Genomic DNA, 72,089 nt, shown 5'->3' with positions numbered 1-72,089 from the left:
GCACAAATATCTCCATCCTTGTAAAATTTGCAAGACTTGTCATCTGTCATCATGACATAACCTTTTTTGATAGCGCGATTGACAGAGAACAGATTAACTTTCAAATCTGGTACGAATAACACATTGTCTATGGTAGTGTCAACCCATTCCGTGTTGTTTTGCACTTGCACTGCCATCTGGCCGCAGCCCAACACACTAATTGACGCGCCATTACCGACTATCACTGATTTATTCAAAATGTCTGTTAAATTTGTAAATAAGGCTTTATCACAACACATATGTTCATCCGCACCGGTGTCTACGAGCCACTTAGAATCTTGATAATTGTCGTAAATTTTATTTAATACGACAAACGCATTACTTTTCTTTGTGTTGTATTTACTTGAGTCTTTATTTTTATTAAACCAGCACTGCGATTTATAATGTCCAATCTTGCCACAATAATAACACTTGTCATTTTTGTTTTCTTCATTGTTATTTTTATTTTTCCTACATTCGCTCTGGAAATGTCCGATTTTTCCACACTTAAAACACTTTCCATTTTTTTTATTTTTCATCACGAAAGCTGACGATGATGGGGTTTGTTGAAGTTCATCATTCTTTTCAGTAAATCTTTCTTCCTCCATCAACAACCTAGCCACTAAGTTTTCCAAGGTTTGTTTGTCATCAGGGGCAGATTCCCAAGCCGAAACAAAATGTTTATATTCTTCTGGTAGCGACATGAGTATTTTAGTTATAACAAATTTCTCAGAAATTTCTTCTCCCAATTGTTTTAACTGGTTCTGTAATTCTTGTATTTTTGATAAAAATGCAGACATTTCTGTTCCTTTTTCATATTTGTACTGAAAAAATCGCTGTTGTACAATATGAATGCTGGTCTCCGTTTTTTGTTCATACACACTCTGCAACTTTTTCCACATTTCCGCTGAAGTAGAACATGATATAATGTGTAACATAACATTTTCTGTCATCCTTGTGACTATTAAGGACTGAGCCTTTGCATCCTTGTTTTCCAAATAATTTTCTGTGCACTTTCTTCAGGTTTTGTACTCCGACCTTCCACTATATCCAGCCATCCTTGTCCACGTAACAATACTGCAGTCTGGAACTTCCACACATTCCAGTTTCTTGACCCCTCCAATTTTAACATGTTCTGATTGCCTTCCATCATTACAAGATGTTTTTCCTCTTTTCACATGTGACTGGGCCCTTAACCTGTAGTCTTGATAAATAATAGATGGTGATCTTTAACCAAAATAACGTTTATTGTAGCAGAGCACACACATTACAGCCATTACAGAGACTTATACTTTTGACACTTACTTCCTGTTCATGTAGTGTTACCAACTGAATGTTATTTCATTGCCATATTACAACAGTCACAAATGGAATTGCTTAGCACTAACCTAGTAATTATTATAATTATAAATGATGTTTTTCCATCATCAGGTGAAACTCATTTAATGGATCTACAGGAATCTAATCTACAGGACTTCACCATTAAAGCCGAACCAGGAATTAAAGAAAAAGAAGAATATGAAATTTCGTTTTCAGAAATGGACATCAAACTCCCTGACGTTAAAAAAGAATGCTTGGAGCACTCTGAAAGAATTCATCAAACGGCGGGTAAAATTATTTCTTCAAATATATTTTTTATTGTCCCCACATATTCCGTACTCTTCAAATAAATTATAATGCTGAAATAATGAATAGTAACTTCTTAATATACATACTACAGACATGTTTATTTCCTGCACCAAAGCAGTAGAGTGGAAGATCCCTTAGTATCGTTGACCTGGTCAAAGACTGCCATTCAGAATTGAAACTTTGCTTGAAATGTAAAGATATCGCCGTGTTTGATGACCAGATCTGAGTAGCCAGATTATTCCCCTTCTCCTTCTACTCCTTGTTACCTTAATCCTCACAACATACCCCAACTAAATTGAGTGTTTTAATATTGTTTCTTCTAGGTGAAGCAGTCAAAGTAACGAACTCTTGTTTTCATCAAAAACGCGACGGGATGTTATCTAATAATACAAAATTTTTCCCGTGTTCTAAATGCGACAGAAAACTTACTTCGAAGCCCGACGTAATTTCTCATCTACTTACTCATACTGTAGAAAAACCTTTTCTATGCTCTTACTGTAAATATTCATGCACAAAGAAATCACTCTTAATTGTACACGAGCGTATTCATACTAAAGAAAAACCTTTCTCGTGCTCTTATTGTAACTATTCGTGTGCACAAAAGTCACGATTAACTGCACACGAGCGTACTCATACTAGAGAAAAACCATTTTCATGCTGTTACTGTAACTACTCATGTTCACTTAAGGCATACTTAATTAGCCATATTCGCACTCATACTAAACAAAAACCTTTCGCATGCTCTTACTGTATCTTTTCATGTTCTGCTAAGTACTCCTTAATTAGACACAAGTTGACTCATGCTAAAGAAAAAACATTTTCATGCTCTAACTGTAACTACTCGTGCTCACTTAAGTCAAACATAATTTACCACATTCGCACTCATACTAAATAAAATAACTTTTCTTATGCTCTTTGCATGTTCAGCTCAGTCACCCGTAATTAGACACAATCTTACACATACTAATGAAAACCATTCTCATGCTCTAACTATAAATAAGCATGTATATGGAAATCATTCTTAGTAATACACATACTTATTCAAACTATATATGTATTTCAATACTACTATTAACTCTTGACAGGCCAAGATGCTAAACAAAACGTTTCTAACCGTGTGGGTCTTCAGACGATCCCATGCATATTTCTGTCTTATGGGCTTTTAAACTATAGAAATCCCAATTATTCAGTCAATTATTATGGTAACTTATGTATTTGCGCAGAAATTCGTAAAATACTAAAATGATATGTCAAGTATTTATGCTAATATAAAGAGGATAGTAATTTTGGGTACTACCTACTCCTCCACTTGGCTGCGGGATAGTTAAGCCTTCAGTTGTATTTTTGTAAATTTAATTGATCGCTGTAATTTTACTTTGGTTTGTTATATTTTTATTATTTATTTTATTTTTAAAAATTATCTGTCGTGTAAATTTAAATGATCGTTGTAATTTTAATTTGGTTTGTTATATTTTTATTATTTATTTTATGTTTCAAAATTATCTGTCATCTTAATGTTGTATTACCTACATGTAAAGTCCTCTGGGCATTAAATAAATAAATAAAAACAACCTCACAAAACACATGCAATTGTGTCTATTTCAAGACGCAGGTCTTAATATTATGTCTTCGACTATTTTTGCGATATTTTTTTAAACCAAACTTCGTTTGCACTTACTTAATAGAGCAACGCCATTTTACGTATAACACACGTAAACAATAATGTATTATTCAAAGACCTTCGTGGTCGAGGCGTAAGGCTCTAAGGACCAGCAAACCGGAGGTCAAGGATTCAAATCCCGGCGTGCGTTGCAAGTAAATTTCATTTAATTGTTTTGTATTATTTCATCAATTACTCATCTAAATTTAACACAATTTACATTGTAAATACAAAAACAATGAAATCTTTATAAATTCAAATGTAAATGTTCGTTTGCTCAAAATCTTAAATCTTAAAGTTCTTCACCGATTGCTTCAAAATGTTGACACAATTTTCAATTCTAGTACGCGTGTGCATTCGAGTACCTGTATTATATAGATGTCACCTGTGCCAGGTAAAAACATGCTTTTTTGAAAAACAGCGTAGTCTGTAGAACAAACATGTTTTTTTAATGCCATCTGATGGCCGTAAAAGCAACAAGCTTTTCTCAATCTATCTGCACAGATAGATTAAGCTACAGCGACGCGTGGCGGGGTACAGCTAATTTATAAATATTTTTAACAATTGCTTGCGGACAGTTGGTAAAAAATACAAGCACTTCAAATAAGAAACACAGCTTCTAAAGATTTATGCACTTTGCCGCCCTTTTTCCTAAATATCTTGGTCGATTTTGTAAGTGATGTAATGGAGATAAGATCGAGATCTATTTCGACAGTTAGTGGGAGATGTTCTGCCCACGTCGCTCTTTCAGTCCGGTGTCATGATGTATTTATTTAAATATAAACAGCACAACATGTGCCATCAACACAAATATAAATTTATATAATTTAAAGTGTGAAACATATAAGTTTGAGTTCAAAAGATAAGGAAAAACGTATTATTAATAGTGACATATTAATTAATAATTTCAATATAATATATAAAAAAAATCAGGTGTCACTGGGTTTGTACACGCTTCCGAAACTGCCCAAACGATTTTGATGAAATTTAGTGAATGAATATAAATGGTTCAAGCTTGAAATATAGGATAATTTTGAACCCGATAGGTGGCGTTGTTGTCGAGATCAGATTTCTCATCCAAAAATGCTAAAAACAACACATTTTAACTTCCCTTCATAGAAGGCGATCTGTGGCAGGACTACGTCTGCCCGTGATCACTAGTAATATTGTTTAATAATAATCGGTAATATGAAAATAATACGATATGACAATAATAATCTCAAATAAAATTATTTGTCTGTATACACCCATAAATAACCTAAATAATTATGAAATTACAGTATGAATTAATAGCGTAGCTATCGATTTACAAAATAACCAGTTAAATTACATTAATTATTACTTAATAGCGATAGTATCTATTGACAAAATAACCAGTCAAATTACATGATATATAGAGATGGCAAAATTTCGTTTTAACTAAAAACGCGAAAAAATATTTATGGTTCGAAAATAGGGCATTAAATTTATAAGTTTTCTTTGCGTTGCAAGGCATTTGAAAGTGTTTCCAGTGATTTCTATTTCGCGAATTAACGCGAAAAACGTGATTTTGGCCGCATTTCAGCTAAATTATTCTATTTAGCGAAATAGGCGCGAATTTCCCAAAAATACAACAACAATTCAGTACTGACTGACAGGCGTATGAGAATGAAGGAGCCCACTATTGAAACGTGCGCAATGCTATCATTCTATCAGTAAAGTTGGATCGCAATGTTATCATTCTATCAGCATCAATGTTGTGTTTGTCTGTAATTAGTGATAGTATCAACCAAGTTTAATTAATGGAGATAAACAGTACTCACTCATTATGGAAGAACTCCGTTCAATTAAATCCGATCTTCAAGGATTTAAGAACATACAAACTAAAGTGGCAGCATTATTCGATGAGTTTAAAGAATTTAAGACCTCGATAACCTTTTTTAATACAAAAATGGAGGATTTTGAGGCAAATCTGAAAAAAAAATGGAAAAAATTAAAAATATTGATGTTGTCCAAAAAAAAATTCGGAACTTGAGGCTAAAATAATGATGCTCGAGGCTAAAATGGATGACCAAGAACGACAACAAAAAAATTTTGATATCGAAATAAGAGGTGTACCAGAGATTGAAGGTGAAAATTTGCAAAATATATTATTCAACATAAGCAAAGAGATTAACACAACCACCACGACAAATGACATCGAAACCAGTTTCAGGGCTCCGGGCAGAACCATTCCAACAAAAACTAGACCAATAATCGTAAGGTTCAAACACGTACATTTAAGAAACGATTTTTGAAACTGCACAAAAAAGTATAACATGAATGCAGTATTGAAGGAAGATAAACTTAATACCAGCTCCATTGGCCTCTCTGGACCTCGAACCCCTGTATTTATCTCGGAACACCTAACATCTACCAATAAACGATTATTCTACCTAGCGAAGAAGACGGCCACAGAGAAAAAGTTCGCATACGTATGGATAAAAACGGGACGTGTATACATTCGTCAAACCCCAGAATCGAGAGCTATACTCATCACATCAGAAAACACCCTTCTAACTCTATGACTCAACATGACAACTAGAGAAAAACAAACAAATGGCCGATACAATTGCAAAAAAGGAAGATACTGCTCCAAAAATAGGCGCCAAACTGTATCCTTTAATATTCTGCTCTACCTTACAATTACCTTACCACCTTTTACCATTAAATTTAACCCTTCTGCATTTTGCTGGTACTCATGTAGGACTGTCTATGCAACTACTTGGGAATATGTATTTAAACATATATTATTCACATGCATTGATATTTCAAATTCTTTTAACTTATATATAATTATGATTATGTCTTACACTCCTGTCAAAAAAATATATTATTATTTGTTCTACATACCAGTTGAATTTATTTTTAATCTGTTTTATATAAGTACTTTATTTTTTTTATTACGGTCTCTATATATATATAAAAAAAAAAAATTATTAACGGTCTTACCTATCAAATAAAGTTATTTTTTATTCATTCTTTACACCAGTTAAGTTTACATTCGAACAGTTTTCAATTATTGTTAAAATTAAATTTTATCTGTTATCTACTTCTACTATATTATCTTATTATCTCATGTTATTTATTAAAACTATTGATTTTCTATTCTCTATACCATATTGAATTATTTGTTACTTATTTTATATTTTATCTATTTTTTTTACTAGTTATACTTAATTTTTATCTGATATACTTTCAAAACTACTCTATTAAAAAAACTTGTTATATATTTTATACACCTGCTAAAATTATTCTTCATATCATGTTACGTATAAATTATTCTTCAAACCTATTGTATTTACCTTTCAAAATTGTTGAGTATCTATCTCACATACCCTATTGTATTACATCTTATGCACTTATTTCGATCTATTTTAGTTGTTGTGCGTGTTTTCTGACAATACGGCAACTATTTAATATTATTAACTTTAACTGTCAAGCTTTAGTAATGAGTTCTAACTATATATTTTTTTGTTTATTTTATTATAACCTTATGTTTCTATATGCAACAATATTTCCTGTTAACAAATTATGCTCTTGATATTCTCTTCTTACGCGCAAAAAAAACGATGTATTATTTATTATTTCCAGAATATTTAATTCTCGTGCTGTATTTGCTTAATATTCTATGGATTCTATTAATATAATATGGATTCTTTATTGGATCAAGAACTAAATGACGACAAGGAAATCAATATCAACATAGATGACCCATCAGTATGTAATGAATTTCTTAACGACTCTGCTCTCTCTATATATTGTATGAATATAAGATGCATAAAAAAAAATGATACTATAGCTGTTCTCGATGCAATACAACATAGATTTGGCATTATCGTTTTTAGTGAGGCTTGGTTGAAAGATTCAATCTATATCCCAAGTATTACTGGATATTCATCACATAGCACCAAAAAAAAATATTTACAAAATGATGGAGTTGTCGTTTACACTCGGAATGATGTCATAGTTTCTGTTGAATAAATAACTATTCCACATGCCAATTGTCTTAAATTACAACTACTTTATAATGTGTGTGTTTTAGCAGTTTATAGATCTCCTTCTCAAGCACACATTGATACCTTTCTTGACCACCTAAATGACTTACTACGTTCTGTATCAACACATAACCATGAAGTGATTTTATGTGGTGATATAAATATAAATATTTTGGATATGAACAACATAAAAAGTGAACAATATCTTTCACTTTTGATTTACCACGGTCTAAAACCAATTATTATTACACCGACTAGAGTAACATCAAGTACTAAGAGTTGTATTGATCACATTATGGTTAAGTCAAAAGACGATCCTCAGAGTGCTGTATTCAGGACCAGTATTACAGACCATTTTGCTACATTATTGAAATATCCTAAATCCAGAGTAACAAAATAAAAAAAAATAGACGTAAAGCTTAGACTAACTGTGGATAATGACCTACTAAATTCGACACTGAAAGAGGAAACATGGGATACAGTCTTATCTACCAGTGATGTCAATACTGCAGCTGATAATTTCATAAGGCGTCTAAAATTACATATTGGAAATTGCTCATATACTAAGAGAATCCATTGTAATAAAAAGCACTTGAAACCATGGATAACTTCTGGAATTGTTAACTGCCTGATTAAACGTGACAAATTACACAAGAGTTGTCGTAAAGAACCAAATAATATCGAACTGTTTGCACATTATAAAAGATACAGAAATTGGTGTTCTAAAATTATAAAAACGACCAAACAGACATATTATAAAGGGAAGCTTCACGAGGTAAAAGGAAACATAAAGCAAGAATGGAAAATAATAAAACAAGCATTGGATTTGCAAAAGGAATCAGTGCCCATAAATAAACTGAAAGTAAATAATAACATTGTATCCATAAATGATAATCCAACAGTCATTACTAACCATGTGAATAATTTTTTTAGTGATATAGGTCAAAATTTTGCTAATCTTTTGTGTAGTGCAAATAACACCAGTGAAGAATCTTTAGTAAAAAATTATAATCCAACACAATCTATGCAAAATGCCTGCTTTGAATTCAAACCAACGAATTGTAATGAAGTTTTAAATGTGATTAATGAACTAAAATCAGGTTTTTCGAGTGGAAATGACAGTATAAGTGCAATGGTCTACAAACAAAATGCTTCTGAACTAGTTATACCTATTACACACATTGTAAATGTTAGTTTTGAGAATGGCTTGTTCCCTAATCATTGCAAAAATGCCAAAGTTATTCCTTTATTTAAAGGAGGAGATAACAAAGATGTAAATAACTATCGACCTATCTCCTTGCTAAATACGTTATCAAAAATAATAGAGAAATTAGCTAAAATTTTGGTTGATGTCTTATATAAAAAGATATGAAATTCTCTCAGATAATCAATTTGGCTTCCGAGAGAACATGGGAACAAGTGATGCTGCATTAAAAATGATCACCACAGTCGTAGAAGCTCTTGATACTGGCAATAAAGCAATGGCCGTCTTTTTAGACTTGTCTAAGGCATTTGATACCGTATCCCACGGTTTACTCTTAAAAAAACTCAGTTCAATGGGTATTGTTAATAAATCTTTAGATTGGTTCAGAACATATCTTGAAAATAGAACACAGAGAGTAATAATTAATGATCACATTAGCTCAAATAAATCAATTGTATATGGTGTTCCTCAAGGTAGTGTTAAGGGTCCAATTCTATTTTTGTTATATATTAACGACCTCTGTAAATTGAAATTTTCTGGATCTTCAATTGTATTTGCAGATGACACTGTCTTGGTGTTTGCTGCTGAAACATGGAATGAAACGTATGCTAAGTGCGAGGCAGGATTAAGGGCAGTCAAAAATTGGCTTGATCAAAACTTGTTAACCTTAAACATGAACAAAACTAAATATATTACTTTTAGCATTTCCTCTGTAAATCAACCATCTTTGGAACGTTCATTAAAAATACATTGTTGTGTGCAGGAGTGTAACTGTCAATCTTTAGAAAGAGTAGACAACATTAAATACCTGGGTTTAATTATTGATAAAAATTTAAAATGGAACAATCACATTACTATATTAAGAAACAAAATAAGAAGGCTAGCCTACATTTTCAAAAATCTAAGAAACATTTTGGACAAAGTTACATTAAAAACTGTATATTATGCTCTTGTTCAATCAATGCTTTCATATAATGTTGTCTGTTGGGGTTCTTGTAACAAGACTACCTTAGAGCCTTTGAATGTTGCGCAAAAATTAATTTTAAAAATAATGTATAAGAGAAATTTTATGTATCCATCAAAGTTATTATATAGTGAAAGCAAAATTATGACAATAAGGCAGTTGTACATAATACAGGCTCTCTGTAAATTTTTCAACAACACTATTACTGCTAAAAGATCTCAACAAGTGCGCAGCACTAGAATGGGTTCTTCTTTAATGTATCAGCCGGTGTATACCAGAACATCCTTCGGACAAAGGAGTTTTTCATATAAAGCTCCGTTGCTATATAATATGCTTGGAGAAAATATAAAAACTATAGGTACGTTAAATTCATTCAAGAAAATGGTCAAAATCTCCGTACTAGCTGAGAGTGATGATTCTGGATCACCCATGTTGTCGCTTATATCATAATTCCTTGTGGAAGCTCTGTTTCGATACAATCCTTATTTACTTACTGCGCATGTACTTATATACTTCTAAAATAACTTTTGGTTATTTATTATTATGTTACTTATTATTATTATTATCTACTTAATTCTCGTATTATTATTTACTTTAATTATTGTCTAGCTAATTTATTTACTTACTTACTTTTTATTATAATATTATTTACTTACCTATCGGTTATTATTTACCTATTTTTATTTAGTTATTTTATTTTTTCTTATAATTTATTATTCATACTATCCATGTTGTTAGTATGGTTACCCTATGCTTGTGTCTGATAAGCCAGCACAGGTACCTTGTACTTTAGTTAACAGAAGAATATTATTGTTGCCAACTTACTTACCAATGCTTCTTTTGTTGACATTTTTGTTTTTATTTTTTCAACATTTTTTCAACATTTGCTACTAAAATTTTGTTTATTTTGTCTACCGGTCTCGAAACGAACGTGTCATAAACTTTTCTTTTTTTAGTTTAAATTTAATGTTGTTATTATTTCAAGTTTACATATATGTATTTTTTTAAATAATATTATTGTAAAGCTGCACATCTTGATACAGGAATGCCCTAGTGAGATGTGCAGTGAGTATGTTTTTTTTATGAAAAAAAAAAAAATGTAATTGTATTTCGAGAGCTTTGATATGAATCACTGTTGACAAACCTAAGAAAAAAAAAAAAAAAAAGTGCCATTTCCATTGTTTTTTGTATTTACCTGTATTTCAAATATGCCTACTTTATATCATTTTTGGAAGCCTGTCCTACCTCTTTTTACAATTTTGTTACTATTTTATGTGTAAATATTTAATATTTTTAATTTATACTGTACGCTGAATTTAAACGCTTTCCGAGAATATATCGTATTTCAGAAGTCAAAGAACCATACAAATTGGAGAAGCTGATACAGTAATATTTAGTCCAGTACAACTAAAGAAGAATTGAGAAAAATGCATAAGGAAGGTAGTTTCATGTGAATGTGCAGGGAAAAGTATTATGCCTACTTTATTTCATTTTTGGAAGCCTTTCCTACGATTTTTTATAATTTTGTTACTATTTTATGTGTAAATATTTAATATTTTTGTACTGTAGGCTAAAATTGCTTTTTGACATAACACAAATTGTGCGAAATAAATTACGCCTATTGATGTTAATCGCAATCTGCATTTGTTGTGTTTGTGTTCGACCCGTACTTAGAGTTTCCTTCCTTATTCATTTAATATTAAAATTAATTATTTATAATCTTTCACATGGAAATACTTGCAAATGAAGGTTTAACATATATTTTACCAAAAATACTGAAAATATGCGCTAAAAACATTCAGGAAATAATTTTTTTTCTATTTTGCTACAAAACGCTAAATTATGCCTCAAAATGCTATAAAACGCTAAATTTCCAATTGTTAATGCTAAAAAATCTGAGAATTAATGCTAATTTTTGCCATCTCTACTGATATACAATGACTTGATAGCGTGGCTACAAAACAACCAGTTAACGTACGACAAAATAACCAGTTATTTTTAATGGTTTAAGAAAAGACAACAAAATATCAAAAATAAAAACGTAACAAAAGTAAATTTATAATATTGTGGTTTATGGTTCATATTTTTTCCCTGAAATCATAAGTTAATAACTAAATGTGTTGTTGATAAATAAATTTACTAAAGAATTTTCTCAGGGAGTACCAATATTAGCCGTAGATAAATGAGTTCGTGATTACATATCTGTATTGTGTCGGCGATATATTCCATACATCTGTTATGTGTGCAAAGATATCCTAAATTCTGTATTCTATACAGCAGAGTATTGAATTGTCGAGCCGTCGTAGTGTTCTTGCGATAATACTGTAACTATGCCATGCCGATAGAGCAATTTTAGTTACGATAAAACGATAATAACGATAAAAATTGAACAAGATTTCGTTCAGACGTTTCAACCTAACTTGAATGGTTAATCAAGAAAGTGGTTAATCAAGATGGCAAGTGAAGTTATCACTGCGTGCGTCCCTATGATTTCGGACCTATTATGGAACAAACTTGAGTGTATCAAAAACCTCGTATGTAGGCCAGAAAATGGATTACAAGAATTCCTTTTTGAAAGTTAACCTTATTTCCGATAGTGTTTTTTGTATTGTGTATAAAGTTCAATTGTTGCCCTAATTCTTTAATATTAACAAACTTATCAGCCATCATTGTCACGATGGGTATATTTTTTGTGTTAGCCGACATCATTAAATTTACATATTGGTCCACTGATTGAATGGACTGGCATCTATTAATTTTTTTTTCTACCAATGCGAAATCTCTATCAGAGTCCATATATGAGTGACCAACCTCAGGAAATTTATGGTCAATTATTTTGAATTTTTTTGCTAAAATTAAATATTGCCAGAACATAATCAAATATATATTTTTGTTTTGACCGGCACAAGAGTCACTCCAAGCAATAAGGTGTGACTTGTTGCTCTGAAGTTGCATGGTGTTGACAAAGGCCATTAAACAACTGGCAATTTCCTCGCTCCCTCTGCCCCCTTCGTTTTCACTCCAAACATGGAAATATGCCCTATTTAACTCCTTTGTCACACAATGTACTCCCAAATTATAGAGCCACAGTTTTCTTAAATAGAAAGCCACGTTTGTGGATATCTTTGGGAGAGGTAGCGTCTTTTCCAAATCAAATGTGATGAAACAAATTTCATCACATTCAGATGCCTTTTTCTTATCATGTTTTTGCATTTCAAATGCAGCTTTATACATATTTACATGAATTTGGTCAGATTTTTTGCTATCGCAAGTCCCACAAGTGTCTGTCTTAGGCACGCCAAACGACAAGTTGAAATCCTCTGTAAAGATCCTAGTGTAACGATTCAACGAAACAGGGGCATACTCTTTTTCTCCACAAAACATATTATAGAGCTCATACAGTTTTGGGATTGACAAATCGGATGCGAGGTACAATTTATGGGGATTTTTGTTCCTGGAATAATGCGAAGCTTCTGCAGGGAACATATTGATGTGTTCTCTTACTTCTTTAAGCTGGTTATCTGGTGTTTTGTTAGGCCTCGTGCAGTGGCGACCTCTGTGACTTACTGCTGGTGATGAAACTCCTGCAGCTACTTTTCTCCTCAAAATATCTAATCTGCCTCTACCTATTTGGTAAATGGATTGTAAGGCTGGTTTGCAAACTTGTTCATTAATTCCTTGTATTGAAACAGAGTACGTAATATTGCAGGATCGTTTGGCCGAAGTGATCCTGGTTATATTTTTAATATTCATCGATCTCAATAACAAAGTTGATTGGGCTTCTGAATGTAGTGAATAAAACTCTAGAAAGAGTTTTTGCCTAACTTCGGCATTAAATCTTGAATTACATTTCAATCTGCAGTTGCTACCACAAAGATTTTCTTCCAGTTTTGGTGTTTTAGCAGGTTTAAGGCTTTTTTTATAATTAACATAAGAATCACCTCTCATCCTAGCGTCCCGCGCTATTTCTCTTGCTCGCCCTAGCTTGGGCCTCTTCCTACTCTTTTTAGTGCCTGAAAATAATACACACATTCATATCAGTTAGCGAACAGTCAAAAATGATTTTGTTTTAAAGTTAATCTAAAATTATATACCTAGGTACAGCAAGACAAATTACCTTCTAAATGACTGTTTTCTATATTAGAAACGTTTAAATTGTTTTCAATTTCGCTTTCAGCGTCCTCAGTATATTGTCCTTCACTGCTTTCCACAGCAAGAGCTGCATCTGAAAATAATAATTTTATCTTCATTACATGCAAACCAGTAAAATAAAATTCAATTCAAGTTATAAAACCTTATCCTCACTAGTTAGATTTAAAGTATTGAGTATCTCATCTTGTTGTACGTATTCCAAAATTATATCTCCTGTACCAGTGGTAGTAGCGATATACTCTAGACTACTCTGATTATCTTCTGAAAATACAAAGTACAATAAAATAATCATTTTTAGTTCAATGTTCAAAAGAATTTAGTGTCACAATAAAGTATTTTTAAGTTTACCTTCCATTAACATGACATCATGTTGAGGTATTCCTAATAATATCCCAAACTCAACACCAGTCAAAGAGTCTTGAACACTTTCTGAAACGAAATATTGTAAAGCATTAATGAAGGAATTCAAAACATAAGAAAACATAAAAGAATATTCAGAGAAACAGAGTAAAACATTTGTTTTGCATTTACCATCCATTAAAATAACATTATTTTGAGGTATTTCTAAATGCTTCTCAGGTTGTACTAAATTAGTGGACTCTTGAACACTTCCTGAAACAAATTAATAAGCATTAAAATAAAAAAAATGTTGACTTTTAGACAGAAAAACACCAAAACAAAAATGATTCAACCATTTTCAAACTACTTTAAGGATAAATTAAGATGAACGATAATGTTTTTTACAGCTTACCTGATTCCCTGATCAATTTTTGACACATCTTCACCATTTTTTCACCTCTGGAACTCATTTTCGATGATTTTTAAATAAAAAACACGCACTGCAAAACTTTTTAAAACCACCAAGGTAAACGTCAAAGTGAGTGAATAACATGTTAACCATAGAAATCTAAACCAATGTAGATGGGAAGAAGTTGTTAATTACAGAATTACGGCAAGAACTTGCTAACTTGGTAATTAACAAGTTCTTGCCCTGATTTTATCAACATAATGTCACAAAAACACGTAGTTAACATGTTCATCACATTGATTTAAGCATGTTCTTGCCGTTTTTAAGCTCTGGCATGGTGTTCATTGGAAAGAGCGTATGCGAATTAGTTTAGAGAGCATTCTAACTCATTTTTTACGAAAATGTAAGTTAACAACTTCTTGCCTTGGGGTCTTCAATTAATGATCACATTAGCTCAAATAAATCAATTGTATATGGTGTTCCTCAAGGTAGTGTTAAGGGTCCAATTCTATTTTTGTTATATATTAACGACCTCTGTAAATTGAAATTTTCTGGATCTTCAATTGTATTTGCAGATGACACTGTCTTGGTGTTTGCTGCTGAAACATGGAATGAAACGTATGCTAAGTGCGAGGCAGGATTAAGGGCAGTCAAAAATTGGCTTGATCAAAACTTGTTAACCTTAAACATGAACAAAACTAAATATATTACTTTTAGCATTTCCTCTGTAAATCAACCATCTTTGGAACGTTCATTAAAAATACATTGTTGTGTGCAGGAGTGTAACTGTCAATCTTTAGAAAGAGTAGACAACATTAAATACCTGGGTTTAATTATTGATAAAAATTTAAAATGGAACAATCACATTACTATATTAAGAAACAAAATAAGAAGGCTAGCCTACATTTTCAAAAATCTAAGAAACATTTTGGACAAAGTTACATTAAAAACTGTATATTATGCTCTTGTTCAATCAATGCTTTCATATAATGTTGTCTGTTGGGGTTCTTGTAACAAGACTACCTTAGAGCCTTTGAATGTTGCGCAAAAATTAATTTTAAAAATAATGTATAAGAGAAATTTTATGTATCCATCAAAGTTATTATATAGTGAAAGCAAAATTATGACAATAAGGCAGTTGTACATAATACAGGCTCTCTGTAAATTTTTCAACAACACTATTACTGCTAAAAGATCTCAACAAGTGCGCAGCACTAGAATGGGTTCTTCTTTAATGTATCAGCCGGTGTATACCAGAACATCCTTCGGACAAAGGAGTTTTTCATATAAAGCTCCGTTGCTATATAATATGCTTGGAGAAAATATAAAAACTATAGGTACGTTAAATTCATTCAAGAAAATGGTCAAAATCTCCGTACTAGCTGAGAGTGATGATTCTGGATCACCCATGTTGTCGCTTATATCATAATTCCTTGTGGAAGCTCTGTTTCGATACAATCCTTATTTACTTACTGCGCATGTACTTATATACTTCTAAAATAACTTTTGGTTATTTATTATTATGTTACTTATTATTATTATTATCTACTTAATTCTCGTATTATTATTTACTTTAATTATTGTCTAGCTAATTTATTTACTTACTTACTTTTTATTATAATATTATTTACTTACCTATCGGTTATTATTTACCTATTTTTATTTAGTTATTTTATTTTTTCTTATAATTTATTATTCATACTATCCATGTTGTTAGTATGGTTACCCTATGCTTGTGTCTGATAAGCCAGCACAGGTACCTTGTACTTTAGTTAACAGAAGAATATTATTGTTGCCAACTTACTTACCAATGCTTCTTTTGTTGACATTTTTGTTTTTATTTTTTCAACATTTTTTCAACATTTGCTACTAAAATTTTGTTTATTTTGTCTACCGGTCTCGAAACGAACGTGTCATAAACTTTTCTTTTTTTAGTTTAAATTTAATGTTGTTATTATTTCAAGTTTACATATATGTATTTTTTTAAATAATATTATTGTAAAGCTGCACATCTTGATACAGGAATGCCCTAGTGAGATGTGCAGTGAGTATGTTTTTTTATGAAAAAAAAAAAAATGTAATTGTATTTCGAGAGCTTTGATATGAATCACTGTTGACAAACCTAAGAAAAAAAAAAAAAAAAAGTGCCATTTCCATTGTTTTTTGTATTTACCTGTATTTCAAATATGCCTACTTTATATCATTTTTGGAAGCCTGTCCTACCTCTTTTTACAATTTTGTTACTATTTTATGTGTAAATATTTAATATTTTTAATTTATACTGTACGCTGAATTTAAACGCTTTCCGAGAATATATCGTATTTCAGAAGTCAAAGAACCATACAAATTGGAGAAGCTGATACAGTAATATTTAGTCCAGTACAACTAAAGAAGAATTGAGAAAAATGCATAAGGAAGGTAGTTTCATGTGAATGTGCAGGGAAAAGTATTATGCCTACTTTATTTCATTTTTGGAAGCCTTTCCTACGATTTTTTATAATTTTGTTACTATTTTATGTGTAAATATTTAATATTTTTGTACTGTAGGCTAAAATTGCTTTTTGACATAACACAAATTGTGCGAAATAAATTACGCCTATTGATGTTAATCGCAATCTGCATTTGTTGTGTTTGTGTTCGACCCGTACTTAGAGTTTCCTTCCTTATTCATTTAATATTAAAATTAATTATTTATAATCTTTCACATGGAAATACTTGCAAATGAAGGTTTAACATATATTTTACCAAAAATACTGAAAATATGCGCTAAAAACATTCAGGAAATAATTTTTTTTCTATTTTGCTACAAAACGCTAAATTATGCCTCAAAATGCTATAAAACGCTAAATTTCCAATTGTTAATGCTAAAAAATCTGAGAATTAATGCTAATTTTTGCCATCTCTACTGATATACAATGACTTGATAGCGTGGCTACAAAACAACCAGTTAACGTACGACAAAATAACCAGTTATTTTTAATGGTTTAAGAAAAGACAACAAAATATCAAAAATAAAAACGTAACAAAAGTAAATTTATAATATTGTGGTTTATGGTTCATATTTTTTCCCTGAAATCATAAGTTAATAACTAAATGTGTTGTTGATAAATAAATTTACTAAAGAATTTTCTCAGGGAGTACCAATATTAGCCGTAGATAAATGAGTTCGTGATTACATATCTGTATTGTGTCGGCGATATATTCCATACATCTGTTATGTGTGCAAAGATATCCTAAATTCTGTATTCTATACAGCAGAGTATTGAATTGTCGAGCCGTCGTAGTGTTCTTGCGATAATACTGTAACTATGCCATGCCGATAGAGCAATTTTAGTTACGATAAAACGATAATAACGATAAAAATTGAACAAGATTTCGTTCAGACGTTTCAACCTAACTTGAATGGTTAATCAAGAAAGTGGTTAATCAAGATGGCAAGTGAAGTTATCACTGCGTGCGTCCCTATGATTTCGGACCTATTATGGAACAAACTTGAGTGTATCAAAAACCTCGTATGTAGGCCAGAAAATGGATTACAAGAATTCCTTTTTGAAAGTTAACCTTATTTCCGATAGTGTTTTTTGTATTGTGTATAAAGTTCAATTGTTGCCCTAATTCTTTAATATTAACAAACTTATCAGCCATCATTGTCACGATGGGTATATTTTTTGTGTTAGCCGACATCATTAAATTTACATATTGGTCCACTGATTGAATGGACTGGCATCTATTAATTTTTTTTTCTACCAATGCGAAATCTCTATCAGAGTCCATATATGAGTGACCAACCTCAGGAAATTTATGGTCAATTATTTTGAATTTTTTTGCTAAAATTAAATATTGCCAGAACATAATCAAATATATATTTTTGTTTTGACCGGCACAAGAGTCACTCCAAGCAATAAGGTGTGACTTGTTGCTCTGAAGTTGCATGGTGTTGACAAAGGCCATTAAACAACTGGCAATTTCCTCGCTCCCTCTGCCCCCTTCGTTTTCACTCCAAACATGGAAATATGCCCTATTTAACTCCTTTGTCACACAATGTACTCCCAAATTATAGAGCCACAGTTTTCTTAAATAGAAAGCCACGTTTGTGGATATCTTTGGGAGAGGTAGCGTCTTTTCCAAATCAAATGTGATGAAACAAATTTCATCACATTCAGATGCCTTTTTCTTATCATGTTTTTGCATTTCAAATGCAGCTTTATACATATTTACATGAATTTGGTCAGATTTTTTGCTATCGCAAGTCCCACAAGTGTCTGTCTTAGGCACGCCAAACGACAAGTTGAAATCCTCTGTAAAGATCCTAGTGTAACGATTCAACGAAACAGGGGCATACTCTTTTTCTCCACAAAACATATTATAGAGCTCATACAGTTTTGGGATTGACAAATCGGATGCGAGGTACAATTTATGGGGATTTTTGTTCCTGGAATAATGCGAAGCTTCTGCAGGGAACATATTGATGTGTTCTCTTACTTCTTTAAGCTGGTTATCTGGTGTTTTGTTAGGCCTCGTGCAGTGGCGACCTCTGTGACTTACTGCTGGTGATGAAACTCCTGCAGCTACTTTTCTCCTCAAAATATCTAATCTGCCTCTACCTATTTGGTAAATGGATTGTAAGGCTGGTTTGCAAACTTGTTCATTAATTCCTTGTATTGAAACAGAGTACGTAATATTGCAGGATCGTTTGGCCGAAGTGATCCTGGTTATATTTTTAATATTCATCGATCTCAATAACAAAGTTGATTGGGCTTCTGAATGTAGTGAATAAAACTCTAGAAAGAGTTTTTGCCTAACTTCGGCATTAAATCTTGAATTACATTTCAATCTGCAGTTGCTACCACAAAGATTTTCTTCCAGTTTTGGTGTTTTAGCAGGTTTAAGGCTTTTTTTATAATTAACATAAGAATCACCTCTCATCCTAGCGTCCCGCGCTATTTCTCTTGCTCGCCCTAGCTTGGGCCTCTTCCTACTCTTTTTAGTGCCTGAAAATAATACACACATTCATATCAGTTAGCGAACAGTCAAAAATGATTTTGTTTTAAAGTTAATCTAAAATTATATACCTAGGTACAGCAAGACAAATTACCTTCTAAATGACTGTTTTCTATATTAGAAACGTTTAAATTGTTTTCAATTTCGCTTTCAGCGTCCTCAGTATATTGTCCTTCACTGCTTTCCACAGCAAGAGCTGCATCTGAAAATAATAATTTTATCTTCATTACATGCAAACCAGTAAAATAAAATTCAATTCAAGTTATAAAACCTTATCCTCACTAGTTAGATTTAAAGTATTGAGTATCTCATCTTGTTGTACGTATTCCAAAATTATATCTCCTGTACCAGTGGTAGTAGCGATATACTCTAGACTACTCTGATTATCTTCTGAAAATACAAAGTACAATAAAATAATCATTTTTAGTTCAATGTTCAAAAGAATTTAGTGTCACAATAAAGTATTTTTAAGTTTACCTTCCATTAACATGACATCATGTTGAGGTATTCCTAATAATATCCCAAACTCAACACCAGTCAAAGAGTCTTGAACACTTTCTGAAACGAAATATTGTAAAGCATTAATGAAGGAATTCAAAACATAAGAAAACATAAAAGAATATTCAGAGAAACAGAGTAAAACATTTGTTTTGCATTTACCATCCATTAAAATAACATTATTTTGAGGTATTTCTAAATGCTTCTCAGGTTGTACTAAATTAGTGGACTCTTGAACACTTCCTGAAACAAATTAATAAGCATTAAAATAAAAAAAATGTTGACTTTTAGACAGAAAAACACCAAAACAAAAATGATTCAACCATTTTCAAACTACTTTAAGGATAAATTAAGATGAACGATAATGTTTTTTACAGCTTACCTGATTCCCTGATCAATTTTTGACACATCTTCACCATTTTTTCACCTCTGGAACTCATTTTCGATGATTTTTAAATAAAAAACACGCACTGCAAAACTTTTTAAAACCACCAAGGTAAACGTCAAAGTGAGTGAATAACATGTTAACCATAGAAATCTAAACCAATGTAGATGGGAAGAAGTTGTTAATTACAGAATTACGGCAAGAACTTGCTAACTTGGTAATTAACAAGTTCTTGCCCTGATTTTATCAACATAATGTCACAAAAACACGTAGTTAACATGTTCATCACATTGATTTAAGCATGTTCTTGCCGTTTTTAAGCTCTGGCATGGTGTTCATTGGAAAGAGCGTATGCGAATTAGTTTAGAGAGCATTCTAACTCATTTTTTACGAAAATGTAAGTTAACAACTTCTTGCCTTGGGGTCTTCAATTAATGATCACATTAGCTCAAATAAATCAATTGTATATGGTGTTCCTCAAGGTAGTGTTAAGGGTCCAATTCTATTTTTGTTATATATTAACGACCTCTGTAAATTGAAATTTTCTGGATCTTCAATTGTATTTGCAGATGACACTGTCTTGGTGTTTGCTGCTGAAACATGGAATGAAACGTATGCTAAGTGCGAGGCAGGATTAAGGGCAGTCAAAAATTGGCTTGATCAAAACTTGTTAACCTTAAACATGAACAAAACTAAATATATTACTTTTAGCATTTCCTCTGTAAATCAACCATCTTTGGAACGTTCATTAAAAATACATTGTTGTGTGCAGGAGTGTAACTGTCAATCTTTAGAAAGAGTAGACAACATTAAATACCTGGGTTTAATTATTGATAAAAATTTAAAATGGAACAATCACATTACTATATTAAGAAACAAAATAAGAAGGCTAGCCTACATTTTCAAAAATCTAAGAAACATTTTGGACAAAGTTACATTAAAAACTGTATATTATGCTCTTGTTCAATCAATGCTTTCATATAATGTTGTCTGTTGGGGTTCTTGTAACAAGACTACCTTAGAGCCTTTGAATGTTGCGCAAAAATTAATTTTAAAAATAATGTATAAGAGAAATTTTATGTATCCATCAAAGTTATTATATAGTGAAAGCAAAATTATGACAATAAGGCAGTTGTACATAATACAGGCTCTCTGTAAATTTTTCAACAACACTATTACTGCTAAAAGATCTCAACAAGTGCGCAGCACTAGAATGGGTTCTTCTTTAATGTATCAGCCGGTGTATACCAGAACATCCTTCGGACAAAGGAGTTTTTCATATAAAGCTCCGTTGCTATATAATATGCTTGGAGAAAATATAAAAACTATAGGTACGTTAAATTCATTCAAGAAAATGGTCAAAATCTCCGTACTAGCTGAGAGTGATGATTCTGGATCACCCATGTTGTCGCTTATATCATAATTCCTTGTGGAAGCTCTGTTTCGATACAATCCTTATTTACTTACTGCGCATGTACTTATATACTTCTAAAATAACTTTTGGTTATTTATTATTATGTTACTTATTATTATTATTATCTACTTAATTCTCGTATTATTATTTACTTTAATTATTGTCTAGCTAATTTATTTACTTACTTACTTTTTATTATAATATTATTTACTTACCTATCGGTTATTATTTACCTATTTTTATTTAGTTATTTTATTTTTTCTTATAATTTATTATTCATACTATCCATGTTGTTAGTATGGTTACCCTATGCTTGTGTCTGATAAGCCAGCACAGGTACCTTGTACTTTAGTTAACAGAAGAATATTATTGTTGCCAACTTACTTACCAATGCTTCTTTTGTTGACATTTTTGTTTTTATTTTTTCAACATTTTTTCAACATTTGCTACTAAAATTTTGTTTATTTTGTCTACCGGTCTCGAAACGAACGTGTCATAAACTTTTCTTTTTTTAGTTTAAATTTAATGTTGTTATTATTTCAAGTTTACATATATGTATTTTTTTAAATAATATTATTGTAAAGCTGCACATCTTGATACAGGAATGCCCTAGTGAGATGTGCAGTGAGTATGTTTTTTTATGAAAAAAAAAAAAATGTAATTGTATTTCGAGAGCTTTGATATGAATCACTGTTGACAAACCTAAGAAAAAAAAAAAAAAAAAGTGCCATTTCCATTGTTTTTTGTATTTACCTGTATTTCAAATATGCCTACTTTATATCATTTTTGGAAGCCTGTCCTACCTCTTTTTACAATTTTGTTACTATTTTATGTGTAAATATTTAATATTTTTAATTTATACTGTACGCTGAATTTAAACGCTTTCCGAGAATATATCGTATTTCAGAAGTCAAAGAACCATACAAATTGGAGAAGCTGATACAGTAATATTTAGTCCAGTACAACTAAAGAAGAATTGAGAAAAATGCATAAGGAAGGTAGTTTCATGTGAATGTGCAGGGAAAAGTATTATGCCTACTTTATTTCATTTTTGGAAGCCTTTCCTACGATTTTTTATAATTTTGTTACTATTTTATGTGTAAATATTTAATATTTTTGTACTGTAGGCTAAAATTGCTTTTTGACATAACACAAATTGTGCGAAATAAATTACGCCTATTGATGTTAATCGCAATCTGCATTTGTTGTGTTTGTGTTCGACCCGTACTTAGAGTTTCCTTCCTTATTCATTTAATATTAAAATTAATTATTTATAATCTTTCACATGGAAATACTTGCAAATGAAGGTTTAACATATATTTTACCAAAAATACTGAAAATATGCGCTAAAAACATTCAGGAAATAATTTTTTTTCTATTTTGCTACAAAACGCTAAATTATGCCTCAAAATGCTATAAAACGCTAAATTTCCAATTGTTAATGCTAAAAAATCTGAGAATTAATGCTAATTTTTGCCATCTCTACTGATATACAATGACTTGATAGCGTGGCTACAAAACAACCAGTTAACGTACGACAAAATAACCAGTTATTTTTAATGGTTTAAGAAAAGACAACAAAATATCAAAAATAAAAACGTAACAAAAGTAAATTTATAATATTGTGGTTTATGGTTCATATTTTTTCCCTGAAATCATAAGTTAATAACTAAATGTGTTGTTGATAAATAAATTTACTAAAGAATTTTCTCAGGGAGTACCAATATTAGCCGTAGATAAATGAGTTCGTGATTACATATCTGTATTGTGTCGGCGATATATTCCATACATCTGTTATGTGTGCAAAGATATCCTAAATTCTGTATTCTATACAGCAGAGTATTGAATTGTCGAGCCGTCGTAGTGTTCTTGCGATAATACTATAACTATGCCATGCCGATAGAGCAATTTTAGTTACGATAAAACGATAATAACGATAAAAATTGAACAAGATTTCGTTCAGACGTTTCAACCTAACTTGAATGGTTAATCAAGAAAGTGGTTAATCAAGATGGCAAGTGAAGTTATCACTGCGTGCGTCCCTATGATTTCGGACCTATTATGGAACAAACTTGAGTGTATCAAAAACCTCGTATGTAGGCCAGAAAATGGATTACAAGAAGAAACGAATTGGGTGTTTCTAATGCTATATTGAGAGATGGCATTAGAAGATACCGAAAGCTATAGCAATCATTTGCGAATTTTGGAAGAACAATTTGATGTACTGTTATCTAAAATTTAAGGAAAAATTCAAATAGATGACACAGTTATACGCGCGGCTGTCCCGGCAAAAACTTTCATATTACGCTAAAAAAAGTTTCAAAATACGCTAAAATGACAGCTAAAACCTGGCAACGGGGATTCTTTTTCAAGTCTAGCTTATATGCGCAGAGTTCCAAAAAATACGATAGCATTGTTTATAAAAGAAGGGTTCCTTACAATATTTGATGCCCTGAAATTTGTTATGAACATTCAAAGACGTGCTATTTAATAATAATAACTATTAAGTAACAGAAACATTTCATAATTAATATTAATATTATTAGTGTCATAGACATTCCCATTTTTGTAAATTTCTTGCTTCTGATCCCAAAGACAAGGATGGCGTTGGCATAAATCCGTAAATCTAAACGTCATATCATCGACCACTCAATACATTTTTTCATAGAATTAAATGCCATGGTGGTAGATACTAGGTACGCATAAATAAACCACTCCCTAGGGACGTCTAACGTCTACTTTCGACCGAAGGCAACTAAAAATCGCAAGCGACTTGAAACATATGTTCTCAAGAAAATCTAACGATGACTTAAACATGAATAACAAAAGTAGACTGGCTTTCAACTTTCGTCGCTCAGCTAAAAACTTGATCAACTCAGTTGAAAGTTGAAAGCCGGTTGCAGACCAAAAGCTAAGCTATGGTGGAGCTAAGCTAAGTCAGCTAAGCTAAACCAGCTATAGCTAAACTAGAAATTTGTTCGCGTGCACATCAACAACTAATCGAAAGCTAAGTCATGCGCACGAGAGACTCGACAACACTGGACAACACTAACCAAAGGAGCCAAAGGGGAGCGCGAGGGGTGAGGCGGGCGAGCCAGCTTAGCTCAGTTAGCATCGGCCGGCATACACAACTAACTTAGCTTCGCATATTTCGGGTAGTTCACATAGCTTAGCTTACATAGTTTGCGGTCTGCACACAAGTATGGAGAATCACCTCAGCTACGCGAGCTAAGCTAAACTAACTTAGCTTAGCTCTTGGTCTGCAACCCGCTGAAAGGGTGTTCATATTTATCTATTAGCTTTCAAATGGCATTCAACACAGAGTTGATAAACTAAAACCGCATTGTCTGAAGGTGTAGTACTTAGTAAATCGGAATAACGTAACCAACAAAACCGTGACAGCTAACGCCTGGAAAATGTTTATTTTATCCAAAGAAATATCATACCTATTATAATAATCTTATTCTTGATACCTCAATGTGTTATTTTCCATCATTGATGTTATTCTTTTACTGCCGAGCGCGCACTGATGAATATCAATGAGGACTTTTTAATTTACAGGTTTTGTAGTGTTGGTATCACCTCTGGTGAACTATCTGCAGTTATCCTTTATCTATGGTAAAATCTTTCTGACAGCTGTGGTTGCACCGATTTCAGAATTAATATCGCATTAATTACTTGTAATTTGCAATTTTTTCAATTCTAAATCATCACAATAATATTTGAAGATGTTGAATTAACTTTTTCCGGGACAATTGCTCAACTACTTCATATATTAGGTTAAATTCCTCGTCATTGAAACACACTGACATTGAAACTTTGCGCTTCGCCTTGTAAGTGGGTAGATTTATATTTTTTACTATTAATTCGTTTTCTGATTTTTTAACAGCTTACTTCTAAGTCGTTGTGATATTTCTGACCATTTTACCGTTACGTTTTTCTACATAACCTTTCGTGTTTGAGTTTTTCGGTTATGTTTTCTTCCTTTTCCACCTTTTTGTGTTTAACATCGAAAATTTACTTTTTAAAAACACATAATATAATTAAATTTATTTGAATTAATTAACAAATAACCTAAATGTTAATCAAATTACAGTATGAATTATTAGCGTGGCTATCGATTGACAAAATAATCAGTTAAATCACAAGCTTAATTAACCTTTCCTTATCTGTGGTGTGTATTTACTACACATTGCTTCTAATAACTTTAATAACTCTATAAATATAATAAATTCTGGATACAGATTTTAGGTTTTCCCCCGCTTTACATTTATGCACTGAATTAAAAAATAATATTTTACATACTTTTCAAATTCAATTAAAAATCAGAGATTTTTGTTAACCCCTCCGAAAATCGCCATGTAAGCACTTTAACTGTCTTTAACGAAATGACATTTTACGAAAACTTTTTGTTATTACCGCTTCACAATTAAAGCTCTATAAATGAAACATTTCTGAACGTAGCCGAATAGTAAAAACTGTTTTAGAAAAGTTACAAAATAAGCTTTCAAATTATTATATTACAAATAAATATTAGCATTTTTAAATATTAAAATTTAGAACGCAAACATTAAAAATAGGTTAAAAATGACTCAGGTCATGTTTTTAGGTGAAAATGGTACTAAAATCACAGATTATGTAAACAAAAATATTTATTCTATTGTATATATGTGTAATAAACACTTTTATCACCTCATTTTTTTATCATTTCATATAAAAATATTTTATAAAAATTTAATATGTGAAGCGCGCGGCGCTACCGGCAGACATTTTGCGCGGGTAAAAATGTTGTGTCAATTATGCGACTGTCAGCAGATTCCTGTTTTGTATTTCCATAGACAACTTGGTAGTGATGTGTAGCTTGATCTATAATCGACCTTTTAGTTTTTGTTTGAGGGATGTAACTAAAATAATAACGGAGTAAGAACGATTTCTATGGAGAGACACGCGTTGACGTGTAAACACGCTTATTGTACTTGACTGCTATCGTTATTTTATCGTGTATATCTGCTTACGTTGCTGACCGGTTAAAAAACGGGAACAAATACTCCAATACAATCAACCTTGTGACACTTCTACGCGAAGAGTGTGCGAGAAAATGACACGCTTTTGAAGTCCCGCTTCAGTTCGCTATTTATAAAAATATATAATATAATATTAAATTTATTTGAATTCACGTGACGTAATATTGCGGATTTCTACGTACTTTTACCTTGTCTAATCGTTTGGTTACTTCCGTATTGTTGATTTATTTTACTGTAATACTTTTCTAAGTATTGTTTGGTTACTATGCCTGGGAGTAATCCTTCTTTTAGATGTTGCAACCTCGGATGGGATACATCAGATCTGACATAAAATTATTTATTTATATTTTAAATGTATATTTACAGAATAAAAATATCCAATAACAAAGATACATTATACAATCATAATTGCCTAATTAGCAATTTAAATTTAGTAATGCTCAGCTGGAAAATATCGATGTCAGAGGCTAGTGAGTTTAGAAGGCCTATCATTCTTCCGAGAGGAATTGCTGATGGTAAGTTAGTATATAGTATATAGATAACAGCGTCCTCTCCGCTAGACGAAGGTTCCGAGTTCGACTCTTCGTCGCATCCCTAACTTTTGTCCGCTTCGCTTGTTTTTCTGTTTGTTTGTTTCGTGTGAATTTAATTAGATTTGTGAAATAATAGAGTTAAGCTATAAAAATTAGTTAATGGTGTAAAGTGGGCGGAGTTAATTTTATTTTGTGGTTAAATAAAACAGTATTTTTTTCTGTTTGTACGTTTTTGTTGTGTAAGAGCATATTGCATTTAATAATAATAATAATTTGGATGATTTATACTCCGCCGTATTTGTTCAAAATCACCTTAAGGGCTCAATACAAATATAAAATACATTTCTAGAATGAGCTATATTATTTCTATCTATATATCCAGATAATATACAGTACCAAATACCTGGTAGGTCACTTGAGATTAACACTTAATTAACATTCACTTATTGTTTATAAGCGAAATTTAGATTTAGGACATAATTGGTTATAATTGGACTTTCTCTAAGGAATGGTATATTTTATTTAAGGGTATGACAGCTTAAAAAGGTAAGTTTTTAATTAAGACCTGAATTCTGTTGGTCATAATATGGATCTTAGTTTCGGAGGGAGTATATTCCAAGCCTTCGGCCCAGATGCTCCGAAAGCGCGATCACCAAACTTAGTATTTAGCTTGCGCTTAATTTCCATCAGTCTGCCTACAGCTGATGATGTTGCTGATCTAAGAGTTGACTCCTTCTTCTTAAGATAATGCTTTAAACTGTTTTTTTTTGTCTTTCAGCTGCCAAATACTTTTATAATATACTACTTCACTTCATTAAATTGTCGAAATGCTGTAGATTTTCAGAGTATTCCGCTGTTAGTTGAACACTCTCACAGCTGTACCATGGACCTTCCTCATCCGGAGAGTGTCACAATCAAAATGGAGCCAGGGACTGGCAAAGAAGGCGAAGGAGACATGCTGAATAAAGGAGTTGAGGTAGACCTGCCTGACATGAAGAAGGAATGTTTGGAACATTCCATGAGAATTGATCTCACGGCTGGTAAGAAGTGTTGCTGCAAGATTGGTGTTTGACCCTAAACTATATAAATTTTCTCGTAAATTGCATCGGGGAATTCTGTTTACAGCAGTCCATTCATAAATTTATGTTTGGTCTTTTAAGACAGCAATTTTTTTGGTGAAAGTGAAATTATAAGGATAAGTGATGGATTATCAACAATGTTGACAGTTGTTAATGTTATCTCGATTTTTTTTTGATGAAAGTGAAATTATAAGTATAAGTGATGGATCATCAACAATGTTGACAGTAATGAATGTTTGCTTCACTTGAAACAATAATTTTGCAATAGTGTTGTTGTAATTCAGATCTCCGGAAAGTTGGTTAAACTATTTTCTCAATACTTAATACTAATATAGTATGGAATAACTGGATGGCAATCTGCCTTGAGTAATCATACAGAGTGGCTTAACTTACCCCAAAAGGGAGTAGTTAAGACAATTCTGAAAGTTCCTGCTAGAACTCCAACGGAAGAAATATTTAAAACTTCCAAGTATACAATGTACTCCACTGCCCAATATAATTACTCAACCAGAGCAATAATCCGAGATATGCTGGTTACTCCCGATTCAAATTCATCTTTTGGACGGAGAAATTTCAAATTCTATGCTACAAAACTATACGATGCTTTACCAAATCAAACAAAAACAATAACGGAAATGAATATATTTAAAACGAAAGTTAATACATGGCTCGGAAAAAAAGTGATTATCAATTTACAAACATGAAGACGATTTAAAGACAATTTGAAACATAATACAAATTTAAAATACTACAGACCTCCTGAGAACAGGAAATCGTAGTGAAGAGGACTGGGATTTGTTTAATGTGTACTTATACATTAAACATACATCATTTACGAACTCTTTCATTGAACCTTATAATTATAAAAACCTAGCAAACCGATAAAGTTATCAATTTGTCACAAATAGAATTGATTGATTGCCTAAATCTAAAACAATCTAACAGCGTTTTCGTTATTTTCTATTTAGCCGACCTCCAAATATTGATGTATGTTGGTTTGCGTAAATTTAATCGGGGCATGTCGTATAGTCACCCAACAACTTTACCCAATTTTTAATTAAGTTTTTGTTCGCAGGTGAAATTAGCACGACAGAGAATTCTAATCTGCAGGAAGTCACCATCGAAGAAGAACCAGGCACTCAAGATAAAAAAGAAAGTGATATATCTTATATAGAAATTGATATCGAACTCACAGATATTAAGAAGGAAAGCTTGGAACACTCTGAAAGAATTCACAAAACTTCGGGTAAAAAAAATATTTTTGATATGCTCCCACATCCCGTACTAATTTCCGAAAAAAAGCATTATTAAAAAGGCTTATTGAATTTTCTTGTGAATGTTGCTTAATTTGTGGACGGGCATTTAAAGCGCTTTGTCAACATTTTCGCATTGGCCTGACATGTCATTTAGTATTTAGTATTTATTGATTTATTGTGAAAAACAGTATAATCCATTTACATTTCACAAATATCAGTTTATAATAAGTAAGTACATACATTTATTTGCATGGGTAAGTACATCAATACTATCTGATTAACCAGATTTGTTAAATAGTATACTTATTGCCGTCTTAAATTCTCTTTGGTTCAAATTGAAAATGTCAATCACAGAAGAAATGTGATAACAAAGTAGTTATTCTCCCCAAAGGCATGATCATCGGTAGGTTGGTCCTGCCCCTTGGAAAAATAAATAATCTGTGCTGTCTAGCTCTGATGAAATTATCAGGGACATAAAAAGAAATTCGTTCCAGAATATCTGGATTGCAAATGTGCCCATTTAGCAGCTTGTGCGCCACTAACACCATTGCAATATTTCTCCTAACGTCTAGACGTTCTATCCCCAGCATTCCGGCAAGAAAATCAGAGGGATACAATAAAGGGTAATATCCGAACTCTCTCATGTAGAGGTATCGCATAAACCCTTTTTGCACCTTTTCTACATCATTTGAGTAAAGAGCATCTTCGGGTCCCCATATTATCGATCCACTCTCAAGAATGCTGCGAACCAGAGTAAAATAAAGCATTTTTATGACTGCTGTATTCGTAAAAGATTTCGAATTACATATAACAAAACCCAGCATTCGCATTGCAGAGTTGCACACCGAATCGATATGAGTTTGAAAAGTCAGACGCGTGTCAAAAGTGATTCCTAAATCCTTCGTTATCGAAATATGTTTTAGAGAGGTACCAGACATTTTATAGTTAAAATATAAAGTACGCTTTGCCCTTGTAATGCACATAATTGTACACTTACTACTGTTAAAATGAAGTTTATTTTGATGACTCCACTCTACTATACCGTCGATATCGATTTGTAGACGAATGGAGTCTTCATTTGTCGTTATACAGGTGTATAGTTTAATGTCATCCGCAAATAACAAAATTTTTACAAATCTTATAAACATCCCTATGTCACTAATAAACATAAAAATAATAGTGGTCCTAAATTAGACCCTTGAGGGACCCCAGAATTTGTGGCGTAGTGTTTCGATGTGAACTGCCCGTAAACAACGTATTGTTTTCTGTTAGACAGATAATTATGAAAGAACAAAAGCAGAATATATGAGAAGCCGAAGCTTTCAAGTTTATTCAGTAATATGTGGTGATCTACTTTGTTAAAAGCTTTCGCAAAATCATTATATGAGACATCTACTTCTTCGTTGTTGTCTAATATATTTGAGACGTAATCCGTAAATACCATTAAGTTGGTCGTTGTAGACCTGCCCTCTCTAAGCCCATGCTGCTGGTATATGAGAAATGGTTCTACTTTTTATTTTTTTTTTTTTATTTATTTATTTTATTTATTTATTTAACGCCCAGAGGGCTTTTACATGGTTGGTAGTATAATTTTAATTTGACAAATACTTTCAAACATAAAAAATAAGAATAAAATTACATTTGATAAAAGCTATGCAACAAGTCATACAAACACAAGAAACAAAAACAGAAAATTACAGCTATTTGTTGGTTTACATGATGTGTTTAGGAGTATTGTTGAAATAAATGTTTTAAATGATCCACAAAACTTGCCAAGTTGGTATTGAATATGTCAACATCACCCAAGTAATGATTTCCCATGGTGAGAAGTCGTTCTATCGGAGAGTGGGCAATGTAGTTACGCTTATGTGTGCTGCTGTAGAATATTGTATTTTGTCGTGTTGTTACTGTGGGTGTATGTATGTTTATAAGTTGCAGGAGTTCACAACAGTCGAATTTAGAGTTAAGTATTTTGAATAAGAACGTTAAATCGTTTATTTTACGTCTATATTCTAATGTATGTATTTTTAGAGTATTTAGTAAGAAATTGTATTTTTAGTCTTCGACAGGGATATTTAATTTAAAATTTATAAAACGTAGAAATTTTTTTTTGTATTCGCTCAATGTTGTTAATGTGAATTTTATAAGATGGAGACCAAACTACTGAGTTATATTCAATTAGACTTCTTACTAGAGATACGTATAATAGTTTAATGGTTTACTTTATAGTATATACGTTTTTGTATTACGAGTTCAAATAATTTGGCCGGTGCTGAAAGAATTGCCACAGGTCTGTAATTAGATACACATGATTTATCGCCGATTTTGTGTAAGGGCGTGACCTTTGAGATTTTCCAACGGTCGGGGAACTTACCGGAGCTAAGTGAAATATTAAAGATATGTAAAAGCGGTACCATTAACGGATCTGCATATCCCTTCAGGACAATTGTGTTAATAAAATCTGGTCCAACAGATTTTTTTGGTTTTAGTTTTTTAATTGCAGCTAGGTAATCATTTTTATTTACACTTAAAATTTCAACATTTTGAGCTAGTAAAGAGTAACCGCCTGGGGTGTATGAGTCAAATTCTGCACTATGTTCGCTATAGACTGACTTAAAGTAATTCGCAAATGCTTCCGGAATATCGGGCCCAGTTTGAGTACTTCCGTTCCATGACACTGAGTTTAGAAACCCACCGTCTTTCCTCTTTTCGGATACAAATTTCCAGAAGGATTTCGGATCACTCTTGACGTTTTTTTCGATATTATTTATGTAATCTTTATACGCAATATTTATACTACGTTTGATTTTAGATCGTAGAATACAAAACTTTTCCCGATATCTTATCAATCCGGTGCGCCTCCAGTTTCTGTGAAGTTTGCATTTCTTTTTCAGGTCACTAAGAATCTCACCATTAAACCATTTAGGGTATCTTCTTTCAAAACAAGGTACACGCTTTCTCTCAAAACACATGTCAAAAAGGTCATAAATTACACTATAAAAATAGTCTACTGCTAAATCTACATCTTTAAGTTTTAATAAGGGTTTCCAGTCGTGAGAATTCAAGTAAACATAAAATTATTCGAAATTACCACGTTCTAGGTTCCATCCTCGCTTAACACAATTTCCATTGTCGTCATTTAATAAATTCCGATAGTAGGCTTTGCTTACATTGAGCGCGAATTCTATACATAAAGATGGGTGGTATGAATCTTCACTAACAAGTGAGTATACGGATTTGAACACTTTTAAGTCAAAATTACTGATAATAACGTCCAGTGTCCTGTTCGTTATATTAGTTATTAAGTTTTTCTGTTCCAATTGAAATAGTTCCATAAAATATAACAAATCTGTTTGAGTTGCTTTGTGACTCACACAGGAGTGTAAGTTAAAATCGCCAACAATAATAATTTTTTTATCTACTAAAAAGTTAAAATTAGCTATGATTTTATCGAAAAAATCAGAGTAAGTAGTTCTCTATGAAGCCGGTGGAATGTACACAATACATATATAAATACTAATTTCATTTATTTTAGTCTTAATCCATAAGTTTTCGCCATCATTTTCTAGAAACGTTAGTCTCTGGCATTGTTTGACGCGATCACGTCTCGCGGCTAGTAGCACTCCTCCTCCTCTTGATTGGCCTGAAGTTCTGTCCTTTCTGAAGACGTCATATCGTTGATCGAACAGTTGACAATTATGAATACTGTCATTGAGCCAGGTCTCTGACAATAATATAAAGTCGTTGTCTTGTATAATAACACTATGTAAGAAGTCATCAGTCTTGGGTCTCAATCCCCGCACATTTTGATAATACATTGTGCAGGGGAGTGAATTTACTTTAACTCTGCTCTCTAGTCATTTAGTGGCCGCAGAATCGTTTTATTTGCCTCGGTTTTGGTTAAGATCAACCGGATTTTGTCTCGGTTTTAAGTAACGGTAGTTTCTTACCGGTACTCCTCGGGGCCACAAATCTTCCTGCAAAAGTTTTTCGTATAACTCATCTGTTACTCCTGTGCGGAACGCTGCGTATTCCTGAGAATTAGCGATGAATTTCTCTATCTCACAGTTTGTTATATTATTTTTCTCTAGATGCGCTCGGATATCATCTACTGTGGTGTCCTTTGAAATCCTAGATACTATGATATTCCTTATCCTTGGACATACCTTGATACTAGAGGATTTATCGCCATTACCGACAATCAGATTCTTGCTTGTCCGTTGTCTGCGCTTGACGTTCATCCATTCTTCCTTATTTGGCGCGGTTTTCGCTTCAGATTCGGAAGTTAGAATGCGTGGTTCCGTCGTCTGTATTTTGGGGATCGCGCCGCTGGTAGTGGGGACTTCGAGATGACTTGCGTTATTTTTGGCCTTGGTGGCCGCCCTAGTGCGCATACGTTATTTGGTTAGTGTAACAGCGTGCGGGTTGGCAGGGGGGCGGCGGGCGGTGCGGCGATGCACAGTGGGCTGAAAATCGCCTTTCATAGACATAGAGACTTGAATTTTCAAGGGTATTTTTTTTGGCTAGAAATGGATTCTGCTGATCATTACTATGCTATAAAATGTCGTACGAAGCAATTGCGTGTACAAATTAAGGAGTTATAATTTTTATAAGAAAAATTTGTATGGCGCTGACATTAAAAATGAAGCTATCTCTGGAATCATAAGGTTGGCCGTTCTATCCTTACACACAGATAATACTACTATTTATTTGTATTTTTTGACATACTTCATATTGTGGGGCAAGGTGCGATTTTTTTTTTTTAAATCCTCAAAGTTGAAAAAAACCCTTTTTAATGTTGATGATTCATTTTAATGCTTAAATGCTTTTAGGCTTGTAAATAAAATGTAAGGCAGTGTAAATAAAATATTGTAAACTAGACAAAGCATACTCATATGTAAAGCATTTAAGCATTAAAATGAATCTTCAACATAAAAAAGTTTTTTTTTTCAACTTTGAGGATTTAAAAAAAAAAATCACAAGTTTCGCCACAATACGAAGTATGTCAAAAAAATACAAATAAATAGTAGTATATTTGAGTGTAAGGATATAATGGTCAACCTTATGATTCCAGAGATAGCCTCATTTTTATCGGTTCCATACAAATTTTTCTTAAAAAAATGATGACTCCTTCATTTGTACACGCAATTGCTTCATACAAAATTTTATAGCATATTAATGATCAGCAGAATCCATTTCTAGACAAAAAAAATACACTTGAAAATTCAAGTTTCTATGTCTATGAAAGGCGATTTTCAGCCCACTGTGCAGTGTTTTGGCTTGAAGTGTAAATAAAATATTATAAACTAGACAAAGCATACTCATATGTAAAGCATTTAAGCATTAAAATGAATCATCAACAAAAAAAAGATTTTTTTTCCACTTTAGGATTTTAAAAAAAAAAATCGCACCTTGCGCCACAATATGAAGTATGTAAAAAAAATACAAATAAATAGTAGTATTATCTGTGTGTAAAGATAGAACGGCCAACCTTATGATTCCAGAAATGTAATGAATGTAAAATTATCTCCCGAGTCACGGAACATTTCGGGGTATGACGGAAATAATTTGCGTGTTGTCGGTAATTTAAAATTCGAGGTCGAATACAATAATATTGTTAAAATTGTAACGTTTATTGTCGTATCGAATGGGTCAGAACTAATAGTTGGTAGAGATTTCATGGAAGCTTACAACTTAAATATTATTCCAGGACAAGGTTTTATTAATTCGGTTTCATCAGGAAAGGAAGGTTTAGATAACATTAAAGAGAAATTTCCAGATGTTTTCGCCCGGAAATTAGGAAGTTTTAATAAATTTAAAGTGAAAGAAGATGCGAATCCTTCTTTCTGTAATGCAAAGCCAGTACCATATGCAATTAGAGATAAAAGTCATTTATCTATGTGACCTAGTTCAGGGAAGGCCTGGAGTAGGTTACACTTAGATTATTGTGGGCCATTGGCAGGGAAAATGTTTTTGGTCGTCTGCGATTCATTTTCAAAATGGATCGACTGTATAGAGGTTCAAAGGGCAGACTCAGCTAGTACAATATATGAATTGAGAAAGTTATTTGCTAATTTTGGTAACCCTGAACTAATAGTTTCAGATAACGGAACAACTTTTACGAGTGAAAGTTTTAAACATTTCCTACAGGAAAACAATATTAAATTCATGACATCACCTGTGATGCACCCCAAGAGTAATGGTCTCACTGAGAACTCAGTAAAAACTACCAAGGGGTTCCTAAAAAAACTTATGGTAGGGAATAAATTTCAGGGGAATTATAGGGATAAATTGTTACATTTTCTGTCCGATTATAGGAATACTCCACATTGTACCACTGGAGTCGAACCAGCAGTATTACTGTTTGGTAGGAAACTAAGAGCTACATTTGACAGCTTGATTCCAACAAAGACCGAGCAAAGGGGATCTAAACAGCTGGAGTGGGTAAATGAAAACATTCTAGCTAATCAGCGTAGACAGACTAGAAATTATGGTGGTGTGAAAACCAGAAATTTCAGTGTAGGACAGAAATGTCTAGTGAAAGACTTCAGACAGAATAATAAATTTACATGGGTAAAGGGAATTATTACACGTAGAATTGGAAAAAAATTGTATTTGATTGAAACTTGTGATTCACATTTAGTATGGAAGCGACATGTTGATCAGATGAGGAGCTTGTCTGTCAGCTGGAGCAAAGAAATCTTAGATTTGCCAGATTCCGCGTCTGATGACACGAGGACTGAGCTGTCTGAGAAGGAATTGTCCAGCCTGTGATCATCTCTGTCAACCTGATTCCAGGTTGACAGAGGGAGAGGAAGCGATGCTGGATGACGCCGAACCGATGCCCAGTACTTCGTGGGTACGTTCGGAACCAGGACCCAGTACAGATGTTGTACATCCAGAACCATGGTCGAGAAGACTTCGACCGAGATGAATCCTTCCCAAGAAAGATACAAATGGTCTTATGTGAATAGTGTAAATGAAACAGTGTTATAATGGAATAATGGAATATTGATATATAAGAAATAATGGAATAATGTAATATTTATCACTATAAAAATAAAAATAAATTATATTTGAAAATAATTGTAAACATGTAAATGTATAGAGTCTAGAATTGTAAATATATTTATCATTGTAATGGTAACGTTCGATTAAAGGGGGGAAGATGTAGTGTTGGTAAGACTGACGAAGCGCTCGGAACTGCTCGGGAACGCCGAGCATTTCCGATCGGCTTACGCGGACGGCAGTAGAGCTCGGCCCGCGGCCAGACGAGAAATTACCCGACTAGCGATCTGACGTTATCATTCTCTATTGTACAAGCCCGGTTGTAGTAATCATTTATTGTAAATAAATCTGTAACGAACCTAGAGAGTTTCAATATTATAAAGTCGTGGAAGCAAATAGTAATTACCGACACAGAACATCAAAGTGGTAAAACATAGAACATTACACTATTAAACTTGGCCTTAAAGCATAATCCATAACATCTATTTTGATGAATTAAAAATACGCTTTATTTTTAAAGTGTTTTTGTTGGCAATTTAAAACTTTTTGCATTGTTATTAATTTCCATTGATCTTTCGGGTGTTAATTTGGGCTAAATTGTGATTTTTTTAAAATCTGATATAAAAATTTGAATTTTAAAAATTATGTTGCTTTTTTGTATATAAAAAAATATATAACTATTATTATTGATTAAAAAGTTTGATTAATACTGATGGATTCGCTATTATTTTCAAAATATTTACATTAAAAACTAAAAGATTATAGGTGCATACAACAAGATATTATAAGATGAATATTTTTCTCAAACAATTTTTATTCTTAAATTAAATAATTAATCAATTTACAGAGTTTAATCATTTATGTTAACTAAAATAATTCGTCAACTTACTTTTCACCGCATTTCATTTTTTTTAAATGTTTTTGCTTGAGTTTAAAAGAGTTGTGAGCATCAAGATGAAGAATATAATATATGTTTGTTATCAATTATGATTTAAGGAAATATGATAATTACAAAAATACATGGAAATAAACAAATTAAAATTTATATTTATTAAGAAAAAGAGAATTAATAATGAAGTAAGTAAAATGACATGGTTCACAATGCTACAACTGGGCCACTCGGCCTACTTCTATTTTATAGTGTTAATTATAATGTTTATAAAAAAGAGTTGAAATATGTACACTTAAAAAAGTTATTATATTATTTTTCGCTGGCGCTTATCATAGGAGTAACAAATATATGGAGGTGGGTACGTGGAATAATGTTATTAATTTATAAATAATTGGATATTTTGTATTATTACGAAAACTGACAATAAGCCGGCATTATCGTTCTTCAACACATCCAAAAATTCGATCTCGTTGGCCGTATTTATTTTTTTCTTAAAAATTGAGATACACGTTTAACGTTCTCAGATGCACGAGCTGTGTGAGTCGGAGCTGCTTCCAAAAAATATTAAATAAAATGAAGCTTCTTAACTTTACCAACGATTGTAACTTTTTTCGTGTGAACATAACATGCAATTCATAAAAAAGTATGTGAATAGCAGTGTGGTTGAATATTTAAATTCAAAATGTTTTCCGTAAACTTTTAATTGTAAGTCAGCATTTGGCTCGTCACAAAATATAATTATTATATTCACTCGAAACGAGACAAAGGTTTTCTTTAACTGTGGGTCAGCATGTGTCTTGTCAGATAGCTCTTCCGAGAAAATGAATATTTGCAATCAAAACATGAAAAAGGTTTTTCTTCACTGTGAGTCAGCAAATGGTTCTTCAGAGTGCCCCTTTGAGAAAACGCATAGTTGAACTCGGAACATGAAAAAGGTTTTTCTCTACTGTGAGTTAGCATATGCCTCGTTAGAGTGCCCTTTCGAGAATATAAATAGTTGCACTCGGAACGTGAAAAAGATTTTTCACCAATGTGAGTCATCATGTGGATCATCAGAGAGCCCTTTTGAGAACATAAGTAATTGCATTTGGAACATGAAAAGGTATTTCTCCACTGTGAGTCAACATGTGTCTCGTCAGATGGCCCTTTTGAGAACCTGAATAGTTGCACTGGGAACATGAAAAAGGTTTTTCTCCACTGTGAGTCAACATGTGTCCCGTCAGATGGCCCTTTTGAGAACATGAATAGTTGCACTCGGAACATGAAAAAGATTTTTTACCACTGTGAGTCAGCATGTGGATCGTCAGAGAGCCCTTTTAAGAACATGAGTATTTGCACTCGGAACATGAAAAAGGTTTTTCTGAGTCAGCAAATGGTTCTTCAGAGTGCCCCTTTGAGAAAACGCATAGTTGAACTCGGAACATGAAAAAGGTTTTTCTCTACTGTGAGTTAGCATATGCCTCGTTAGAGTGCCCTTTCGAGAGTATAAATAGTTGCACTCGGAACGTGAAAAAGATTTTTCACCAATGTGAGTCATCATGTGGATCATCAGAGAGCCCTTTTGAGAACCTACTTTAATTTTCAAGGGAATATTTAATGATTATGATAAAGAAGATTTCACTTGTGACATCATCGAACAAAATGAAGAAATTAAAATTATGTCGGAAAATAAGGTACATAAACCTGTGTTCAACGTCAAGAAAATAATTAAAAATAAATTTAATGATACATCTAACTATGTGGTTGAAGTAGAGAGTGAAACCCGGAAAATACTCTTAAACAAAGATAAAATTAAAATCGGATACCAAAGAATCTTTGTTGAAGACGCAAATCCAGTTATGCAATGTTACCACTGTTTACGCTTCGGACACGGTGCTGCAAGATGTCTGCAGAGAGAGAAGGACGAAAAGCCTGTTTGCAGTTACTGCGGTCTCGATCACACATACAGCGAATGCGGGAACAAGGACAAACAACCAAACTGCAGAAACTGTTGCACTCAAAATGAAAAATATAAAATGACATTTCCAGTTAATCATAGGGCAAATGACAAAAACAACTGTAAGGTATATAAAAAAATGCTCGCAATTGCTGAACAAAATATTGAATATTAATTTTTACTTATCAAAAAAAATGCAACAATATATTTTAAATAAGAATCTTTTGTTATATTGTAGTATTTTGATAATTAATGAAGAAAATCAATTTTATTTACATGCGTATGTGATATGTAAGTTTTCTTTTTTTAAGATGCTTGTTAATATTAAATTAACACATCAAAAGTTACACACTTTTCTTTACCAGATCCAGAATATTAAAATACATTTTATAATCATTGTTTATAGGCCTACACTATTTAAATACGTTCTATACACCTACTCTACATATACTATTATGTCCATTGCCTTGCATCTAAATTATCTATTAATAAATACTGTATTTCAACTTTTTACTTTTATACGGAATGTTATAAGTGTAATATTTTATTATATTTTATATAAAGAGTATAATAGTTTATATACACCGCAATACCAATATTCCCATTTAAATCTGCACTACTGTTTCAATACTTGTTTTAGCGGCGTAAACTCACGCACACTATCTTACTTACAAATCGTTACCAAATGGAGAATGAAACAAATAAATTATTGTTATCCATTAATTATCATGTTATCAATTAATTATCAATTATCAATTAGTTATCAATTAAAATTCAATGAACGAAACAAATATATTCCATGTAGAAAATGTACAGTATGTATTTACTGGTGCAAATTATTAAACTTACCTTATACTGAACAATACTATAATCTAACCATGAATGTTTTGGAAATATTTTATTTAAATCATTATGTCTTTTAGTTTCATAGATGATGACAATGATATTAATTTTTGTAAAGTAAATAACCTGCGTGAATGGTTTCAAAAGCAAGATTCAAGGAAATGTGATACAAGTAAACTTAATTTTGTTCAACTAAACATTAGGTCAATATGTAAATATTTCGACCTATTTCATGTTTATTTTAAAGACTGTTTAAATCACGTTGACGTACTCATGCTTTGCGAAACGGCAATTCGTTCGGAACTTGTTAATCTTTATGATATTCCCGGATACAATTCGTATCACTATTGTAGAAAACAAAAATCCGGTGGAGGCATCTTGTTATATATAAAGAATAACCTTTCCTTTTCGCAAATATTTCTGGACACCAAATTTTTTGAGAACGTTTTTGGAATATTGACACTTCCAAATAAGAGCACTTTAAATGTCTTAGCAATATACCGACCTCCGAATCTAAATAAGCTATCATTTTTGTCCGAAATATCCTCTGTGTTTGAAAACAATATTAAATCAAATGAAAGTGTAATATTTTTCGGCGACATAAATTTAAATTTATTAAAAAAAATGATCCTATCATAATAAATTACGAAAATATTCTTACAAATAACTATTTGAAAAAATGTATAGATGGCGTCACTAGGGAAGTAATTGTTAAACAGAAAATAAATAGTTCATGTATCGATCATTTCTACGTGCGAATAAGCGGTAAACTGCCCGCTGGATTAACCAGTACAATCTTCGCATGTGTATGTGACTATAACATTGCCGATCACAACACAACAGCTATAAGTATACGCTATAACTCGGTAGATAATTTAAACTCAAATGATTATAATAAAGTTAAAATTCTTTCGCAAAAACTGGTTGATAAACATATTTGTAATTATGATTGGAAATCGCTTCTAAAGGAAACCGAATGATCTGTTATTTATTTGAAAATTAAAAATTATTTTGATGACTTGTATAAAAAAAGCACAATTGAAATAAGCAAAAAATCAAAAAACCGACCGCATGCCATAAATGAATGGATATCTACTGATGCACTTTATAAAATTAAAAAAAGAGATTTTTTATACAAACGTTGGAGAAATGCTCCAACGAACAAATACTATGAAAAAGAATATAAGTGTTTTCGAAATATTTTAAATAAATTGTTAATAAAATTAAAAACCTCATACTATAATGATAAATTCAAAAATATATTTCAAGACTCAAAAAAAACATGGGACGAATGTAATCAAATTTTAGGAAAGAAATGTAAAAATGATTGTGACCAAGTTGCATCCAAATATTTGATGAAAGATCGGACCGAAGAAAGCGTAACAAATGACTTTGTTGATTATTTCTCTGACAATGTTTGCAATATGTTACATAAATGTAATCACAGGACAACTGGGTTTGAACCAGAGGAGATGCCTCAAAGCATGTACCTACCTAGGGCTAAAATTTCTGATATAGAAAACATTGTGAAACAACTTAAAAGCTCTTCTCCTGGAATCGATAATATCAGAATGAGCGATATTAAAAAACATATATTAACATTAGGTCCAATTATAACCCATTTTGTAAACAGAATCTTATTTGAAGCAAAAATTCCAGATGATTTAAAATATAGTATTATCAGACCCATTTATAAAGGAGGTGATCACACCATTTTGGGTAATTATAGACCAATCAGTATTTTGCCATCACTTGAAAAAATTCTTGAAAAATACATTTAAATTAAATTAATAAAATATTTGGAAGATTTTTCTATTATTGATACTAACCAATATGGATTCCAAAAAAAAAAGGGCACTGAAGTGCTACTTCAAAAGTTTGCCAGCTTGATAAATAATAATTTAAATAATAAGCATCATGTATTAGTCTTATTTATAGATTATTCCAAGGCATTTGACACTATTAACCATAAAAAATTGTTGAAAATACTAGAAATCATAGGAATAAGAGGGAAACTTCTAAAACTATTTGAAAATTATTTGAACAACAGGTGCATGCAAATAAAGCTTTTGAACACATTAAGTAAAAAAAGAAAAATCTTAGCAGGTGTTCCTCAAGGTTCCATATTAGGTCCTATTTTATATATAATTTATGTATCTTTTATTAAATTTATTTTTAAACATGTAAAACACTTTGTGTACGCGGATGATACTGCATTGGTGTTTTCTTGCAGTGATTTGCAATTATGTATTGAACTTTTACAAAAAGATTACATTGAACTTTTAAAATGGTCTCACGACTCTGGCCTAATCATAAATGCAAAAAAAACTAAATTGATACACATTAGATCACCAAATGCCAAGGTAAATACTATTATACCCGAAATTAAAACACACAATTCAGATTGCCTACATGTTGGTATCCCTGCGTTGTGTACATGTGAAAATATTGAACTGGTTAAAAAATATGTTTATTTAGGTATTATTATTGATTGTTTTTTCAAATGGGATTTACAGATAAATAAAGTCTGTGAACGACTGAGATCTATTATTAGTAGATTATATAAATTAAAATTTTATGTTCCAATATGCACACTTCGAATAATTTATTTATCACTAGCTGAATCTATCATAAGGTATGGAATTACAGCTTGGGGATTTTCCTCTAAAACAAATATAAATCATGTTCAATCAGTTCAAAATTCTCTTGTTAAATTATTAGCTCATAAAAGTTTATATGAACAAAGGCATAATGTTCCATACCTTTATCAAAATCTGAAAATCCTCTCGGTAAGAGCAATTATGTGGTATAAAATAATTTTTCAGCACATAAATAGCCCTATGTACATAAATAGACTGGAACACACTTACAATACTCGTTTTACATTAAATGAAGGACTAATCGTACCAAAGCATGTAAACAAATATGGACAAAGAACGCTAGACTACATGATACCAAATTGTTTAAATATGTTACCTGCAGAAATCAAAAAATGTACAAATATAAAAAGAAAATTTTTGTTGAAAAATTGGCTAGCTGAAAGAAATAGTTTGTACTAGACTCTAATACAAACTATTTCTAACTGCATACGCTTTAATTGTTTTTTGTTTTTATTTTTATTGTATTACACCTCTCATGATATGAATGTATACATTTGATATAATCTGTTTAAGTTAAAAGCACCTAATGACAAACTACTTTAAAGTAGTTTATTGGGACTTTTTGATTTTTGTATATTATTTTGATATTTAATAAAAAAAATATAAGTAATTGCATTTGGAACATGAAAAGGTATTTCTCCACTGTGAGTCAACATGTGTCTCGTCAGATGGCCCTTTTGAGAACCTGAATAGTTGCACTGGGAACATGAAAAAGGTTTTTCTCCACTGTGAGTCAGCATGTGCCTCTTCAGATTACACTTTAGCGAACATGAGTAATTGCATTTGGAACATGAAAAAGGTTTTTCTCCACTGTGAGTCAACATGTGTCCCGTCAGATGGCCCTTTTGAGAACATGAATAGTTGCACTCGGAACATGAAAAAGATTTTTTACCACTGTGAGTCAGCATGTGGATCGTCAGAGAGCCCTTTTGAGAACATGAGTATTTGCACTCGGAACATGAAAAAGGTTTTTCTCCACTGTGAGTCAGCATATGTATCGTCAGATGGCCCTTTCGAGAACATGAATAGTTGCACTCGGAACATGAATAAAGTTTTTCACCACTGTGAGTCAGCATGTGCCTCTCTAGATAAAACTTCCGAGAAAATGAATAGTTGCACTCCAAACATGAAAAATGTTTTTTTCCTGTAGGGTTGCATAGGTGACTATTTAAATTCGACTTATTAGAAAGGGAGAAGATAGAATTAGGACCAAATAATTGTTTTTCCACAGGATGGGTCTTGATATCTGTCGAAAAAAAAATAATACGATTATAAAGGCTTTATTCGACATAATATCTACACTAACCATAATAAAGCACTAAAATTAATAAAAAAATTAACAAATTACTATGGCAGAAATTGTAAAATTTTAGCAAGGAAATTGTTTTTACCGGACTGGTAGATTCTTTCTAAGCGTTCTAAGCATTCCTTTTTGACATCCGGCAGGTCTATGTCAATTTCCATACAAGGAAGTCCCCCATAACTATCTTCTCGGCATCCGAGTTCCGCCTTAACGGTAACAGTCTCCACATTAATGCAAGCTATAAAATAACATGTACATAGATTGATAATTGATGTTAAGCAAGACAAGTTTTCAAATTACAGGAAGGAATAAACATTTGCTTTAGAGCACCTGCATTATGGAGTGGTTATAAGTCGACGAATTGTTGTTTCCTTTCAATAATAGTAAGAGCCCTAATTGGGCGTGTACAAAAAAATAAATAAATATGTATTTTTAACTCATGAGGAAAAAATGGAAAATTTGAGGAATCGAGAGCTTATTGTGAGCATTGGCGGCTTCTGTAATCAAAGGGTATGGCTCACGACTTATAATCAGGAGGTTCCGGGATAAAATCCAAGCGTGCGCAAGCAATTTTTTTGATTGATATATGATATTTCACAATATATTCTTGTGACACCTTCCAGAGTAAGAGATACTATCGGTATCGCCTTGGTGTAATGTTAACAATTTTTCCATTTAAACATTGATTGAAATGATAAGATATGAATAGACAGGTACTTGCCACCTTCCACCACTCTATATCCATTCCCTCCTTTTGACTTCTAGCCACACAACATACTATTACTCCAAGAGCTTGAGAGCAGTTGGAACACGCGTGGAGTATTCACAAAACTAAATAAAAATGATTTAGTTTAACTAATGTTGTAGATTGGCTGTTTCTGGCAAAGATAAAAACTAATATAACTACGGCAAAAGAGGGCAGCGTTAAAAAACATATTATGTTCTGTCGCCATGGCAATCCAAAATGGACTTGGATTAATAACATATAATTTATTTTAAAAAAGAAATGCAACTAACTGGCTGTCTGAGAACTCTCCGCATATTGCAAACATTCCTTCTTTACATCTGGGAGATCTAAATCCATTTCACCTCCGCCTTCTTCCTGGGGCCCTGGTTCCGTCTTGATGGAAACAGTTTCTGGATTTACTAGATCCATGGCACCGCTGTTATAGGCTGCGGTAATTGGTTCAAGCCCAAACAATTATGTATACCTGAAACAGAACATAATTGTGACGGAACCCTATTTTAAATGAGCTTTTCATTTTGTTTGGTTAAATATTTTGTCAAAACAATGATATCTTATGCGAAACTTATATTGGAAAATAGGGATATACATATTGTGAATATCTTGACCTTGGAGTTGACATTTGAAATCTGTTGAAAGATTCGTCGGATAACTCAATATAACTATAACCATAAGTAATGTAAAGACCGGTAAAGCTTTTATTAAGTCCGCTAATGCGCTTTTAACAGAATATTTAAAACTAATTTTTAAAATATTTTCAAAATATTTTTACTAAAATAAACAGACGTTTAATTGACAGGTTGAACGTTCCGCAAACAAAACGCCAATAGATTTGTTAAATTAGGTGTACCGATAACGGCCGCTACCAAAATGATTAGCGTGATTCATAAAAGCATTAGTACTTACTAATAAATATCACAAGCACGGGAAAATAAATTTAACTTCGTGGGTTCAACAGTTTTAGCGATATAAAGTAGAATTAAAGAGTAAAAACCGGGTGATGCGACTGGCCAACTGGCGATGAAAAAGGGATGAGTCATCAAATTAGGTTAGTTTTACACAGACAATAATGGAGTCATAGACAAGTTTTATGCCACCATCAGTAATGCTTGAATATTTAATTTGATTTAAAAACGATGCAAAAGTTACAGTAAAATAATTGTTCCTCTTGGCGGCCAAAATACGCATTTATTTTGGATTTTGGTAAAGGTGGATATCTCCAGCCATAGCTCGTAGAACAGTAAATAACAGTTTTTTGTTCTTCAGGCTATGTTCAACAATTGAATAAATGGTTCGTTGCCAATTACTTAACATTAAACTCGGGCAAAACTTATTACATAATATTTACCCAAACAGACAGACAGTCCGGGCAGGTTCATATAAAACATATTATGTAACATTAAAACCAACAAGTAGATAGTCTGGGGAGGATAATATAAAACAGACTTAGACCCATTGGAAGTGGTCCAAAGAAGACTCACAACAAGGTGAGTAACTCTAGTTGCAGGTTAGTACAACACAGAGTTTATCATCTAATGGGGCGGTTAATTGACTATTTAGAGAAACAATTCACATTCATGAATAAAAAGAGAGTAATTGTGCGATAAAATTAGCAGTTGGTTAAATTTAGAGGTGTTAATTTTATTTAAACTGATGGCAATTCTTTACCTGCAACTAACTGTAGGTACTTGATATGTCCCTAGATATCTACGTGATTTGAATTCACAGAAAGACCAAATTGAACACGTGCGCCCGCATATGTCTCTGTGATTTTACACGCAGATTGAGGCGGCAGTTCGCATTATTAGACCTAAAATATTTAGTGAATAGCTTGGCCGGCAACCGCAATAAAAATTTAGAAAGCCAACTTAGAAATTCACCCATTAGTCGGCAGATTTAGCTCTAGACCCTCATCAAGTCGTAAATCTGAAATGGGAAACGTTAAGCCAGCGACCCAAGGGCAATTAAAACCTCCGCCCAAGGCTAGGCTGTTTTTTTTTTACTGTTTTTTTTTTTTTTTTATTCTATTTTATTTATTTTTTTATTGTTTTAAATAGGTACAGTTATAATGTATACATATTACAAAGTTGTTTTTTTTAAAATATCAGGAAGAGTAAAGTAACACACCTTTTCTTTGAGCAAAAGCTCGTGTTAAAAGGTGAGGAAACGTAATCAATTACCATTTTAACAATGTTATTATTTTAAACAAAGAAAAATAAAATACAGTCGTCAGACAATTGTTGTAAAAAAATAAATAGAAAAAAAGGAGGAGAGAAAAAAAGAAGAAAGCAGAAAAAAATGTCTATCTAAATTATTTTAGAGAATTATGATATTATTTTAAAAGTGTAATAATTAAAGGAATACTGCTGAATTATATTTTTAATTGTGTTTTTGAATTTCAACATTTTTTTTTGTAATCTTACATCTAGAGGTAATTCGTTAAACCATTTCACTCCATTAAATTTATAAAATGTTTGGGCTGTGGTGGTTTTGCAGCACGGGGAGGTTATAGAACCTTGCACATTTGGTATGTTGCTGTTTGAAAAAAGTGTTTGGTTTTTGTTGTTGAAAGAATCTTTATGAAATTGTAAAAGCGATGTTTTTTTAAGTGATTAGGGGATTTAAATTCTATAAATAATCTCATTGTGGGGTAATCATATGTCTTATTTAAAAAATAAACACTGTTTTTTGTGTTGAATGTTCCACCGAAGTGGTTTATACACTGCTTCACTGATATTAGAAGTGTTCACATGGGTTTCTGAGATTCTTATGAATGTTTGTATTCCGTCTTTAGCAATGGGTGCATCAGGAAACCGCTGGAGACTTGCTTATCTTAAGGTAAAGTGAAGCTAGGATAGTTTAGCTTATGTTAGATTATGTAATATTAATTTTGGTTAGGTTGGATTGAGTGTCTCACCGCCTCCGTCATTAGCACGGTGGCACTGGGGTGCACTAGGTAGCTTCCTGGACAAGCAACGGTGACTGCACCACCGTACGGGAACACCAAATACTCGTTGCCTTTGGTAGTTAGCAGAGAACCGTTGGAGACGTAAGCAGGTTGCGGCCGGGACGGATTGAAGCTATGAAGTGGGACGGAGCATCGGGCTGGAACCGTCAACAAATTATGGTTTTCGAAAGGCACAAAAAATTAAATAGGAACACACTGAGAGAAATTTATTCCTCAGGGCCTATGTCATCGATGCTGTGTGGAGGGTTTTTTGGAGGAGAGGAAGGAGCGAACGTGGTTCTTGAAAAGATCCATGTTGTAGGAGGGAGGAAACACAGAAGCAGGCAAATCGTTCCACAGCCAAGTTGTTGAACTCAAGAACGAGTCGTAGAAGCGACCCGTTCTCATGTGATAAATGTCAATGTGTTGGCCGCGCATGCTGAAGTAATCATCAGCGCTAGTTCCCCAGAGCATCTTCCATTGTAATTCCGGTAGAACGAGGTCAGCATGCCTACTTGACGCCTTTGCTCTAAAGATTGCGATCCGTTTTTTAAGATATTTGAATCTATGACCTAATCTACGGACCGCCCGTTTCTGCACAGAGTCAAGGGTTTTTTATAGGTATTTTGGAGCTCCAGACCAGAGGTGGATGCTAAATTCAACAGTGGGGGCACTTGACAGGGTTACCTCATGCGGTAAGAATAACTTTGTCTGGAGGGTCTTTCAAAAAAACGAAGGAGTGGAGCTTCTGAGAAGGAAAAACATATAATGTCAAGTGATCAGCTCAGCCACGGGGGCTCCATCTAGTTATCATAAGGTGTAAAGGGCCCGGGTATTATGGCGTGTTGCGCTACCTCCTTCTTTAGCCAACGTTTCGGACAGCGTTGCAGTGTTCATCATAAGGGCAGATGTTTAATCAGATTACAAGATTACTAAATAAGGAGGTAGCGCAACACGGCACAATACCCCAAAAACAAATCACTATAAACCTTTGCCGTAGGTCACACAAAGTGGTTCGTTGCGTTTGGTGATTTGACGAGGTGTGTTTAGGTCTTGGCGGCGGATGCGCCTGGGATCGGGAGAGGCTGGTTCAGGGAGACCCTTGTTTTACACCGCAGCGTCACTCTTGCACGCACTGATCCCTAGATTCTTACCAACCCCTTTTTCCTTTCATTAAAAGACGCCCCCACAGACCAACCTCTAAGATGACGTAGCCCCTGAGGAAATTATTTTCTTCAGGTCCTCCTGAAAAACCAACTTATCAATCACGTTATTGCTACCAACCTCGAACGTGTGGCAAACCCGTCGTGCTCTGCCTTTTGAGGTGCACCCAAAACACGAAATAGTCTTGAAATTCCTCCTCTGACAAGCGAAACATCTGTTCTTCGGGTGTCGGAAGGTTCTCGAAGGGAACTCCTTCCAGCTCCAAGGACCTGACAATTTCTGGCACATCGTATGTTCTCACCGATACCAGAAATGCCAATAAACATACCAAAATCAAAATACTCCTCGGCCACATTTTGTCAAAGTTTATCAATTTTAAATTTAATATCTTATTTTAATTAATGAATGGATAATTTTCAAAAGTCACTACAAGTTTCTGATTTTTTCTATTGATAGCCGATTTTCTTTTTTCATTTAAATTTTTCGCTAAAAATCACTTGTTATTTTAATATTTAGTTTAATTTTGTATTTGTCTTTGTCTTATCACAAATGATATTCTTTGAATTCACAACAAAATATTATACTTAATTAATTTTGCTTTCAAATATTGCGATTTAAATAATTTAGATAAAAACGATCCTCTGTACAACTGTAAATTTTGGGAAAATTATTGGACTTAAAAAACTTAAACGTCATCACTTATTTAATTTTGAATAAAGAAAACCATAATTTACTTAAAAAAACGTTTTCTACTTTATGGCTACTAGCAGACTTTACCTAACTTTGGAAACATTTAGAAAATAATGTTTTCTCATTCATTGGTTCCACCTACACGATTATATTGAGATATCAGATCTGGCAAAGGGAGATTTCATTACTAATCCTGATTCCTTCTTGTACAAGGATCTGATTGTTTTTACTTTAATTTTTACTCTCTGACTTGTACCCGGCGTTCTGGGGGTTAACTTTTGGAGATAGACACATGCCATCGCGGACTTCCAGACCTTTTTAAGATATACAATTCCGTAGTACATTATTTTGATGTATCTCATAAGTAGAGATGGCAAAATTTCGTTTTAACTAAAAACGCGAAAAAATATTTATGATTCGAAAATGGGGCATTTATAAGTTTTCTTTGCGTTTCAAGGCATTTGAAAGTGTTTCCAGTGATTTCTATTTCGCGAATTAACGCGAAAAACGTGATTTTGTCCGTATTTCAGCTAAATTATTCTATTTAGCGAAATAGGCACGAATTTCCCGAAAATACCGGGTATTAAAATAATATCTGAGAATTTTCAAAAAATCGATATTTACATTACGATTTTTTATAATTTTGTTACTATTTTATGTGTAAATATTTAATATTTTTGTACTGTAGGCTAAAATTGCTTTTTGACATTACACAAATTGTGCGAAATAAATTACGCCTATTGATGTTAAGTTGTGTTTTTGTTCGACCCGTACTTAGAGTTTCCTTCCTTATTAATTTAATATTAGAATTAATTTTTTACAATCTTTCACATGGAAATACTTGCAAATGAAGGTTAAACATAATATATTTTACCAAAAACTCAATATGCGCTAAAAACATTCAGGAAATACATTTTTTTCTATTTTGCTACAAAACGCTAAATTATGCCTCAAAATGATATAAAACGCTAAATTTCCAATTGTTAATGCTAAAAAATCTGAATATTAATGCTAAATTTTGCCATCTCTACTCATAAGGTTTAGCCAGAGTTAGCAATGTAGCGCCTGAAAATATAGATTTTTACGACTTGATTAAAAAACATCGAGTTTTCTCTACTTTCTACAAATAATAATAATAAAAATATTGGACAATTTTTATAGCGCCGCTTTTGTGAGCTATCACCTCAGGGGCGCAATATAATATGCATGTTTTATGTACATACATTTTCCGGAAGAAATTCTCTAAATGATAGTGAAAACGTCGCTCTAGTTCGTTTTTATGCAACAGACCATTTTTGGCGAAATTAAGTTGTATACAGTTGTACTCAGAAAGCATTAATTTATACGATACAAGTGAATAAAATCAATATGCATTTTTAATGTGTTTTTGTCTTAAGTCCACCAAAATTAAACAATACTTCGAGCGTGTTTATCCAACATCCGCACGTTGGCCAAAATGACCCTCATTTTTAAACCGGCCGTTAAATTACATTTCATATAAATGTATCCAACATCGAAGCCATATCTTAGCCTATGTGTGAAATGCTAACTCTCCGTTACGGGCGTATTACTCTAACAGACCAAACAGCCAATGGCAGCACAGCGGGATGACCACGTGATTGCTTTTATACCATACATTGGTTCGTTAGCGCAACAAAAGTAAATATCTTCACTTATGATTTTGCTTTTTACAAAGTTATTTTAGTGTCTTTCCGGGAGATTCCACCACACACAGTGCCTATAGATGTACACTGTAGAGAACGATACAATTTTTTCTTGGAAAATGCAACAGATAAATAATATTTCAATCATTTATCAGAAAATTGTATCAACTTATCGTCCGTTACAACAAACTCATAGGTGGTCATAATAAGATTTGGGTATTTCGAATGTTTTTTTATGTAACATTTTGTAAAACATGCCAATTTCTAAATTATGGTAAAATATCGTTTTTAACTAAAATTTAATCGCGCAGTCATTGAATTAATTGAAATCAAATAAATGAATTGAAATAAATGAAAAATAGTGAGGTATGTTTCTGAGAGTAGGACGAAATTAAACTTGAATTGAAAATGAGATCCCTAAGGCGTATGTACTGTAAAGGATCATGATAAAATATGTAATTATGAAAGAGTATCTGAGATGATTTTCGAATGCATCGTTCGTTGCTTGCGATGTAGTAAGGTTTGCTCGTTTCAGGATAGCTTGGACTGGATTTCGGCTGCCAATTGGCCGGTACCATTGTTCTTCAACATTATTATTATTTTTTCTTCAAAATTTAGATCAACTTTTAACGTCCTCAGATGTCCGAGCTGTGAGAGAGTAGGAGCTGCTTCCGAGAATATTATTACTGTCTTTTTTACTATTTTCATCTTTACACTTACCGTGCATCTCATTGAGAATATAATAACTGTCTTTTTTACTATTTTCATGTTTACCATTACCGTGCATCTCATTGAGAATATTATTACTGTCTTTGTTACTATTTTCATGTTTACCATTACCGTGCATCTCATTGAGAATATAATTAGTGTCTTTTTTACTATTTTCATGTTTACCATTACCGTGCATCTCATTGAGAATATTATTACTGTCTTTTTTACTTTTTTCATGTTTACCATTACCGTGCATCTCATTGAGAATATTATTACTGTCTTTTTTACTATTTTCATGTTTACCATTACCGTGCATCTCATTGAGAATTTTGTGAATAACTATGTGGTTGAAATCTTTAATTACAAATGTTTTCCGAAATTTTTTTATTGCAAGTCAGCATGTTGTTCGTCAGAAAACTTTTTTGAGGCTATAAATAATTGCAATAAGATCATGAAAACTCTTTTCCCCACTCTTCTGTGAATTACAACTTGTGTCAAAAAACCTTTCGAAATTGTATTTGTTTCATTCGTACCGTGACAAAGGTGTACCTTCACGGTTAGTCAGCATGTGATTTGTCAGATTACCCTTTTGAGAACATGCACTCAGAACATGAAAATGGTTTTTCTCCACTATGAGTCATAATGTGTTTTGTCAAACATTGTAGCAGTCATTTCCTGCCCGCTACAGTGTTTTAGCAACATTCAGTGCCCATCTCTAATTTACAGCTGCTAGCTATGGCAACTCTGCGACAACGAGGGACGGGCTCGCGGTCAGGACAAGCAGCTCGACAATTCAGTATTCATTTGGCTGCGCTTCCGGGATGTCGTGAACAGAGGGGAGACACGAACCTCGCCGATGAGCCAACTCCATTTACGATCGAGGATGACGCCGCAGTTAGTGTTTTTACCTTTGGTCATCCTTCGTTCTGCATTTAAATAACAGCTTTGCTTACCGCATCGCTTGGCGCCCATTATTACTTATCATCAGGTTAGTTTTACATTAAATGTCACCATCCATTTGTCGCTCTCAATGCAATTTTTAAATTACCAATCGTGCATTCAACCTTCGGTTGTTGCACACGCCTGAGTTATTTGTCATCAATCAAAAGAGTTCTCATGTTATTTAAAGGTTAATTATAAGATGTAGAAATAAATGTTGTATTTTGGGATTCATTTTCTCCTTGCTTTTATTTAATACACTTTTGGTACATCCATTCCTGAGGTACTCATGCCCTTCACCTTTATAATCTCGTTTCAATACCGCCCAACGTGGCAATAACCTTCGTTTCAACATCCCTTCGAAAAACATGAATAGTTGCACTCAGAACATGAACACGGTTTTTATCCACTGTGTCACAACCTGTGTTTCGTAAAACATAACTAACTAACTAACTAACCATCAAGATTTTTCTTCGCAGGGGGAAGCAGAGAGGACGGACCGCCAAACAACTCAGTCTTGGCCACACACTCATATTCATACATCGTCTCATAGATATTATTGTATAATTCTGACTCTTGACATGGCCCGACTCAAGTAGGTACCTGATTCACTTGGTCGTGTCGTGTCTTCCTCGGGCGTCCCCGAATTCTGCTACCATTCACATTTGTATATAAATTCTACTTACATTCCTTTCTTCGTTCATTCGCTCTACATGCCCAAACCATCTAAGCGTGACTTTCTAGATCTTACTCATTACTCTTACATCAGCCTAACCCTCGTTATTCCTTACATCCTTAGAATAGTTGTACTAAACACATAAAAACGGTTTTTCTCCAATGTGAGTGAGTCAGCACGTGTCTGGTCGGAGATCCCCATTTGTACTCGGCAACATATTGTAGCGATAGTAACTAAAATGTTCGGAAACGTTCTTTGGTGCAAATTGAATAGCATGGGAATGTACTAGAACATACCGTAGGTACTGCCCATCTACCTACCCCCTGGATGATTTTCGATGCATTCTCACCGATATAACTCAGGCAGTCTACTACATACTTATCTTTAATGAGCTAATCAAAACAACTTAATCCTTTCGCCCCGCGATTAATTAAGTAATGCTTGCTTGTGTCTGTTATGATTAATTACTTTTGTGATATATATAAAGTATTGTCAAAATTTATTCACAACAGTTTTATCCCGGCAACAGAATGAATCTATTACAAAATGTTACATAGTTTAATTTCAACCCGTTAATTATTAGGAGATCAAATTTGGTCCTAAACATCTATGAATTTGGTTTCCTAATATTTAAAGGGTTAACACCGAACACATCTTTAACCTTCGCAATCTTTCGTACAATAATCTGTGTATATTTATACCTCCCCTAAGTGAAGGATGACCTGGCTTCCCTGGATTCCACGCCGTCCCCGGTAGATCCGTGGTTCCGTCACGGGTCCGTTCCCCTCTACCTGAATCAAGTTTTCGTTCGCCGTCCGTTGTTTTAGTATTTTTCTTAGACTAATAAATATGTAAATGAGTTTTCTTAATATATTAATGATATTGTTTATGTGAGTTTTCCACTTAAGGTTACTATCTATTGTTACACCTAAATATTTAATTTCATTTTTATTTGTTATGCATAAACAGGAATTGTTTTGGCAAGTAAATTTTTTTAATATGCATTTTTTTAATGTATTTTAATATTTAAGGTAACAAAAGGGTTTTTTTTGTTTATACTAAATTATATAATTTGTTTTTTCAATATTTAATGTCAATAAGTTTTTATCAAACCATTCTTTTAACGTATTGATATCATTGTTAGCAATTATTTCAAGTTCATTCAATGAATTCGCTTGAAATATAATTGCAGTATCATCTGCATATGAAATGAGTTTTCCTGTTAATGGTAATTTAAAGATATTATTAACATATAATATGAATAGAAGAGGACCCAAAATGGTGCCTTGTGGTATTCCAAAGTCACTAGTGTTGAGTTCACTGAGAGTGTTATTTATTTTTTCATTTTGATTTCTAGAGTTTAGGAAACTTTCTATCCACATTTTAGCATTATCTATAATTCCTATTTTGATAAGCTTGTTCAGTAATTTTTTGTGACTTATGCTGATGAAGGCTTTCTTTAGGTCTATGAATATTGCAAGAGATTTTTTGCCTTTGTCTAGTGCTTGATGTATTTTTGTTGTTAAATCTATAATTACGTCCTGTGTGGTTATTTTTGTGCGAAATCCAAATTGTTGGTCACTCAATATATTATTAGTTTCAATAAATTTTAGAAGTTGCTTTTTTGCTACCTTTTCAAAAATTTTAGAGATATTTGATAATATTGAAATAGGTCGGTAGTTATTAACTTCTTTAGCATCACCTGATTTAAAAATCGGTGAAATAATAGTTTTTTGGTATACATATGGAAAGATTCCCTTTTTAAGACTATCATTTATGATATGTGTAAAAGTTTTTTTCAAAAAATTAAGATTTTTTTTCAGAATTTCAACGGTGATCCCATCAAAACCTGGTGCGGACTTAGTTTTTAGGTTTTCTATTATAACCCCAGTTTCTTGTTCAGTTATCGTTTCGAATGTTCTTACCGTTTTATTTGACGAAGCTACTGGAATTTCTGATGTGATGGTATTATCTATGTTGTTAGTTATTTCGTTTGCGAGATTTTTTCCGACATTTGAAAAAAAAATATTGAAAGCATTCGCACATAGTTTTGGGTTATCAGAAACTTTCATCATATTATTGTTAATGTGTAGCTTTAAAATTTTGCTTGTCTTTCTTTTTTGATCAATTATTTCATTTATTGTTTTCCAAATTTTTGACACTTAGGGTTAATATCAAGAATATAAGATTAATATTTTTTAGTAAGGAAATTACATGCAGTGTTTAGTTGAATTACAAAACAAGGATTTTGTGATAGTAATATTTCACTTCTGGTTAAGTAGTGTACGATTTTTTTTCCAGAAAGTTAAAGTTGGCAATACTGAAAACAATATACTTTAAACAGTTAATAAAATGTTAACTAAAATATTTCGTCAACTTACTTTTCACAGCTTTTCATTTTTTAAATGTTTTTCTTCTATAGAAGCAAGTGCTTGTGATTAAAAAAGTGGTGAACCTCAAGATGAAGAATATATAGTGTTTGTAATCAATAATTATTTAAGGAAATATGATTATTACAAAAAAACATGTAAATAAACAAATTAAAATTTATATTTATTATAATTAATAAAGAAGTTAGTAAAATGACATGGTTCACAATGCTACAACTGAGCCACTCGACCTTCTTCTATTTTATAGTCTTAATTATAATGTTTATATAATCGAGTTGAAATATGTGCACTTATAAGTTATAACATTTATAGTTATATCGTGGCTATCATCGAAAAATAATGGAGTATATTATTGTCACAGTAATAATCTGAAAGGCTCAAAGGTACAAAGAATAAAGCATTAAAAATCTAAGACAACAAACACAAATGAAATATTATAACCATATTCCAAAAATTAAATTAACAATGTTAATAACAATTCACACATTTTGCTTTAATTTGAGAAGATGTCTTAAAAAACGAATATAAATATAATATTAAGTGAGAATAATGGGTATGTTTCAGTTTTATGTACCTTCGGTTACAGTGCATCCGCTGTCGTTAAACGAGACTTTGATGATGAATAAATATATTTGTTTGAAAGATCAGTTTCATCGTTCAACATCCCCGGCTCGAGTTCACTGCGAGAGTCAGCTAATTGATTGCGATGTAGAAGAGTTTTATCATTTCTGGCTATTAAACCAGGATAGCTTGGTCTGGATATTGAGTATCTTTTTTGCGAAATGTCAGTCATTTGTAGCCGGCATTATGGTTCTTCAACACATCCATAGTTTCGTTCTTGTTGGCCGTATTTTCACTTTCTCTTCAAAATGGAGATACACTTTTAACGTTTTCAGATGAACGAGCTGTGTGAGTCAGAACTGCTTCCAAAAAATATTAAATAAAATTAAGCTTCTTAACCTTAGCTTTACTAACGATTGAAAATTATTTCGTGTGTAGTTCGTTTTACTCCATGGTGTTTAAGATTGTGTCAGAGAGACCATTTAACAAAATTAATAGTTGCACTTACAACATGAAAAAGGTTTTTCTACACTGTGAGCCAGCATGTGGTTCTTCAGGGTGCCCCTTCGAGAAAATGAATAGTTGCACACAGAACATGAAAAAGCTTTTTCTCCACAATGAGTCAGCATGTGCCTCGTTAGATCGCCCTTTCGAAAAAATAAATTGTTGCACTCGGAATATGAAAAAGGTTTTTCTCCACTGTGAGTCAGCATGTGGCTCTTCAGACTGCCACTTAGATAAGATGAATAGGTGCACTCAGAACATGATAAAAGGTTTTTCTCCACTGTGAGTCAGCATGTGGCTCGTAAGATTGCCCCTTCGAGAGCATGAATAATTACACTCAGAACAGGAAAAAGGTTTTTCTCCACTGTGAGTCAGCATGTGCCTCTTAAAATCGCATTTTCGATAAAATAAATAGTTGCACTCAGAACATGAAAAAGGTTTTTCTCCCTTGTGAGTAAGCATGTGTTTTTTTCAGCGTGCCCCTTTGAGAAAATGAATGGTTGCATTCAGAACATGAAAAAGATTTTTCTCCACTGTGAGTCAGCATGTGGCTCGTAAGATTGCCCTTTCGAGAACATGAATTATTGCACTCGGAACATGAAAAAGGTTTTTCTCCACTGTGAGTTAGCATGTGGCTTGTCAGAGCGTACTTTCGAGAACATGAATAGTTGCACTCGGAACATGAAAAATCTTTTCCTCCACTGTGAGTCAGGATGTGATACTTCAGTTGGCCACTTCCAGAAGAAGAATAATTGCACTCAGAACACAAAAAAGGTTTTTCTCCACTGTGAGTCAGCATGTGCCCCTTTAGATGGCCCTTCCGATAAAATGAATAGTTGCACTCGGAACATGAAAAAGGTTATTCTCCACTGTGAGTCAGCATGTGTTTCTTCAGCGTGCCCCTTTGAGAAAATGAAGAGTTGCATTCAGAACATGAAAAAGGTTTTTCTCCAATGTGAATCAGCATGTGGCTCGTAAGATTGCCCCTTCGAGAACATGAATAATTGCACTCGGAACATGAAAAAGGTTTTTCTCCACTGTGAGTCAGCGTGTGCCTCTTTAGATTGCTCTTTCGAAAAAATAAATTGTTGCACTCGGAACATGAAAAAGGTTTTTCTCCACTGTGAGTTAGCATGTGGCTTGTCAGAGCGTCCTTTCGAGAACATGAATAGTTGCACTCGGAACATGAAAAAGCTTTTTCGCCACTGTGAGTCAGCATATGGCACTTCAGTTGGCCACTTCCAGAACAAGAATAATTGCACTCGGAACATGAAAAAGGTTTTTCTCCACTGTGAGTCAGCATGTGCCTCTTTAGATGGCCCTTCCGAGAAAATAAATAGTGGCACTCAGAACACGAAAAAGATTTTTCTCCACTATGAGTAAGCATGTGCCTCTTTAGATGGCCATTCCGAGAAAATGAATAGTTGCAGTCGGAACATGAAAAAGCTTTTTCTCCACTGTGAGTCAGCATATGGCACTTCAGTTGGCCACTTCCAGAACAAGAATAATTGCACTCGGAACATGAAAAAGGTTTTTCTCCACTGTGAGTCAGCATGTGCCTCTTTAGATGGCCCTTCCGAGAAAATAAATAGTGGCACTCAGAACACGAAAAAGGTTTTTCTCCACTATGAGTCAGCATGTGCCTCTTTAGATGGCCCTTCCGAGAAAATGAATAGTTGCAGTCGGAACATGAAAAAGGTTTTTCTCCACTGTGAGTCAGCATGTGTTTCTTCAGCGTGCCCCTTTGAGAAAATGAATGGTTGCATTCAGAACATGAAAAAGGTTTTTCTCCACTATGAGTCAGCACGTGGCTCGTAAGATTGCCCCTTCGAGAACATGAATAATTGCACACAGAACATGAAAAAGGTTTTTCTCCACTGTGAGTCAGCATGTGTCTCGTCAAAGTGTCCCTTCGAGAAAATGAATAGTTGCACTCAGAACATGAAAAATGTTTTTTTCCAGTATGGGTGCGTAATTGCCTTTTAAAATTCGACTTATGAGAATGGGAGTAGGTACAATGAGGAATAGATAATTGTTTTTCCAAAGGATGCTTCTTGAGATCTATCGAAAAAAAAAAACGATTATAAAGGCTTAAAACGACTTAATATCTACACTTGGCGTAAGAAAGCACAGAAATTGATAACAAAATACGATGGCAGAATTGTTAATTTTCAGAAAAAAAAAGTGTTTTTACCGGACTGGACAATTCTTTCAAAGCGTTCTAAGCATTCCTTTTTTACATCCGGCAGGTCTATGTCAATTTCCATACAAGAGAATCCCCCATCATTATCTTCTCGGCGTCCGTGTTCCTCCTTGACGGTAATAGTCTCCACATTAATGCAAGCTATAAAACAACAGGTACGTACATTGATCATCGATGTTAAACTCTTTTAAAAAAGCTTAAAATAGAAACAATAAAATAAATCATTGATTAACCCTGCAGAAGTGAGAAATAAGTGAAGAGAGTTCAAGGTTAATTTAAGAAAATTAATACGAACGACCCCGAATGTCCGCTTCAGAAGGAATAAGCATTTGCTCCTGAGTACCTTCAGTATGGAGTTGTTGTTTTAATTCAATAGAATGATGTTTTCTTCCATCAATATGTATTTTTAACGAATGAGGATGAGGTGGAAACTTGAGGAATCGAGCACTCATTGTAGGCATTGGCGGTTTCTGTGATCGTAGGGTATGGTCACATCAAACAAATCACAAATAAACTCTTCAAAACAATACATATTTTTGTAAACATAAGAAATATATATAAAATAAAACAATGGAAAACAATATACTTGTTACGTTGCCAATCATTTATAAAATATGGAATAAATGCTTGGAGAAGAGCAACAAACTGGGCTATCGATTCATTAGAAATCGCGCAGAAAACGACCTGAAAGGTCATATTAATCAAATTTCATTACATAAAATAATAAAAACTATGCGTTTCACACAAAACTTTGGCTGTTTCCGGCAAAGATAAAAAAAATCTGGTAAAAACTAAAATAACTGCCACTAAAGAGGACAACGTTAACAAACATATAATGTTCTGTCGCCATGGCAATCCGAAATGGACTTGTATTTTTATTTTTTTATTAAAGAAAAAAACATTCCCGGGTTACGAATAACATGAGAACATTTGAAAATCTCCAACTATCACCACAGTAAGCGGAAAAAGTTGCTTGTGTTGTGATGGAAGACTTAGCCAGCCGAGGTATTGAACACACTACGCCTGGGTGGGACCCAAGCGCGATGTCAACTCAGCCACCGACCGGTCTATTACAATTTATTTAACATAGGCAATGAAACTCACTGGCTGTCTGAGTACTTTCCGCATATCGCAAGCATTCCTTTTTTACATCTGGGAGGTCGAAATCCATATAAGTGTACGGCATTTCACCTTCGCCTTCTTCCTGGGGCCCTGGTTCCGTTTTGATGGAAACAGTTTCTGGATTTACTAGATCCATGGCACCGCTGTCGCAGGGTTTGATAATTGGTAATCGCCCAAACAAAAATATATACCTGAAACAAACCTAGTTGTAACGTAATCCTATGAGCACACGAAAGCATTTTAATTATCGATTAATCAACAGATATGAAGTGTCAACTTCAAGGTCAAGATAGTCAGAATATGTATCCCTTATTTCAAATATCAGTTTCATATAAGATATCATTGTTTTGACAGAATATTCCAAGCAAATAAAATTTAATAATATTATATACAATACAATAAGTTGAAGTAAATCAGAGATCCCGGGTCCTTGCACAAAAGCATTAATTCTTAAAGATTGACAACTCGACCTTCTATAGAATTGGTTTGTTCATGATTTTAACCTTAGATCTGGCAAATTTTAAGACAACCTGGCATCGGTGACGGCCCACCACACCATCGACAAAGAATAGAAGAAATTTCAAAAAAGGCGCGACTATAGACAATATAATTCTGCTTCGGAACCTACCGAAAATTCAATTCATTAGCCTAAAACAAAAGTGAAATTTCACCCAAGACCACAAAGTCCCATCTGACAAAGCGCTGTCTTAACCATAACTGATCAGCAAACGCAAAACACAATCGGACATGAAATTGTAGGATTATGCGTGACTATATCTACATTGTCAACATCACACGTAGTGCACATCACTCTAAACTTTTCCCTTACTGTTCTAAAAAAAATTCACGCGTTCCGGTGCTGTGTAGTCAATACACATCTCAAAATCAGCGATTTATTTTCTGAAAAATATTAATATTCATAGTTAATCGCTTCTGTTTACTATCCAATGGAGCGACCACGCAAAATAAATAATTTTGCCTCGATTGCTCGAGATATCCAGACGATATTTTTTTTAATTTTTTGCCCACATTAAAAAAAAACATAACTTAGAATTTTTACATGGAGTAATACAAACTTCTTATGGTGCTATATAGCCAATGAGTTAACTTGTATTTTGCCGTTTGTTTCATTTTTGTAGGACTTATAGAAAAATTATGAACAAATCGTAAAGTTTATAATCGCGCGAATCCTGCGTGTTTGTTACTTTGAAACTGCCGTGACAGCTACTTTTTCGAGTCAACATTAAATATTTCTGTATGTTGTCTGTGGTATACTTGATAATGAAAGGTACATGTCTATGGCAAACGACTTGATTATAATCGTAAACAGTATATCAGAAATCGCAGGTGAAAAAAATATTTTAAAGAATTTGATCACGGACTGTCCAAATGTAATGAACTAAATTACTACATTTAGTACATTTAACACACTGAAATTGTATTAAATTAGAAAGATAATTTCATTGTCTACAATAACGTCAATTACCAACAACAATGATTTCAATTTTTAACTAATTGAATAGTATAATACGGACAGTCTATTTTACAATGTAAAAATCGAAGCGCCGCGCCGCTTTTTATATAATTGATTTCTAATACTGAATTTTTATGACCATGTTTTTATATTGGATTGTAAAACATGAAACAAGGTTCTTAATAAGATATATATCATATCAATACATATTACTTATCTTTCAGAAAATACTTTGTAAATTGCTTAAATTCCGTGTTATTTTGACATTTTTCCTCAAGCATACGTGATTTGACAGAGTTTGCTCAGTACACACCGGGTGAATTAACCCAGCAATGTTTATGATGATGGTTATGAAACCTTTCATGTCAAACTTGTAGGAGCTTAGAACGGTAATTAAAATCTTTATTTAATTTTCAAAAACCTGTTAATGAAAAATATGAGAATACACAGATCTAGGAAATGAGATTAAAAGAATTTGGCATTCTCAAACTATAAAAATATTTCCATTTGTTATTTCCGCTACCTAGAGCTCTCTTATTAAAAATGTAGGCGTATTAGATCTATCAACAAAAATTATATATAAGGATGCAAAAGTCGGTCATTTTGAATACATGTGGGATAACGAAAGATTTTTTAAATATTTATGTTGAGGGATCAGTAGGATTTATATGCCCTGTTAGGAGTTTTACCAAGCCGAACCCTCTGATATGAAAATATCTGGAGTCGGTGAATTATTTTCCCATTTGATCTCTGGTGAGATGACGTGTTGTTCTTGTATTGTTTTGTATTTATTTTGCTTATATAATGCAATAGCATAATGTTGATTGACTAGATGATCATTTGTGGAAAAGTGTGTGGAAGGGTTTAGTATTTCCTAAGGGGAAGATTTAACCCGGACATAAAATCGAAAGTTTGTAGAAAGCAATCACTTTGTGGTTTGATATATTTAATAAAATACGTTTAGTTTTAAAACCACAAGAAGTAATGATTTGTACCCTGAAAATGTTTGAGTAAAGCGAAACCGGTCGGTTTTAAAAATTATCAAAAACTCGTGGTTTTAAAACAAAAAGTATTTTTATTTTATTTTATTAAAATCTTAGTGATTTTTATACATAAAAGTTGGATTTTGTAAAAAAATAGTTGGGAGGGAAATAAATTATGCAACAAACAATTTATTTATTTATTACTTGCAATAAAAATAATTAAATTTTATATTGGTTTCATATAATTTAGGAAAATCACTATATAGTATCATTATGCCTCGTTCCAGAGTGATACTCTCGCTATCGCCCTGGTGACAGACCACCATTCAAAATTGAACATTGCTTGAAATGGTTTCATTATGTATAGTGACTAGATCTAAAATAGCCACTTTACTATATATAGATAAATTGAAAAAACATTTATAAAATGACAAAAACAAAACAAGTAATGTGTACAATATACAGGGAAAAACGAGAATCAATGATCAGAATTGAAATATACATATCTAAACCTCCACCAAACCTTCTCCAAAGGACCCCGAAATCGAGCCTTTGGGGGTTAACCGTTGGGGGCTTTGTCGTAACAACATTTTAATAAGACGTAAATATGCGGAAAGAACCTGGAAATAATGCGGAAAGATCTGTTCACTAAACACAAGTGAATAGCCAAGTACTTCATCAACTTCATCTTCCCCTATCTCCTTCCATAACTTCTGTCTCACAACATCCCCCAATCGGAGATGCTATCACACAAAAAACCATCAGGCGACAGAATCGATCGCATTGCCTGCCTATCATCCTAGTCTTGTCTCCTAAGTTCTATGGCCAAAGCGGGGTGAAGTGCATTGCTAAAAATTTGAGATGGTTCTGGTAACATGCATAAAGTATCCTCGTTGCTCACTCCGTGGTCGACGTCGCTTTTTTTAATATTTTTTTATAGTGAATACCTCACAAGAGTCCCAACTGCTCCCGTCTGGAGCCAGTGAGACTATGGCATCCCCAATTGGGGGATGTTGTGAGGCTGAAGGTAAGTGGGGAAGGGAAAGAGGAAGGCTACGCTTGCTTCATCGTCCACGTCGCTCGCTTCGTCGTCCACGTCAATCGTGCGGCTATCCTCCATGTCCGTTTCTGAAACAACTGAAATCAAAAATTTATTTAATGCGTCTATTTTTCAATTACGGTCCGCACCCGGTAGAATGTTTAAAAAAATAAACTCAACGTTTTCAAACGCAGACACTTCTTTGTAGAGTGGGACGTCCACCCACAGCTCGCTATCACCACCCCACCGCGGTTCATCCCGTGATGTCCCAGGTAAGGGAGTGAAGGTAGCGGGAGATGTCAACCATGTTGGGGGAACTGGCGAAGGTAATGTTGCTGGTGTCCCTAGTGAAAAAGGTCACCCTTTTCTCTCCGGAGATGGAATTCTGAAAGAGATGGAATTCTGAAAATATTTACATTAATCACATTAACGGATTTTTCTCACTCACGCGTGAACTGAATCTTTAAATAGCCAGGTAAAATAAATAAAAAATCAACATCAGTGTCATGGACAGCTCCAGTTCTACCTCACGTGTACAGTGCACATATAACCAACGCTAATCAAACTCACTCTCACTGTTGCAGAACACTCAGGAAAATAATATTGTATCATGCATATTTAAACACGTTCACTTACTTTGTTTTGTTTTTCTTGGTGGCGCAGTGGGGAGAAGGATCCGCGCCGCCTGCTTCTGGAACTTTCTGCATTCAAATTCCAGTTGGAAGGAAGCAGACTGGGCCATTGCTGCCTTTTGGGCCCTGGCGCGATCCTCTCTCACCATTAGTAAAGCTGGATCACTGTAAAAAATATATGATACCACAACACAGATCAACAGTGAAATAGCGACTTTAAAAATATATAAAAAATACTGACACTCCACAGTCCACTACATATTTTATATTCAAAATACTTATATTTTCTAAAATACTACATACAAAAAAATATTTAAATATTTTTTAATAATAAAAAATATTAAAAATAAAATATGATAGCAGAACACAGATCCACAGTGAAATAGCGAAATTAAAAATATAAAAAACTATTAACACTCCACGGTCCACTATATATTTTATATTCAAAATACTACATTCCATAAAATATTTATATATATTTTAATACATTCTGTTGCGTGTCGTATCTTGTGATTGTCCTGTTTTATTTAACTTCAGCCAAGCCTAAACTCTTTCACTTTTTCATATTATAATCTCGATGTGTAGAGCCTTTTATAATATCTTTTTCTGTCTGTGCAACCTTTGATGTTAAATATTTTTGTCTATGGCACGTCATAGTGTAATATTGTCATTAATTTCGCGACTCTAAAATCTTGTGTCTGTAGTCACGTCAAATATTGTTTGGTTATAAATAGCTTGTTGTGATCCAGATACGATTCAATTCTACATTATCATTCATTCAACATTCATTATCAATAAACTCTCGCTTCTCTTTCTAAGTTTTAAAGTCTACCCTCTTCTTTGTGACATATTAAACGTATCAAGAAAAAACACAAGTGTTTTTAGCCCAGTCAATGAAGGGAAAAAAAGACCCGATGTCGGAACTAATTCCCCGGAAGCTGAATTTTTCACAGATGTTAGTAGACCTTTAGGCATGTATTTTTACAAAAGTCCCCGACTTTCCCAAATTTGGCGAGCGCAGAGCTCCCGAAGTGAGATGAATTCGTTCGTTGACTTCTTTTTTGAATCCTTCCCAGTCCGCATCCTTATAATTGCGCTGTTTTCTGGGGGTCCTTGAAGTTGTGCCGCCTATAGTGAAGCTCACGGGCAGGTGGTCCGATGACAGCTCGTCTTAACATTTTTCTCGAGTACGATATCCAATGTACTCGGATATATACAACAATAATAACAACAATAATACCGCTGTACAGAAACACGCTGTGAATTTCGTTCCTGTTTAAAATTAAATAAGTAAATATTCTAAACGTATTTGACAAAAAATAGTGCACTAATATATACGGAATTGCAGTAGCAGTGTAGTAAAGAAGTGACAAGCTGTACTAGTACATCTGTAATAACCTAAATCCGAATTAAAAAAAAAAAAAGTTTGCTCTCAAAACATTTAATAAACAGCGATTACTCGGTAATAGGCCAGTGTTGAACTCAGTTTGTGTGTGTGTGTGTACGTGCTACGTCGTTCGACCGGCGACCAACATCGTCCACGCAGGGCCGCTAAACCTCTTACCGCTCTACATTTCGAAGCAGTACCATGGACACCAGTGACACCTTTTCTTTCATCTCTGCGGCAAACCAAATTATAAATTCCTTACAAAATACTATAATGGACCCAAGCAATAAGTTTACAAAAGAACCAAATGGGGAAATTGTCACCAAAACTCACAGAACTGCTAGGGAATATAAGCCTTGTTACTACCAAAATGGGCTTTCTGGAGAATAATTAACCTGCAAATTCTGATATAAAAAAACAAAAAAATATAAAAAACAAGTACAGTATCTTAATTACTCCAAAAAATAAAGATACATCAACAGAAATACAAAATAAAATTCAAAGGCACTTTAAAACCAGCCAATTAGGAACATGCATTGAAGGCATTAAAAAAATTTCCCAAAATCGAATTGTAATAGATTGTGTTAATAAAGAAGACGCTAAAAAACTACAAAATTTAATTTCTAAATATCTACATGATATTGACTGCAAAGAATTAACAAAGAAAAAACCAACAATGATATTCAAGGGAATTTTCAACGACTTTATCAAAGAAGATTTTACTGACGATATCTTGGACAAAAATGAGGATATCAAAATTGTAACGCAAGAAACAGAAAAAAAATCTATTTTTAACATAAAAGCAATAATTAAAAACAAATACAATGACACCTCCAACTACATAGTAGAAGTAGACAGTACAACCAGGAAGATTCTATTAAATAAAGAAAAAATAAACATTGGCTACCAGCGAGTTACGGTTGGCGACGCCTGCCCAGTAATACAATGCTACTTCTGTCAACGCTACGGACATAAATCAAATAACTGCAACCAGAAAGAGAAAAACAATTCACCTTCCTGCTCGCACTGTGGAGCTGCTCACTTGTTCAAAGAATGTGCCTCGACAAATCAACCGAGGTGTGTAAACTGCACTTTTCAAAATGACAGATTTCAACTGTCATTTCCTACCAATCATAATGCGAATGATAAAACCAACTGTTTATATTATAAAAAAATGCTGGCATTCGCACAACAGAAAATTGAATACTAATTCAAGGTATATTTTTCATAGTAACTCATGTTTATTGTCAATATATTATGCATGTACCTGCACTTTCAAAAATTTAAAAACTAACAAAATTAATAATGCTATGACATATGCTTTAAAAAAACATGATGCTTCTTATCAATCTCCAGTATATAAAACAAGTATACTTACTGTTAAAACTGAAAATTCTAAGAAATATCCAAAAATGATACTAACAATTAAAAAAAAATGTCCATAATCAAACGGACTGTCAATATTACAAAAAAATACTTGCTCTTACGGAACAAAAATTGGAATATTGTTATAAATTTTAAAGATGTCTATAAAAAATATCTCATGTCTATTCTCAATGTCTTACAAATACGCATGTACTTTTGAATATCCACAAGATATAAAAAATAATAATTCTATAGTCTATACATTAAAAAACCGACAAATCTTTCATCATTCTACATACTTTAAAGTCAGGATATATGTATTTAAACCAAAAAATTTAAATCATTCTCTATATTGAAGATAAAAAACCTAAATATTTTCTTCATGATAACACATCTCTACTTACTACACTTTTATGTTTATTTTTACAATACATTACATCTACGTTCTACATTTGTATATTCCTACCAGAAAATAGATAATACAATAACAATCCACAACTGCATTTATCGAATGCTAGTAAATTACAGAATACTAAAGTCTAATTATAGATATATTGATTTGTCAAAATTATTATTATATACATTACTAACCCATATATCATGCTGCCAATATTCTATATGCAATAAATTTCTACACTATATGTTCACTTGTACTATTGATATATTCTTACACACGCTATTTTTATTGTAATTATTATAAAAAGAAGAACGAATCAAATTAATTATTGCTGTCAATTAAACAAACACCCACTATGTCTCCGAGTATTATCTAAACATAAAATAAATCTTATAGAAAAAATAAAAACCTACAATTTTAGATATGAACTGAAATCGAGCAAGAATAGTGTTACACCAATTATGAGCATTATTACTTATTCATTTACTCGTAGAATTTTATATACATATTTTATCACACCTAAATAAATACAATGGAAAATTTTAACTTAAGCGAAATTGATAAAAATCTAAATATAGAAGAATACGTATGTGAATCAGCCAGTGAATGCAATAAGATCTATGACAATATAATAAATAGACTAACAATCTTGCACCTAAACATTAGAAGTATAAATAAAAACATGGATGAACTTTTGGTATCCCTAAATACATTATGTTCACAGCCAGATTTCATAATACTATCCGAGGCGCACATACATGCAAACATAAATATACCAATCATCCCAAACTACAAAAATTACAATACAAATTATCAGATTAATAAAAATAGTGGAATTGTAGTATACGCTAAAGAAAAATTTACTGATATCAATATTACCGAAATACACATATGCAAAGCAAACTGTTTGTCATTAAATTTTGTTTTAAATAATATGCCATTCAATATAATCGCAATATATCGAACACACAGTTCTGATGTACCTTTATTTATAGAAGAATTAAAAACAATACTATGTAACAAAAACCATCTAAATTGTATCGTAATAGGTGATTTAAATATTAATATTGGTCCTAATAACCACTGTAAAAATAAATTAGATTATATAAATGCTATGAACGAAATGAACTTTATATCACGTGTAAATAATTACACAAGAGAATTTGCAAACCAATCGCCATCATGCCTGGACCACATATGGAGCAATATTAAACACACAGAAAAAAATAAATCTATTATATGGAAAAATGATATAACAGATCACCATACAAATATTTTTATTTATTATTTCAATAAAAACTTAGGATTAAATGACTCTAGAAAAAATATTATACATAAATATGTAAAATTAAATAATAAATAAAGTAACGAATCTTGGTCCTCAATACTAAATTGCCAAAACCCAGACATGTGCGCAAACTTCTTTGAAGAAACTTTAAATGCTCATATCGCAGACTGTACAACTTTTATAAATAATCAACCAAGTTCTAAATTAAGGCAAATCAAACCATGGATTACGCAAGGATTACTCATATCTATCCGGAAAAAAGAAAAACTTTTCATAGACACAAAAAAAAACCCTACCAATAGCCAAGTAAAAAACGAATAAAAAATATTCCGGAACAAACTCATTAAAATTATCAAAGACACAAAAGAAAAATATTACAGGGAGAAAATAATCCTCTCAAAAGAAAACCCTAAAAAAACATGGAACACTATAAATGAAATAATGAATAAAAATAATAAAAATAAGTCTACAATAAATGTCATAAACAATAATGGAACTAAAATAAATGCTACCCGTGAACCAAAAATGTGCGCAAATATTTTCAACAAATTTTTTGCTTCCGTCGGTCAAAAACTTGCATATAAAATTGACCAAAATTATCAACCTGAGGACATACATGAAGATAAAATAACAAATAGCAATCTTTCAATTTTTAAACCGACTTCAGAAAAAAATATTGAAAACATAATACAATCACTTAAAAATGGTAGTGCGCCAGGATACGACGGTATAACTACAGAAATCTTGAAAAAATACTGCAATTTTCTAACCAAACCGATTACGCATATAATTGATGTAAGTACTAAATACGGAATATTCCCGTCTAACTACAAAAAAGCCATTATAATCCCAGTATATAAATCCGGAGATTCATAAGAAGTAAACAATTACCGCCCAATATCCTTACTATCCAACATTGCAAAAATACACGAAAAAGTAATAAAAAACAAATTACTGATTATACAGATAACCAAAAAAGTATTAACCCTAGTCAATACGGTTTCAGAGATAAACTAAGCACACAAGACGCAATTGCAGAATTAACTAAGCTTATTTACAAAACATTAGATAGAGGCAAAAAATGCTTAAGTATATTCATTGACCTCCGTAAAGCTTTTGATAGTGTCTCACATTCAAAATTAATTAATAAACTAAATGATATAGGAATTACTGGCAAAGCTAAAACATGGTTAAAAAGTTATCTCTATCAAAGAACTCAACAGGTTAAAGTAAACAACGAATTAAGTGAAATAGAAAATATAGATTTTGGAATTCCACAAGGAACTGTTTTGGGACCTTTACTATTTATATTATATGTAAATGAACTTTTTCAACTCCCAATAATTGGAAACATCATATCTTACGCAGATGATACAGTGCTAACTATTGAAGGAAATTCATGGAATGAGGTCGTAGTATCATCTAATAATGCAATAAATATCGTTAAACTATGGTTTGACGAAAACTCATTGACACTGAATGTCGAGAAAACCCATTTTATACCTTAAAGCCTAACAGAGAATAACTCAAATGTGAATCTAAACATAAAAATTCACCAAAGAAATTGCCTCCTTAAATTCACACCCTGTAATTCAAACTGTATAAACATTAGTAGTAAAAAAGAAATAAAATATCTTGGAATAATCATTGATAATAACATCAAATGGAAAAGTCAAATAAATTCCACAGTAGACAGAATGAGAAAACTAATCTAAATATTTTTTAGACTAAGAAATATTGTATCATTAAAAATACTAAAAGATATTTATTATGCACTGGCGCACTCTGTCCTACAATATGGAATCGTGGCTTGGGGGGGGTGCATATAAATCATCCCCAATCCCACTGGAAACTATTCAAAAAATACTAATAAAAATCATCTTAAAAAAGCCATATTACTACCCAACTATAAATGTTTTTCAAGATTTCCCGGTTCCCCCACTTACAAAAATTTATGACAAAATTGCACTTCTACAAATACATAAAGATTTCTTTAGTAAAAATAATTTACCACAATTGAATATTAGCAAAAGAATAATATCTGTTGGAGGACTAACCGTGCCACTAGCACGAACCACAACAGCACAGCATCACTATATATTCAAGGGTGTAAAATTATTTAATAAATTACCCCTTGTAATGATCTACCCTTTCTACTTCAAACTTTTCCTTCTCTTCTTTCTACGATAAATTTTCCTTAAGTCCCGTAGGTAACTTTTCCATAAGGCTTTGGTTATATATATATATCCGGGGTAGGAAGGTCCTCCCTGCCGTCTTTTCTTTATTACACACCCCTTCAAGTGTGTACATCCTAGTTTGTCTACGTGACGTACGACCTTGAACGTACTCATTTCACGTGACGGTTCAGTATAAAAAGGCTTCACCGAACGTTGTGTTGGTTTTTTGTTTCTCGGTTTAGAAACCTAGTTATCTATGTATGTGTGGTATCCCTTGGTTCTTTTGAGATAGAGTGAGTTGAATCCATTACCGCTGTGTTTTAAAACCATTTTATAAACCTTATCTTCTAAGTCGCCTGCTCCCCCCCCCCACTAGCTACTCGATTCTACCTATCGTAGGGTAATGTGAATATAATAAAGTGTTAGATTTTATATATGTGATATACATACGATAAATTTATGGTGTTAGTTGTCGGCGCCATCCATGTATATATTTTAGGAGGGGAAGGAGAGGAAAGGAAATGAATTTTTTTCAAGCTAAGATTGACTCCTCCTCTTACCAAACAAAACTGATGGATGATAATTTGAGCAAGGCGATCGATATCTGCGTGTCTGGATATCACAACCGGCCGGGTCTCCCCTTGTTCCAAATCGGCAACCGTCACGCCAGAATAAAGAAAACCAGGTCTCATCACCAATTTCAGAATTGCCCCAATCTCATACACCTCCAGGAAAATCTACTTTACTGAGTGTAGAAGGGGAAAACCATGACATCCCTTGTCACGAATCTAGTCGCGAAAATGTGACA

General features: G+C 32.8%; 5 protein-coding genes across 5 annotated transcripts in view; 1 reads left to right on the top strand and 4 right to left on the bottom strand.

Moving 5' to 3' along the window:
• Positions 1–3,405, top strand: part of LOC149414463 (uncharacterized) — an 11,003-nt gene extending 7,598 nt beyond the window's left edge. The window contains exons 3-5 of the mRNA XM_089644181.1: positions 1,450–1,626; positions 1,971–2,089; positions 3,385–3,405. Of these exons, the coding sequence (XP_089500307.1) occupies positions 1,450–1,626; positions 1,971–2,089; positions 3,385–3,405 (317 nt within the window). The remainder of the gene's footprint in view (positions 1–1,449; positions 1,627–1,970; positions 2,090–3,384) is intronic.
• A 9,961-nt stretch (positions 3,406–13,366) lies between these two features.
• LOC149414462 (uncharacterized) lies at positions 13,367–14,816 on the bottom strand. The gene is made up of 5 exons (XM_089643807.1): positions 14,395–14,816; positions 14,175–14,255; positions 13,992–14,072; positions 13,797–13,904; positions 13,367–13,716 (listed from the first exon to the last, which is right to left on the bottom strand). Exons 1-5 carry the CDS (start codon positions 14,450–14,452, stop codon positions 13,586–13,588), a joined length of 459 nt encoding a protein of 152 aa, XP_089499933.1. The 5' UTR covers positions 14,453–14,816; the 3' UTR covers positions 13,367–13,585.
• Positions 14,817–19,244: 4,428 nt separating this feature from the next.
• Positions 19,245–20,694, bottom strand: LOC149414461 (uncharacterized). Its single transcript, XM_089643804.1, has 5 exons — positions 20,273–20,694; positions 20,053–20,133; positions 19,870–19,950; positions 19,675–19,782; positions 19,245–19,594 (listed from the first exon to the last, which is right to left on the bottom strand). The coding sequence occupies exons 1-5, from the start codon at positions 20,328–20,330 to the stop codon at positions 19,464–19,466; spliced, it is 459 nt and encodes a 152-aa protein (XP_089499930.1). The 5' UTR covers positions 20,331–20,694; the 3' UTR covers positions 19,245–19,463.
• Positions 20,695–43,430: 22,736 nt separating this feature from the next.
• Positions 43,431–45,381, bottom strand: LOC149414460 (uncharacterized). Its single transcript, XM_089644074.1, has 3 exons — positions 45,241–45,381; positions 44,312–44,461; positions 43,431–44,166 (listed from the first exon to the last, which is right to left on the bottom strand). Exons 1-3 carry the CDS (start codon positions 45,377–45,379, stop codon positions 43,460–43,462), a joined length of 996 nt encoding a protein of 331 aa, XP_089500200.1. The 5' UTR covers positions 45,380–45,381; the 3' UTR covers positions 43,431–43,459.
• A 1,489-nt stretch (positions 45,382–46,870) lies between these two features.
• On the bottom strand, positions 46,871–60,998 carry LOC149414459 (uncharacterized). Its single transcript, XM_089644180.1, has 7 exons — positions 60,932–60,998; positions 60,522–60,730; positions 59,409–59,558; positions 59,093–59,275; positions 49,200–49,358; positions 47,886–48,073; positions 46,871–46,894 (listed from the first exon to the last, which is right to left on the bottom strand). The coding sequence occupies exons 2-7, from the start codon at positions 60,673–60,675 to the stop codon at positions 46,871–46,873; spliced, it is 858 nt and encodes a 285-aa protein (XP_089500306.1). The 5' UTR covers positions 60,676–60,730; positions 60,932–60,998.
• Between the last annotated feature and the right edge of the window lie 11,091 nt (positions 60,999–72,089).

Source organism: Hesperophylax consimilis, chromosome 20 (assembly GCF_061612785.1).
Source record: "Hesperophylax consimilis isolate HC1 chromosome 20, BYU_Hcon_1.0, whole genome shotgun sequence".
In the NCBI taxonomy this organism is placed as follows: domain Eukaryota; kingdom Metazoa; phylum Arthropoda; class Insecta; order Trichoptera; family Limnephilidae; genus Hesperophylax; species Hesperophylax consimilis.
This window is presented reverse-complemented; position numbering and strand designations above follow the sequence as displayed.

Excerpts from the sequence above, each read along its gene's own strand:
- LOC149414461 (XM_089643804.1), bottom strand. The coding sequence starts at position 20,330 with ATGAGTTCCAGAGGTGAAAAAATGGTGAAGATGTGTCAAAAATTGATC. Across the intron at positions 19,783-19,869 it reads TGATGTCATGTTAATGGAAG|AAGATAATCAGAGTAGTCTA; the intron begins GTAAACTTAAAA and ends TTGTATTTTCAG. Across the intron at positions 19,595-19,674 it reads CAATACTTTAAATCTAACTA|ATGCAGCTCTTGCTGTGGAA; the intron begins GTGAGGATAAGG and ends TATTATTTTCAG.
- LOC149414460 (XM_089644074.1), bottom strand. The coding sequence starts at position 45,379 with ATGGATCTAGTAAATCCAGAAACTGTTTCCATCAAGACGGAACCAGGG. Across the intron at positions 44,462-45,240 it reads GGAGAGTTCTCAGACAGCCA|CTTGCATTAATGTGGAGACT; the intron begins GTTAGTTGCATT and ends GTTATTTTATAG. Across the intron at positions 44,167-44,311 it reads AGAAAGAATCTACCAGTCCG|ATATCAAGACCCATCCTGTG; the intron begins GTAAAAACAATT and ends TTTTTTCGACAG.
- LOC149414462 (XM_089643807.1), bottom strand. The coding sequence starts at position 14,452 with ATGAGTTCCAGAGGTGAAAAAATGGTGAAGATGTGTCAAAAATTGATC. Across the intron at positions 14,073-14,174 it reads TAATGTTATTTTAATGGATG|AAAGTGTTCAAGACTCTTTG; the intron begins GTAAATGCAAAA and ends ATTTCGTTTCAG. Across the intron at positions 13,905-13,991 it reads TGATGTCATGTTAATGGAAG|AAGATAATCAGAGTAGTCTA; the intron begins GTAAACTTAAAA and ends TTGTATTTTCAG.
- LOC149414459 (XM_089644180.1), bottom strand. The coding sequence starts at position 60,675 with ATGGATCTAGTAAATCCAGAAACTGTTTCCATCAAAACGGAACCAGGG. Across the intron at positions 59,276-59,408 it reads TGAAAGAATTGTCCAGTCCG|ATCTCAAGAAGCATCCTTTG; the intron begins GTAAAAACACTT and ends TTTTTTCGATAG. Across the intron at positions 46,895-47,885 it reads CCGTGCTAATGACGGAGGCG|ATTTACGACTTGATGAGGGT; the intron begins GTGAGACACTCA and ends TTCCCATTTCAG.